The 72,089-nt window shown below is 39.9% G+C and overlaps 1 protein-coding gene across 1 annotated transcript; it reads left to right on the forward strand.

Moving 5' to 3' along the window:
- Nucleotides 1-6,914: 6,914 nt before the first annotated feature.
- On the forward strand, nt 6,915-46,591 carry LOC307096773 (DNA-directed RNA polymerases I, II, and III subunit RPABC4-like; the record flags this gene model as incomplete). Its single annotated transcript, XM_079766343.1, has 2 exons — nt 6,915-6,987; nt 46,419-46,591. 2 exons carry the CDS (start codon nt 6,915-6,917, stop codon nt 46,589-46,591), a joined length of 246 nt encoding a protein of 81 aa, XP_079622469.1.
- Between the last annotated feature and the right edge of the window lie 25,498 nt (nt 46,592-72,089).

Consider the following 72,089-nt stretch of genomic DNA (forward strand, 5'->3'; position numbering starts at 1 on the left):
CCCTTGCTACTACCATGAGCTCTCCCAGGCCAGCATGGCTTTGGTGTGGAGCCCATGCCATCTTGTAGAAGAGAGCAGAGGAGGCCAGGAGCACAGCCTTACCAATACTCAGACTGACCTCATACACCTAACCCATATCTGTGCAGAGATAACCTGTGTGGAAACCCCATCATGCCCTGGCAGTGAGCAGCGCGATTCCTGGGATCCCAGTTGTCTGCAGTGAGTGCACACCAGAGAGACCTCTTGAGCCATGCCTCCTTGCCAGCATCCAGACCCAGCATCCCAGGAGCCTGTGCTTCAGGACCTCATGCTGGGAGTGTAAGCCAGAAGTACCCCATGCCCCATCCCCATCCCTGGCCCTAGGACAGAACTGCCACCTGGCATGTGACCCAGCCCCAGGACAAGCTGCTTCCTGGCACATGATCTATCTCCAGCCACAGGTCAGAGCTGCCATCCAGCATGCAATCCATCCCTAGCCCCAGGACAGAACTGTCACGAGGCACACTCCATACCTGACCCCAGAACACAGCTGCCACTGCAACTCGGTGTGCCCAAAGGTCACAGGATGATGCAGTAAGTGTTCTTCAAGAGGGACCTAGGGTGCTATCATGCCACTGGTGCCAGGGCCACACCAGAGCCATGGGAGAAGGGGCTATAACTTAAAACACAGACAATAAAGGTGTGAAACTCAAGGAAGCCCCAGCCCCAGGCTAACAAGTCCTAGACCAATAGACCACTGGGGTCTTCAAACTCTCAGAACCTAAGCAGGGTGCCTAGGGCCAGAAATAGACAGCAAAAAGGGGGAGAAAAAGAAATAATCCCCAAAGGAAAGAAAAGAAGGAATCGCCAGAAAAGGGACTAAATGAAATGGAGGCAACCAATATGTCAGAGAAAGAATTGAAAGTAATGGTTATAAAGATGCTCAACCATCTGGATAAGAAATTCACCAACATATGCAAGAATCAGGAGGAAATTAAGGATGATATAGCTGTAATAAGAAACAGAAAGGAAGGTTTTAACAGTAGACTAGAAGAAGTGGAGGACCGAATCAGTGAGTTAGAAGACAGGGTAGAAAAACACCCTATGAACAGCAATTGGGAAAAAAGAATTAAAAAGCAGGAGGAAAGTTGAAGAGAGCTTTGGGACAGCATGACACAAAGCAATGTTTGCATAATAGGGGTGCCAGAGGATAAGAAGAGGAACAAGGATTAGAAAACTTATTTGAAGAAATGACATAAAATTTCCCTGATTTGAGGAAGAAAAGAGTCACACAAGCACAGAAAGTCCAAAACAAGATAAACACAAAAAGACCCACCAAGAAACATCATAATTACAAACATTAACGACAGAGAAAGAATCTTAAGGACTGTAAGAGAGAGAAAGTTACCTACAAGGGATCACCTATTATATTATCAAATAATTTCTCAACAGAAGGCTATCATTCAAAATTAATTTTGAAATCAGGAGCTTCACAGACAAAACAAAACAAACAAACAAAAAAATAACAGCTAAGGGAGTTTATTACCACCAAGCCAGAAATGCAAGAAATGCTAAAAAGACTGTTGTAACAAAAGAAGAAATAGAAAGGAAAGAAGGAACACAGACATAAAAAATAAAACTGGGGACAAACAAGTACCTATCAATAATAACCTCAAATGTAAGTGGATTAAATGCTGCAATCAAAAGACATAGAATGGCTGAATGGATAAAAACACATGATCCATATATATGCTGTCTACGAGAGACCCACCTCAGAACAAAGGACTCACACAGACTGAAAGTGAAGGGATGAAATAAAACTTTTCAGGCAAATGGAAATGAAAAAAAGCTGGGGTGGCAATAGTTATTTCTGACAAAATAGACCTGAAAGTGAAGGCCATAACAAGAGATAAGGAAGGATACTTCATAATACTAAAGGGATTGATACAACAAGAAGATATAACTATGGTAAACATATATGTCCCCAATATAGGAGCACCCAAATACATTAAAAAAAAATTCTGGAAGATATTAAGGGTGAGATCAACAGCAATACAATCATAGTAAGGGACTTTAATACCCCATTAACATCACTGGATAAATCTTCAAGATAAAAAGTCAGCAAAGAAATAGCAATCCTAAATGACTCACTAGATCAGATAGGGTTAACTGATCTCTTCAAAACATTTCACCCCAAAGCTACAGAATATACATTCTTCTCAAGTGCACATGGAAAAATTTCAAAGATAGACCCATGTTAGGACACGGGCAAAGTCTCTTCAAATTCAAGAAAATTTAAGTAATATCAAGTGTCTTTTCAGATCACAATGGCAAAAAATTAGAAATCAAAAACAAGAACAATTAAAAAATCAAACACTTGGAAGCTAAATAGCATGCTTTTAAACAATGATTGGGTTACCAAAGAGATCAAAGAAGAAATTTTTAAATCCTGGAAACAAAAGACAATGAAAACACAACAATCCAAAATCTATGGGACACACTGAAAGCAGTCCTGGAAGGGAAGTTCATGGCACTACAGAGCTACATCAAAAAACAAGAAAAACTTATAATAAATTATATAACCCTACAACTTAAAGAACTAGAAAGAGAGCAACAACAAAAGCCCAGAGTAAGTGGAAGGAAATAATAACAATCAGAGTGGAAATAAATGACATAGAGAAAAAAAAAAAGGGAGGGGGGTACAAAAGTCAATTAGAACCAAGAGCTGGTTCATTGAAAGGATAAACAAGATTGTTGAACTTCTAGCCAGGCTGACCAACAAGCAAAAAGAGAGGACCCATACAAACAAAATCAGAAATGAAATAACTGAAGTAACAACCAACCCGACAGAAATACAAAGGATTGTATAAAAGTACTAAGAACAACTCTATTCCAAAAAACAGGACAACCTAGAGGAAATGGACATATTTCTAGAAAAATATAACCTTCCAAAACTCAATCAGGAAAAATAAAAAAATAAGACTAGGCCAATAACTACTGAAGAAATTAAAGTACTAATAAAAAAATAAAAATTAAAAAAAAACAAAAAAACAAAAACAACTTCGAGCGAACAAAATCACTGGGCTATATGGCTTCCCAAGGGGGAGTTTTACCAAACATTCAAAGAATAAATAAAATCTACCCTCCTCAGACTATTCCAAAAAATTCAAGAGGAAAGGAGCACTTCCAAGCTCTTTCTATGAAGCCTGCATTACCCTAATGCCAAAACCAGATAAAGACACTACAAAGCAAGAGAATTACAGGTCCATATCCTTGATGAACATAGATGCTCAAATCCTCAACAAAATATTAGCAAATTGCATCCAACAATGCATTGAAAAGATCATTACAATGACCATGTGGGATTTATTCCAGGTATGCAAGGCTGGTACAATATTTGCAAATCAATAAACATGACATACCACATAAACAAGTTAAGAAACAAAAATCTCATGATCATATCAATTTTAAAAAAAAAAGCATTCAACAAAATCCAACACCTTTTTTGATAATAACTCTCTGCAATGTGGAAATAGAGGGAACATATGTCATCATAATAAAAGCCTTATATGACAAACCTATAGCCAACATCATACTCCATAGGCAAAAACTAAAACCATTTCCCCTAAGATCAGGAACAAGACAAGGATGCCCACTTTTACTACTCCTGTTTGACATAGTACTGGAAGTGCTAGCCATAGCAATCAGACAAGAAGAAGAAATAAAAGGTATCCAAATTGAAAAAGAAGAATTAAAACTTTCATTATTCACTGATGACATGATATTGTACATAGAAAACCTTAAAGACGCCATCAAAAAACTACTTGATTTAATAAGTGAGATACAAAATTAACACCCAAAGTTCTATAGCATTGTTATACACCAATAATGAACTTACAGAAAGAGAAATTTAAAAAGCAATCCCATTTACCATGGCAATAAAAAAATTAAGATGCCTAGAAATAAACTTAAATAAGGCTCTAAAAGAATTGGAAAACTACAGGATGTTGAAAAAGAGATAGAGGAAGATATAAACCAGTGGAAGAATATAGCGTGTTCATGGATTGGTAGAATCAGCATCATTAAAATGTCCATACTACCCAAAGCAATCTATAGATTCAATGTGATCCCCATTAAAATCCCAATGGTATATTTCACTGACCTAGAACAAACTCTCCAAAATTTTTTATGGAATAAGAAAAGACCCTGAATAGCTTCAGCAATCCTGAGAAAAACTAACAAAGTTGGAGGGATCACAATACCAGATATCAAGCTATATTACAAAGCCACTGTTCTCAAAACTGCCTATTATTGGCACAAGAACAGACATCTAGACCGATGGAACCAAACAGAGAACCCAGAAATTGACCCAAGCCATTATGCTTAACTAATATTTGACAAAGGAGGCAAGAGCATGCAATGGAGTCCAGAGGATCTCTTCAATAAACAATGTTGGGAAAATTGGACAGATACATGAAAAAAAAAAAAAGAAAAAAACTTGACTACCAATTTACACCATGAACAAAAATAAACTCAAAATGGATAAAAGACTTAAACATAAGATGGGAAATCATAAAAATCTTAGAAGAATCCATATGTTGCAAAATATCAGATATAGCTCAATGTAATATGTTTACCAACACATCTCCTAGGACAATGGAAGCTAAGGAGAAAATAAAAAATGGGATTACATCAAACTGAAAAGCTTCTGCACAGCAAAAGAAACCATCAACAAAATAACAAGAAAGCCCACTGCATGGGAGAACATATTTGCCAATGCGACATCTGATAAGGGTTTAATTTCCAAAATTTATAGGGAAGTCATCCAACTTAACAAAAGGAAGATAAACAATCCAATCAAAAAATGGGCAAAGGACCTATATAGACAATTCTTGGAAGTGGACATACAGAAAGTCAAGAGACATATGAAAAAGTGCTCAAAATCACTAATCAACAAAGAGATGCAAATAAAACCTACAATGAGGTGCCACCTCACACCAGTCAGCATGGCTTTCATTGCCCTAACCGGTTTGGCTCAATGGATAGAGCATTGGCCTGCAAACTCAAGGGTCCCAGGTTCAATTCCGGTCAAGGGCATGTACCTTGGTTGCGGGCACATCCCAAGTAGGGGTTGTGCAGGAGGCAGCTGATTGATGTTTCTCTCTCATTGATGTTTCTAATGCTCTATCCCTCTTCCTTCCTCTCTGTAAAAAATCAATAAAATATAACTTTTATTTAAAAAAAAAGAATGGCTGTCATCAACAAATCAATAAATGATAAGTGCTGGCAAGGATGTGGAAAAAAGGGAACCCTAGTACACTGCTTGTTTGAATGCAGACTGATGCATCCACTGTGGAAAACAGTATGGAGTTTCCTCAAAAAATTAAAAATGGAACTCCCGTTTGACCCAGTAATCCCATTTCTAGGAATATATCCCAAAAAATCAGAAACACCCATCCAAAAGAACATATGCATTCCTATGTTGATAGCAGCACAATTTGCAATAGCTAAGAATTGGAAATAGCCTAAGTGCCCATCAGCAATGAGAGGATTAAAAAGATGGGGCACATTAAAAAACTGTGGTACACAGTGGAAAAAAGAAAGAACTCTTACCATTTGCAACAGCATGGATGGACCTGGAGAGCAATATGCTAAGCAAAATAAGCCAGTCAGAGAAAGATAAATATCACATGATCTCACTTATTTGTGGAATCCACAAATAACATATGAACAACATAAACCGATGAACAAAAATAGATCCAGAGACACAGAATCATCATACAGACTGTAAAATCTCAGAGGGAAAGGAGGGTAAGTGGGCGAGGGACATGAGGGGGGCGTGGGGGATTAGAGATCAACCAAAAAGCTTGTATGACTATAAGCATAACCAATGGACAGAGACAATGGAGTGGGGTGAAGGCCGGGGCTGGTGGGCAGGGGAAGGCTGGGAAAGGACAATGAGGGAAAAGGGGACATATATAATACTTTTAACAATAAAATTTTTTTTAATAAAGAAGATATTTTCAACCTAGTCTTTTCCAAAAGTGTGAAAGTGTGTATTTACATTTATTTACTATTCAATTTACTTTCATATTACCACTTTTGATAATAGGATACTATTTGGAGGACAGTGGGAAGTTCTAAAACTGTCCTTGTGTATCCTTAAAACAAGGTCAAGGTTACAAAGATGTTTTTTTATTAATATTAAAGAGCATTTATAAAATTCTGCCACTTTCCAGATTATAATAGTGAAGCAGGAATTTTAGGGGGATATAGGCAGGTATAGGGTTACTTTAGAATTGAGGTCCATAGAAAAGTGCAAAGCTGCAGACTGGGAGGAAGTACATTTTCATAACACAAGGAAGTCAGGTGCAGTTACATTTCCATAAGACAAGAGAGACAGCAACTGGTATATTTACATAAGACAAGGGAACTGGAAGTAGCCAAGAAAGGTCTATATTTACAAAATAAAGAGAAGGAAGCCCTTCATTCAGATGGAAAAGAAGAGAGCCCAGAGGAAAGGAGGGGGGAGAACCTCACATGTCCCATGTGAGGTTCAACCTTTGAGCCCAGGAGTTACTATAGTAACCAACTCAAAGGGGAATATTGACCAATGAGAGGGGATGTCGAGGCACCAGGGTCTGCAGCCTATATAAGCCATAGGGAAAAGGAACCCAGTGGGACTCTCCCCGCTCCCTGCGTGGGAGTCCATTCTGTGGGACTCTTCCCTCTCCCCTCGTGGGAGTCTGTACTTGTTCTTTAATAAATCTCCACATTTGCTATACCACTTTCTGTGCATGGATTCATTCTTTGATTATGGCGGATGTGATTAAATTAACTTTAAGATGAAGGGGATTGTCCTGATCAGCTCAATGTAGTCATTTGAGTCCTTAAAAATTAGAGAACTTTCCTGGCTATGGTCAGGGAGATTAACTATGCTGACTTTGAAGATGGAAGAAAGGGGTCATGAATCAAGGAATGTGGGTGGTCTTGAGAAGTTGGGAAAAGGTAAGATTTCTTCCCTGGCATCTCTGGATAGTGATACGGTATTTTTGGACTGGAACACGTGGTGTTTCCCTGGACAGAATGGCTTCCCCAGGCTCTTTGTCCATCAGAGTCGAAGAATGAAACCACGGATGGAAGACAGTAGAGCAAAAGTGGAAATTTATTGAAGAAAAAGTACAGACTCCCATGTGGGGAGGGGGAAAGGGTCCCACTGAGTTCCTTTTTCAACCAGTTTATAAAGGCTGCAGTTTTTGTGCCTCGATATCTCCTCTGATTGGCCACTATTCCCCTTTGATTTGGTCTCTATAGCAACTCTTGAGCTCAAAGGTCAAACTTCACATTGGATGTGTGAAGCCCTCCTTCTTTATTTTGTAAATATAGACCTTTGACTACTCCCAGTTCACTTATCTTATGGAAATGTAACTTCTGCCTTTCCCTTGTCTAATGGAAATGTAACTTCTGCCTCCCCCAACTCCCTTGTCTTATGGAAATGTAACTTTTTGCAGCTCAATACCCTGTGCTTTTTCCATGGACCCCTTTAATCCCTGAACCTGCCTATTTCACCCCTAAAATACCTATTTCAATAGGAACAAAATCTTTCCAACACTGTGATGTTAGCCAATTGAGGACCTTATCAACTTCTAACCTAAAAAAATTAAGATAATAAATGTGAATTATTTTCAACCATGAAGTCTGAAAATTTGTTAAAGCAGCAATAGAAAACTAATGTACAATGTTATGATTTTTTGAAAAAATGACCATCTCATTTGAATGAAGAAACAACCAAAATGGTGAATTTTAATTTATTTTAATGAGAAGTGGTTTCCTTCTTTATGTTCAAGAGCACTATAGCGACTAGACTATACTGTCCTGAGAAGATGGCATTTATCTTATAGATGAAGAAATGGAAGTTCAGAGAGATTAAATACATTCATAAGATCACTCAAATGATCAGAATGTTCTTAGCACTTAAAACCCATTCTCCCTTCTAATACATTATCTCAAAGACTTTCCAACATTCCCTTGTTCACATATGCTTATGAAATACAAATAAGATTGGAAGTAGGATGATTATGCACAACTTCCTTTTGGCTGCCTGATTTCCTTTTGGCCTTTTGCAGTTAGGAAATAGGTGCATTTGTATGGTCATATTAACACAAGAAAGGAAAAGAACAATATAGTTTAATCATAATAATCTGCTAAAGTCAAAACAAAATTGTTTGGCCTCTGGGAGTTTCCGCATTTCATTAAAAACAAACAAAAAAAAACACACAACAAAACAGGAAAATTAGTGATTTGCTTTTTTAAAAAACTGCATATATCAGCCATGTTGAAAGATGATGAATATCGGTACCCTCTTCTCTTTTTCTTGTCCCTTTAATTTCTTGTTGGTGGGAAAGGTGAAATAATCAGAGGCATCAGGTGTAAGTTGCTCATTAAACTAATTAACAGTTCTTTGGGGAGCCTCTCTAGCCTCCCTCTTTTGTCCAGCTTCTGGCAGGAAATTGAGTGACCAGGTGGTATTCTGGTGTTACAGCTTTGCCAAGGGCTAGTGGAGATTGGGAAATGACTTTAATTTCTCTTTTCTAGATCCTCCACCTCTCAGCTCAGGTTTCTTCTATTTCCCTCCACTTCCCTTCAAATGGCTATATTTGATCATAGAGAATCCGGTAAAAGGCAGCATATTAATATTACATCTTGAGGTCTAAGGTTCAGATTCAGTAAGTTCTAGTGCAATCTGACTATCTTGCTTTAGTAGTAAGAAGCCTCGTTCTTTTATATTAATATATAATTGCCTTACCCAGGAGATATTTGAGGAGTTTTTAGGACCATTGCAGAGTCTGTCTTTCTTGGTCATGTTGCACACTGAATGTTATCCTTTATGGAAGTGGCTTGTATTTTGCTACAGGAAGAACACTGCAGGGCTATTTATTTCCTGTATCTACAGGGTATAAAAACAGTCCAATGAAAGGAGGAGTTGGGAGTGAGCCACTGGATGATAGGAAGTGGGAATATTTGTTTGTTTGGGCTATGTGGCAAGTTCAAAGATGAAGACTTTTGTTTTCTGAAACCAGGGTGAGCCATTCTGGTGTTATGTCAGACATCAGGGTTTCATGCAGGTTGTAAACATTTCCTGCTGGCCAAGTGTGTTTCTATAATGGGAACCCCGTAGGTTCTCTGCTACATGCTCTAAAGTTGTGCCAAGAGTTCCTGTATTCAACCGGGGAGGTTAAAAGTCAGTCTGGTTTCGCAGCTGCTTCTGGTAAGAATCAGTTTTCCAGAAGCTTTATAAATATGCATTTATACTCAGACAATCATTAATCACTGGCCATCATCTCATAGGGACATTGTGGAGTTATCTGGAATGAAATTGGAAATACCCCTCTCTGTGTGTATATGTAATGGTGATGACTAGGGTGCTCATGGACACTGACTGTAATAGGACCATTAATGCGTATAGATCATCATGGAGTTTCATATCACAATTTGTTCAGGCATATGGTAAGGTGGAAATGAACAGAAATGAAATGTTTAAACGGTGAACTTACTCTTTCTTTAAATTAGAGTAAGTTTAGAAATTGTTTATCTTCATTTTGATTAATCTTCATTTGGCACTAGTTCCCAACACTTTCATTTTCTTTCTCTCCAATCTCTCTTTTAAGTAGTTATTGATTTATAAATTAGTACTTAAATGCAAGCAAGATGGAGAGACTGATATAAAGCAATCCTGTGGTGAAAAGAAACATCACTTTGAGATGCAGGGAAAACCCCTCTAATGGATGTGTTTAATAAGTTGTGGTTTTTATACTTCAGCTCTCCTTTCATGGGGATACCCTCTATTCCCTTACAGTTTTGCTAATTGTGCCCTAACAGATAGTATGAGCTGTCTTTGATTAACCTATTTTAGAGCTTGCTCTGTGATCTAGATCACAAAGTTGACATTGAAAATTATCTTATTTTCCTTAAAAATAGCCTGGAATGGTAGAACAAATGTAAGAGATTTTACAAGCACTTGAAAGAGGAGATCCCATGAGCTTGTCTAACTACTAGTAAAGTGTGCCATGCACATCTCTTCGCAGGAGGCAGACGAGAGCTTTAAAGGAGGATATGTCCAGGCATCACAAATATTTTAGAGATATCATAACATTCTAAGGAGAGCCAAAGTTGTAACTTAAAAAAAAACAACAAAAAACATAATAGAAAGCACAACATAAATGGTGCAAATTTTTTTCCGAAAAAAGTTTATGTTTATCCAAGTGCCTTAATTTTTCTGGGAGAATGTAAATGAGAAGATATGTGTATTAGAGCCATGTTAGAGAAGTAACTCAGGTAAAGCACCTTCAATGTCCTCTTTGATACTATCCTCACCCAAAAATGAATAAGGAAAAAATTTGTAATTGTGTTCACACATATGAAGATTTTAAATTTTTAATAAGAGATAATAATTAAAAGCTTCCAACCAAATTATATTTTTCAGATTGACAGTTGTTCAGCACTCTAAAGCCCTATATATTATAGTTATTGAAAAGCATTGATGAATATAGGTCTTTGAGTCTAAATGTAAGCTTTTCTTGTTTGTAAATAGCACTCATGAAAATAATTAAGGTTTTTCTTGTATAAATATAAAGTTTATCATATGATGATATGATAGTCTATAGTCATATGCTATTGAATATGTAAAATGTGGCTAGTCTGAATTGAGATATGCTGTAAATATGAAATATACACATTTTAAAAATGTAAAAGATCTCAATAGTATTTTATATTTATTACATGTTAAAGTGATAATAATTTGGGTATATTGGGCTTAATACAAATATTAAATCTAATTTATTTCACTTTTTAATACAGATATTAAAAATTTCAAATTACAATTTAATTTAATATTACATGGGTAGTTCACATTATCTTTCTATTGAACAACACTAATCTAGAGTATACAAATACACTAATATTTGTATTTCTACAACTTCAGGCACTAGAGTAGCTTTAAAAATAAAAGAAACAAATGATATTTTAACCCTAAAGATGAATATACTTTAACTTAAATATGTAGAGAAAAAGTCAAGAGAGAAGAAATGAGGCAATAGGAATCCAAAAGATTAGAGAAATCAGGGGAAAGGGTCATGTGATAAGACATGAATGCAAAATAAATAGTGCCACAGTAAAATATGCGCAAAGCTACCATCCTCATGCTTTGTCATCTTGGTCTGCAATTCTCTTTTACTTCATTTGCAAGCAAATTCAGCAAGGCCAATGACTGCACCTCTGCTCATGAAACTTTAGGTGGAGTCACTTTGATGGAACAAATTGTTATTATTAAATATATTTCCAGCTTTTTATATATACCGAAGTGGTCATTGCCTATATTTTCATTATTCTTCTTTGTTGGCTTCTTCCATGTGCTGTGTATCAGCCAAAAAATCTAAGTATGAAACATCAAAGCAACTTGACAAATCTGCAGGCTCATATCTTATCCCAGTCTGAACCTTCACAGCTATATGGAAGAAATATAATAAAAATTGATTCTGCGTAGATACCTAAGCCCTCACCCTTCCTTACATGCTCAGGATAATAAAAAGATATATGCCATCTCAAAATAAATTTCTACAGCTCTCCTGGCCTTGGATGAGTAAAAAAATACACATAGTTTTTAGTTTTATGAATCTCTTAGCCTTCACTAGCACCAATGTCGAGGAAATTAAACAATCTTTCTTTTAATTGTACAGGAATGTCAGTCAGTGTACTAATACAACTATAACTCATTCCACTCATGCCCAATGAAATTATCTACTGTGAAGGATTAGCTGCCACATTCAATAGTAACGAAGCTCTTGTTTTCCAATAAAGAGGTTAATTGGCTTCAGAGAAAACACATGTACAGAGCACATAGGCCTAATCTTGGTTTTGAAAAGGCCCTATATGAGGGAAGTTAATGTTTCCTGTTTATTAGCTGTTTTACAACAATAATTATGCTTACATAGTTGACGCTAATGTGTCAGTATAACAGCTACTTAATGTACCCTCCACACCTGTGTGCAATTGAGTTTGTCATCATTCCACATAGTCCTCACTGCTTGCTCTTTGGATGTTATTTCCTGTCTCCAAATGGACTAAAGTGCCTAAATGGTGGAAATTCCAATGTCAAAAATTGGCTGCCTTTCCAAGACTATTTTTTTTTTTTAATTTTAAATGTAACCATATGTTCTGCAGATTTAGCTATGTGATTAAAAAATAGAATAATGAAAGTAGAGAATGTTTTCTAGGCTGAAAGAATTTTCCGGTGTCCCACGCATACCCATAGGGGAGGTGCCTCTGGAGATTTAACAGCATATAAAGCCTTATTAAATTGCTGATTCTGATTGGTAAGTCTGAGAAGCAGTCCGATGATTTTCATTTCCTACAAGCCCCCAGGGCTTGATGATCTTGGTTCATGGAGCAAAGTTTGAGAACCAAGTCATTGGGCTACTTAAGACTTCAGTCATTATGATAATTACTAACGAATATTTACTGAAATGAAGGCAAGTTATTATTTTCTGGATAGCAACTATGCTTTCTGTTTCCTGGAAAAAAACTCGTAAAGCTTGGGTACAGTGTGGCTCTGAACATGCAAATCTCCTAATAAATTTTGTGAAGGTATTTTGACTAGTAGATGACAATTTACTAAGACCTATTCTGACCATGAAGATGTTCAAAATCACACATAGTAGTGTTAAAAACAAGACAAAAGAACCCTGCCTGATGTGGCTCAGTTGGTCATCCTGTGTACCACAAGGTTGCCAGTTAGATTCCTGCAGGTCACATGCCCAGGTTGGGGCTCCTTTCTGGTTGGGGTGTATGCTGGAGGCAGCTAATTGATGTTTCTTTCTCATTGATGTTTCTCCCTCCCTCCCTCTTCCTTCCTCTCTCTCTAAAAATCAATAAAAACAAAATTTTAAAAAAGACAAAAGAACCCAAATGGAATCACTTATGCTAAGCCCCACTTTAGCAAACTGAGACAATTGCAGTTTCAGCTCTTCCAGAAATGAAATCTTAAACTAGTCAAGCAGGAATCACCTGATCAGCACTGATCAGTTAGGTCAGCTGCCATCCCTTAAAGGACAGTAAACTTTGAATAACCAACCCTCTTTTTTCACGTAGTGTAACTTCCTTTTTCTTGCTCTCTTATGACTATAACAGTCTTTAGTTCTGTACAGCTCCTCAGAACTCCTTCCTTTTTGCTAGATTGGATGCTGCCCAATTCAGATTGATTTTTGCTCAAATAAAATTAAAAGTTTTAACATGCCTCAGTTTATCTTTTAACAGTAGTATGTCTTGAAATAGAAATCTAGGGAACATGACAAGGAAATATGGCAGTGGAATTTCTAACTGGAACAATTAGGTTTACTAACCCCTTAATTTCCAATCTTTCACTTTACCTTCAATTCTCTCACCCATGGAATATTTATTCCAGTTTGCGTGGCTCACTTCATCCTGAGGGCATGCTAACTAGATTTCAGGTAGCTCTTTAAAAATGACACTATGTCATAAAGTTCATCGATGGCAAAAGCAAGGATCTGGAACAGTAGCAATCTCCAAGACTTTGAATTTCTTTAAGTAGAAGAGAGTACTCCCACTTGCTAAATATTTTTGATAGCTATAAGAAATATTAATATCAGTTTCTAAAAAAATGAGGGCCAGGATAAAGAGCTTATGTAAAAGTGGACTGAAGGACAATCACCAGGATGATTTGATTTCACTATGTAAATTTTTAGTGATAGCTCTAAACTAGCAACTTTTCAATTAAATCCAATCTGTCGTGGCGGAGAAACAGTGTGGCCAACGGGCCCTACACAGAGATTCAGCTGTGAGTAGCCAAGTTAGCACTTTTAACTGAAGACAAGCTGTATTTGTTTAAACCATTGCTTAAATAGCACTGCATATTTTTATTCCCTTGTAGGCACACAATTAAGCACTGCAAGTTTAGTATTGGAATATTCATTTTTCAGTCTTTCTCCTGTCTCTCTGTCTACCTTAATGGCAATAAAGCTGTAAGATAAAATAATCTTTTCTTTCTTCTTGCTCTCTCTACCATGTTAGGAGAAATTTTTGTCCTTGAGAATATTAAGTCCAAATCATCTCTGAGCCCAGTTCAAGGCCAGCACTTGAAGGGAACAGTTTGAAGCAGCAGGATCCTCTTAAACTATCCTACCACAAATCTATTATGATATAAAAAGACAGGAAATAATGCATCCCTCCCTATTTCAAACTCTAGTGACATGACACTATTATTGTAGAATAAAGTACCTTCTTTTCAAGGTTGTTCTTAAGAGCTGTGGAATTGTACATTTCAAGAGACTTTGCATTATTAACAAGGTTTGTATTATTAAAAAATCATAGAGGTCATAAATTAATGGCATCAATATTCCATGGAACTAGACATTTGCTTTGTTTGGTTAGAGACATTCTTATTTCTATTGATCTAAAACCAGACCCTTCTCTGGCTCTTCAACTCTCCAGCAATTTGGATTGGCTGTCATTAGTTCAGTAGTACAAGTACCAGAGCTTAGCTCTTGGGGCCTCAGTTATCTCATGTTTTTCTTCACCTCTTCTTCCTCTTCTCTGTTCTCTCACTCTCTGTCTCTCTCATTGTGACTTAATTGGGAAAAATTGACATTTTCTGCTAAGTGAGGTTACACACAAACTTAAGTCTCACTTCCTTTCAGCCCTCTCTACTCAATGTAATATGAAGAGCCTTAGGAGGGGCAGGCCTCTACATAGCAATATTTTATTGAGGGCAGCTGCCCTGAATTCCTCCAACTGTTGAATGTCCATTGATTTAATTCAGAATTGAATCAGAGGCTAACTTTTCTTCCACTGATGGATTTTCAATTTCAGGAAATTTCTTAAAAGATGTCAACAAGATTTTTTATTGTTCGTGTGTTGATTGTAGAGTGTGTATCTGTTGAACATTTAAATTTTCTTTATGAAGCTCTTTGTGCCATCAATTAGTTGTGGTCAGACAACAATTAGAATTTTTAGAGATAATATAATAACTGGCTAGCCCACGTGGATGAACATTGCTCTTTGGGACATGATGCAGCTTATAAGTTAACCTCCTGAATAATACAAAGGGAAGAAAGAGAGCTCTGTGTTGGTGATGCTGAATTTTATTAGAGAATAACTGTTCACCTCCTGAAGGCTGACGTGAGCTCCACCATAAACATGCAAAACAAGAAAACTGCATGCTTTGGGGTATACTTCCTAAAGCTCCATAAGGAAAATTTTAGAAACTAACATAACAGTGAGTGATGCTAAATGCTACTGAGGAACTTGCATTATTTTGCACAAATGAATTGACTTTGTGGCAGCATATATAAATATTTCATTTGCTAATTGTAGTTAGTTATCAGATTGCACATGAACAGACAGAATGACATATGAGAAGTTCCAAGAACACTGTGTAACAGGACATACAGCTGAAATATAGTTTTCTCATTGGCAAGCATTCAAGCTCAGCAAATGCAACTTTTTCTTTATTCTTTAATTAAGATTAAAATATTTTAAAATCAAATTGAGAACATAATTATATTGTCATTTTCAAGGATCAATGCCAAATTGGAAGTTAGAAACTAGAGCTGAAGAGCCATCAGTCTCTCTAGTTGCTTGATGTTATTTGGAATCTGTTGACAGTTTAACACCTGACTTCCCCTTAAATTAGCTACCTACTATTTCTCTTTTTCATTTTGGAGCTTAATTGACAAACTAGTTAAAAAGGGGAGAAAACAGAAAGCAAAATAATAATTTAAAAATTACAAAATCTCTGAAAATTAAACTGTCAACTCAACTGTTCATAATTTTCAAAGCAAAAATGAAAGGATTAGAAATATTTAGAATTGGAAGGGAAGGGATCATAAAAACAATTTAACATAAACCCTCTCCTAGGAGGTTTATATACAAATCTCCTGTAGATAAAGTGTCTCTACAGGATCATGAGTAGTTTGTCAGAGCTGACTAAAATTCCTGCTTCCTAATCCTCTGGTCTTTCCAGATGTTCTATCTGATCATTAAGAGACCTTATTTGTTTGCTTCTAAAATATTATTTGGTAGACAGTGTGGTTTAGTGAATCTGGGTTTTTGAATCAGTGATATTTAAGTTCAAATCCTGGTTCAGTCTCATTTTCTTCATCTAGAAACTAAGTATAATTTTTAGAAATGGTTTAAGGATTACTAATAGAGTGTGTACAGTGCCACAAACCTAAGAGGCTCAGAAAATTGTAATTAAGTCTCTTTGAATCTTTGAGGCCTGGGACACTTAATATGCACTCAATAAACAGTTGTAAGCAAATGAAGGAATAAATGAATAAATGCAGAACACATAAGAATGAATAAGTGAATAAATGATAATAGTAAGAATTGCTACTAAAAGATAAATGCAAGAAGGAACTGAGTATTTTCTTTGTATTCTTTTAATCTGTTAGAAATGCTTTTTTTTTTTTTCTCTCTCATTCATCCGGTTTGTTCTTTTGGCCTCTACAGTAGTTGAAAAATGACCCAGAGAATTGAAAATCAAAATGCACTGTATCATTCAAAAATGTATATCACCTCAGTGCAACCTAAATTAGAAAACTTAATTAAGCACCCACCTTGCACTAACCAAACTCAAGCAGCAAACCTCTCCCAGGAACCGGCTGGTTTAATTAAATTTACTAAGTAGTGGAGGGCAGTATGGCCTTGTGCCAGGATATTTTTTTTTATTTTTTAAATTAATGCATCCTCATACCATTTCAACAACCTGGTGAATCAGACTGCCTGCAAAAGTGGGGAGTCTTCAATATTAAGTTTTCTAAAGTGTCCTTAAGACCAGAGGAACAAAGAGGGCAAGAAGAGGTTGGTTGTTCCCTGCGGAAACGCTACCAGAAACACTATCCCTTGTGTTCCCAAGAGGCTGAACTTTTACTACAGGAAGGTCAGGATGAAGCAGTGGAGTGAGCATAAACAGTCTCTCTGCGAGCTCTCAGCCCATATCACTTCTTAACAAATAAAGCATGAAGAGAACCTTAGGTGAGAGTTTTTACTTTAAAACAGTCTGTTGGAAGATGGAAAATATGTTAGATGTTCTCTCTAAAACTCCTTTAGGTCTCTAGTTGTTTAAAAAGCAAAGGAATTATAGGAAGGATGAGATGCAATAGAGCAAATCTGTATGAAAATTTGTAAAGAAAATTTTTTTTAATATTAATTGTTTTTGCATTATAGAAGAAATACTTGCACATTAAAAAAATTAAGAATGAAAAAAAATTAAGAATGAGGGAACAAATATAAGGAAGGGGAATATTTCATACTCTATTGACACATCTTGGTGGGTTTCATCATCTTTTTTGAAAAAAATCAACACTTTTGAGACATAATTTATATACAATAAAATGCATCCCTTGTAAATGTACAGTTCAATTGGTTTTAATAAACATAAACACAAGAGCAACCACCACCCAGGCAATAAATGGGTTTCCCTTTTATATACTTTTATATAAATATAATAAAAAAGGACATATTTCTTTATGTATGCTTCTCTTATTCATCCTGGTTTTGATATTCATTTATGTTGTGGTATATATCAGAGATTTGTTCCTCTTTGTTTCTGAGAAGTATTCCATTATATAGATATATTACCACATTTATCTATTCCCTTCTTGATAGACTTTTGGTCTTTAGTTTCTTACAATTATGAATATAATTGTTATGAACATTCATCACAAGTCTTTTTGCAGGCATACGTTTTTATTTAAATACCTAGGAATGAAATTGCTGGGTTGTATGGTAAATGGATGTTAAACCTTAAAAATCCTGCCAAATTCTTTTTCAAAGTGATTGTAAAATTTTACTTTTCCTATAATAATGTAACAGTCTTAGTTGTCCCAAAATATTGGCAACATTTGGCATTGTGCATTATTTCAATTTTAGCAATTCTATTAGATATGTAATGGCATTTTATGGTTGTTATTTAATTTGCATCTCCTTGCTGAGTAATGATGTTGAACATATTTTCATGTGCTTATTGATCATTTATGTATGCTCTTTTATAAGTTTTTAGTTCAAATCCTTTGCCCATTTTATTTTTTTAGATATGTTTTTATTGATTTCAGGAAGGAAGGCAGAGGGAGAGAGAGATGGAAACATCAATTATGATACTTATCTATCCGCTGCCTCCAGCACACCCCCTATTAGACATCAAGCCTGAAACCATGGCATGTGCCCTGACCAGGAATGGAACTTTGACCTCTTGGTTCATGAGTCAATGTTCAATCTCTGAGCCACACTGGCCGGCCACTTCTGCCCATTTAAAAAATTGCTTCTCTTGTTTAGTTGTTGGAGTTCTTAATATATGCTCCATATAAATTGTCAGACATGTGTATTGTCAGTACTTTTTTTACAATCTGTGGCTTTGTCTTTTTATTAATGATGTATTTCAAAGACCAAAAGTTTTTAATTTTGATGAAGTCTAATTTACCTTTTTTTTTTTAAGACTCATGTTCTTTGTGTCCTAAGAAATTTTGCTTACCCAATGATATAAAGAATCTATCCTGTATTTATTCTAGAAGTCTTGGCAAAAACTCTTAGCAACACTTTATAGTATCTCTTAAAATTTAAATTATTTTTTAATTTATATTTCTGTTTTTTATAGTTTACTGTGTTCTTTTGTTTTTAATTTCCCCAATATATTTACCTTCCCACAGTGTGCCATCATTATTTTTTTTTAATCTATTGTTGAGAGTATTAAAGATATCCCCTTTTCCCCCATTGGCCCCCCTCTACCAGGTCCCATCCCACTCCAGGCCTTCACCACCCTACTGTCTGTGTACATAGGTAAGATCTTTGGTTAATCTCTTCCCTCTCCCCCCTCCCCCCTTTCCTCTGAGATTCATCAGTCTGTTCCATGCTTCCATGCCTCTGGTTCTATTTTATTCACCAGTTTATTTTCTTCATTATATTCCTTATTTATTTATTTTGATTTTTAGATCCAATTATTGATAGATATGTATTTATTGCCATTTTATTGTTCATAATTTTTATCCCTCCTCCTCCTCCTCTTCCTCCTCCTTCTCCTCTTCCTCCTCCTCCTCCTTCTTCTTCTTTTTCTGTTCTCAAATACCCTTATGGTGGTGATGAAGTCCTTTAGATTTTTCTGCTTTGTGAAGCTCTTTATCTGACCCTCAATTCTAAATGAGAGCTTTGCTGGGTAGAGTAATCTTGGTTGTAGGTCCTTACTATTCATCCCTTTAAATATTTCTTGCTACTCCCTTCTGGCCTGCAAAGTTTCTGTTGAGAAATCAGCTGACAGTCCTATAGGCACTCCCTTGTAGGTAACTAACTGCTTTTCTCTTGCTTCTTTTAAGATTCTCTCTTTGTCTTTAACTCTTGGCATTTTAATTATGATATGTCTTGGTCTAGGCCTCTTTGGGTTCCTCTTGTTTGTGACTCTCCGTGCTTCCTGATTTGTAAATCTGTTTCTTTCACCATGTAGGGGAAGTTTTCTGTCATTATTTTTTTAAATATATATTTGTTGATTTCAGAGAGGAAGGGAGAGGGAGAGAGAGATAAAAACATCAATGATAAGAGGGAATCATTGATCTGGCTACCTGCTGCATGTCCCCTACTTGGGATCAAGCCTGCAACCTGGGCATGTGTCCTTGACTGTAATCGAACCTGGGACCCTTCAGTCCACAGGCAAATGCTCTATCAACTGAGCCAAACTGGCTGAGGCTGTCATTATTTCTTCAAATAGGTTTTCAATATCTTTCTCTCTCTCTTCTTCTTCTGGCACCCCCATAATGTGAATGTTGGTACCCTTGAAATTGTCCCAGAGGCTCCTTACACTATCTTTTTTTTATTTTGGATTCTTTTTTTCTTTTTGCTCTTCTGATTGGTTATTTTTTGCTTCCTCAACTTGGTGATTTGATTCCCAGATGCCTGTACTCTACTGTTGAATCCATGTAAATTATTCTTTATTTCAGTTACTGTATGCTTAATTTCTGACTGGTCCTTTTTTATGTCTTTGACATTCTCTCTAAGATCCTTGAAGGTCTCATGAAGATCCTTGAGTAACTTTATAACCAAGGTTTTGAACTCTGTATCCAAAAGTTTGTTTTCTTCCATTCTTTCATTGGTGACATGTTTCTTTGTCTCCCCATTTTGGCTACTCCCTTTTGTTTGTTTCTATGTATTAGGTAGAGCTGCTATGTCTACTGGAACTGGTAGAGTGTCCTTGTGTGGTAGGTGTCCTGTAGGGCCCAGTGGCTCAGCCTTTCCAGTCACCTGAGCTGGGCACTCTAGGTGAACCCCTGTGTGGGCTGTGTGCACAGTCTTGTGGTAGAGCCTTGACTGCTGTTGGCATCACTGAGAGAAGTTGACCCCCAGGTCAATTAGATATGAGGGCCAGTTGTGACTACAGTGGGAGAGCTGCTATGCAGGAAATATTCCCATGGAACAAGACTTGCTTCAGTGGGGCTTTGGTGCTCATTGAGTCTGTCCCTTGAGTGTGTCACTTGTGGATATGTAAAGTTGTAATTTGGTATGGTCTGAAGTTCCCCACTGGGTACACTGGCTCTGGGGCATCAAGGAGGTGCAAAGTCAGCCACTTCCTGAGGTGACCTGGCAGGAGCTACAGAGGGATCTGCAGACAGCTGCTATTTGCTATTTGTATTGGTCTTGGAGGTGCTCCAGGTGAGGTCCAGCTATAAAGCAAGGCAGGCTGGTGCTAGTGCCATGTCTTGGGCCTTTTATTGTAGGTTTGGAGGACACTGTCACCAGTTGCAGCTTGTTTGAAAGATTTTAGCAAAGTCTGAAGCTTGAGCCAGGACAGGTCATTCATATGGAAAAGCTATTGCAAACAGCTTGGGTGGGACTGCAAATTGGATGTGGTAGGGTCTCAGGGAATCCCCAGGGCAGAGAAAACAGTGCTCCAGGCTGATGGAGAATCACATATGGCTGACAGTCAGCTCTGCAATAGGGGAGGTTCCAGCACAGGAACAATGACCCCTGTGAGCACCCCTATCTGTGAGGGAACCACCCCCAAGTTCCCGCCCCAATGTTAGACAACCCAGTTCCTCATATGTGTTTGGGTCCCCCAAAGCTTCCTGGTGCTGGGAGTCTAAGTTCATGCTCTGCCCCTTTAAATGAAACACCTGATCTCCAGCAGCCTCCTTCTTCCTCAGCCATCATCCCCACTGGTTTTTACAGCATGTACTTGTGGAGACTTCTCTTCCCAGCTCTGGAACCCTGGGCTGTGGGTCTAGTGGGGGGCTGTTCCTCACAGGCAACCTCCACAGAGATGATCTCCCACCAGATGAAAAGAAAAAAAAAGGCACATGTGTCAGACTAGCTTGTTCTGTGACTCCACCCTTCCTACCAGTCTCAGTGTGCTTGCTTCTTTAGCTCTGGTTGTAGGACTTTCATTCAGATGGTTCTGAATGATGATTGTTCTGTATCTTAGTTGTAATTTAGATGTGGTTGTGGGAGGTGGTGAGTACAGGCATTTACCTCTGTACTTTACTCTTGATTTCTTTGATTTTTGTCTTATGTAATAGTGATTTTTTTAGGCTTACAGATATTTAGAGGTTGTCTAGATATCTTTTTTATCTAGATGTCTTTGGAAAAGATGCTCCATATATGGTATCAACCATTTGAAATATTAAGACTATTTTGGCCTTCTAGTATATGATTTATCTTGGTGACTGTGATCTCAGAAGGAAGAGATTAAGAGGAACAGAATAATATCAATTTTTATTTTTACTTTTGAATATGTGTACTTTTTCAATCTGAAATATTAATTGTCAAATAACAGAGCATGAAATTAAAATTTCTCTAGGAATATACATAATAAATTTAGGAATAAGAAATTGATCTACATATAGCAAATTACATGTTAATATTTGGAGATTTATCCTAATTCCAAAAAATCAACAAAATTAACTTTGCCATGTCAAATTTCAAATTCATTTTTCTTCTCATATCTTTTATTAATAATATCACTTTCCCAGGTGGCATGGCTCAGTGGTTGAGTGTTGACCTATGAACCAGGAGGTCATGGTTTGATTCCTGGTCAGGGCACATGCCCAGGTGTGGGCTTGATCCCCAGAGGGGCATACAGGAGGAAGCCAATGAATGATTCTCTCTCATCATTGATATCTCTCTCTCTATCTATCTCTCTTTCTCTCTCTCTCTTCTCTGAAATCAATAAAAATATATTTTAGATAATAATATTACTTTACCAAGTAACCAATCCTCCATATAAGTCCTTTTTTTAAAAAAAGTGTTCCAAACATTTGGCAGATAATTTAGACATAATGTATAAGCCAAAAAGGAAGCTAATCTAACTAGAATAGTTTAGAGTTGGCCAAATATGTTAATTTCATATAATATGTACTAAAATTCTTTCCACATCAACAAAAATGTTGAGGGAAATTATCAATTATGTAAGTGAAAATTCCTATCTCTCCATAATGACCTAAAAGTAACAATAAATTGAGGTTGAGAGAACACTAGATTAGATTCCCCCAAATCCAAAAATAAAATGGGGAGACAATAGGAAATGATGAATAGTAAGTAAAAGGATACTTGTTTTTTAGTAGATTGTCATCCTCAGTGAACTCTAATGTGCTGACAAAAAAAAAAAAAGTGTTAACCAAAGTCCACAGGTGACCACCATGGGATATTGAATGAGGCAGTAGAGCTGATAAAGGAGCTTGGGTGACTTGTTGGAAGAGGACCAAGCTTGGTCTGGGTTTAGGTACCACCATACATCATTTGTTTACTCAATGAATTAATCAATTACTCTTCTTCACATTGTTGGTAGATTTTTTTCCCTTTTGAATATTCCTTTGGAGTGCTCTATTGATGCCATACAATTATATCTGTTAGGAGTTGGCAGTATTAAAAGTCTTGTATGGCAAGAGAGAAATGAGAAAAAAACTTTGCTTTACTTTTAAATGCAAATAACCTTCCTCAAACTACAGCTGGAATAGATTATTTTTTAATCTTTCTCTAAATCATAATTTATATCTTTGCCTAATTACCACCATCAATGATGTCAGGGCAGCACAAAGAAATGTTTCTGTTTCACATAGTGGAGAACATGATGCCATAATGGTGGTTTGCAACAAATTTGGGCTTCTTTACTCATAGTTTTACAAAATCCTCAGGATGGTCACAATTATGTTCAGCTGGCAAATTTGTGTTTGTTTTATCTTCTTTTCTCTCCTGATTACCTATAAATTCTAACTTCCTTTCTGTGGCCAATTGATTATTACATAAATTAATATTCTACATGGTTTTTAATGCTACTTCTTTTCCAGACACTGTTCTTTTTTAAAAAAATAAATCTGTATTGTTCAGATTATTACAGGTGTTCCTCTTTCCCCTACCCCTCCATAGCTCCCCTCCACCTGATTCCGCACCCCCCCCCAATGCCCTTACCCCCCGCCACTGTCTTCATCCATAGGTGTAAGATTTTTGTCCAATCTCTTCCTGCACCCCCTTCTCCCTGATAATTGTCCATCCCCTCCCTTTCTATGTCCCTGATTCTATTGTATTCACCAGTCCATTCTGTTCTTCAGATTTTTTATTCACTTGATTTTTAGATTCACTTATTGGTAGGTATGTATTTGATGTCTTTTTGTTGTTCATAATTTTTACCTTTACCTTTTTTTTTCTTCTTCCTCTTCTTAAAGAATACCCTTCAGCATTTCATGTAATCCTGGTTTGGTGGTGATGAACTCCTTTAGCTTTTTCTTATCTGTGAAGCTCTTCGTCTGACCTTCAATTCTGAATGATAGCTTTGCTGTGTAGAGTAATCTTGGTTGTAGGTTCTTGCTGTTCATCACTTTGAATATTTCTTGCCATTCCCCTCTGGCCTGCATAGTTTCTGTTGAGAAATCAGCTGACAGTCGCATGGGTACTCCCTTGTAGGTAACTAACTGTTTTTCTCTTGCTGCTTGTAAGATTCTCTCTTTGTCTTTTGCCCTTGGCATTTTAATTATGATGTGTCTTGGTGTGGTCCTCTTTGGATTCCTCTTGTTTGGGGTTCTGTGCACTTCCTGAACTTGTAAGTCTATTTCTTTCACCAGGTGGGGGAAGTTTTCTGACATTATTTCTTCAAATAGGTTTTCAGCGTCTTGCTCTCTCTCTTCTTCTGGCACCCGAAAAAGTCGGATGTTGGTACACTTAAAGCCATCCCAGAGGCTCCTTACGCTATCCTCACACTTTTGGATTCTTCTTTCTTTCCGCCTCTCTGGTTGGGTGTTTTTTTCTTCCTCATATTCCAGATATTTGGTTTGACTCTTTGGGTACGGTGGTCTACAGTTGAGTTTCTGTATATTCTTTATTTCAGACAGTGTATGCATAATTTCTGACTGGTCCTTTTCCATTTTTTTGGTATTCTCATTAAGGTTCTTGAAGGTCTCTTCAAGTTTCTCAGCAGTTTTTAGAAGATTCTTGAGTAACCTTATAAATGTGGTTCTGAACACTGTGTCGTCCAGTAGTTTACTTTCCTCCATCTCTCCTATTCGTGACATACTTCGGTGTTTCTGCATTTTGACTGCCTCCCTGTGTTGATGGAGTGGCTTTGTGTGGTCAGTGACCTATAGGGGCCGGTAGCTCAGCTTCCCCAATCACCCTAGGTGGTTGCTCTTGGTACACCCCTTTGTGGGCTGAGTGGAAAGTCTTGGTGTAGTTAAAAGCCTTGATTGCTGTTGGGAGGAATTGACCTCCAGGCCAATTGGCTGTGAGGACCTGCTGTGTCTATAATGGAAGCGCTGCTGCGCTAGAGACACGCTTGTGGTACAGGACTTGTTTGAGTGGAGCTTTGGTGCTCACTGAGTTCCCCTCCCGAATGTGTCACTTATGGGTGTGAGGAGTTGAAATCTGGTGTCTCATGCTGACCACTAGGTGCATTGGCTAGTTCAGCTGCTGTCTGAGGCTACCCTGCAGGAGCTACAGTGAGAACTGCCGTCCTCTCCTCCCTGCTTGGAGTTTGGAGGCCTTGGAGCTGTCTGTACCGGGTTGCAAGTTTACTAGTTTAAACTGCAATAGAGAAGGCCATTCATATGCAAAAGCCGCTGTTAGGAGCTTGGGTGTATTTGTAGATTGTGCGGGGCGGAGACTCAGGGCATCACTAGGCTAGGGCGTGGCCAACAGCAATGGCTGGCAGTGAGCTGCCTCCAACCACGTCCCCGCAACCTTGTCCCCGCAGTCTCGCGCCCCGGTGCAGCCAAGAATTCTACCTCCACGCAGCTCTGCTAGTAAGCCAGTCTCACTCTCTGACCCAATGGCAGACAGCCCAGTCTCTCCCCAGAAACTGGATTTCAGAGAGATTGGGGGCTCGTCTCTCTTCGGATTGAAGAAAGCAACGCCCGCCTCCAGCTGGGCTCCGCCGCCAGCTCGTATCGCATGCGCTCCCCTGTACCTCAGTTTTTCAGCGTTTGCGCCCTGATTGCTCCCGTCTCTTTCGGTCTAGTTTAGAGGTTCCGCTCAGCCAGCTTTCCCGTGGTTCTGGGTGATAGACGTTCTGTCTTTAGTTGTAGTTTTGGAAATTGTTGTGGGCGGCAGTAGCCCAGGTGTTTATCTATGCCGCCATCTTGGATCCTCCCCCTTCATATCCAGACACTGTTCTTTTAACCGTCTTACTGTCAGCAACCTGTAACTCAGTAAACTGAGTCTTACATACATTGCACAGTCACATAAATAGTAAAGGAAAAAATCATGTCTTTCCTTTGGACCCAGAGCTATTTGACTCCAGTCTATTAAAAACAAAATGTGACTAATTCAATCTTTCCCTCACTCATTTGTTTATTCATTCATCACATTGAATACCTGTTATATGCTTGGCATTTTCAAAATATTCAAGATATTTAAGAGCATATAAAGATGAAATAAAAAGTGGCCTTGCTCTGGCTTATGTACTCAATGGTTAGAGCACTAGGCCTGCACAACAAAGGGTCATGGGTTTGATTATCAGTCAAGGGCACAAAACTGGGTTGCAAGTTCAATTCTGGCCCCAGCCCCAGTCAGGCATGTGTGGGAAACAACCAATCAATGTGTATCTGTCATCTCTCTCCCCCACCCCCGCTCTCTCTCACACCTTTCCTCTCTCCCTTCCACTCAATCTAAAAATCAATGGAACAAATATATTGGGTAAGAATTATCACAAATAAATAAGTAGAATAAAAGAGGCCTTTTCGTCAGGGAGTTGACAATCTTTAAACAATTAAATAAAAATTTAAAAAGTTGTCAGGACAGTGTTGCTCAGTGGTTGAGCACCAACCCTTCAACCAGGAGGTCATGGTTTGATTCCCAGTCAGGGCACATGCTCAGGTTGCAGGCTTGATCCTCAGTAGGGTGCATGCAGGAGGCAGTCGATCCAAGATTCTCACTCATCATTGATGTTTCTATTTCCCTTTCCCTTGCCCTTCCTCTCTCTGAAATCAATAAAAATATATTTTAAAAAAAAGTTGGCCATTGGTATTGGAGGGATTGAAAAAATAAACTAAAGAGAGAGAAAATAAGTTGGCATTGTTCATGTGATGAAATTGCCTCCTCTTACTATTTAATATGCCTAATTAGATTTGTCCTAATATGTGTGTTTTTTTAAGTTGTTCTCTCTTTTAGTTTACCTCTGCAACTGAAAAGAGAATAGTTATTTTTAAAACTATTGAGCCATTAAATGTAATTCTGTAGATAGTATGGGAATGATTTCATGTAAATTTTATTTTATCATAGCCATTTAAGCTAATAACCAGGTTTATTGGAGAGATTCTCAGAGCCATTTCTTTAAAGAGCAAAAAGAAAGGAAAGATGGGACTTTGAATACATAGTGGTTACAGTGTTTTCCAGTCCACCAATAGAATTGCCTGGTGTTGAAGTTTACAACAAATTCCTATGTGGAAGGGTGGGATGATGCAGGATAAGAATCCAGTGAGAGGACATAGACAAACATGAGTGCAGTTTAAAAAATAGTAAGTGTCCTTTGTATAAAAGGAGGGTGTCCAAAGTCATTATATCAATAAGATTTTGAACATTCAAAATACCCTGACCTGTCAAAGTATTCCATCTGGATTTATAGTCCCAGACAAATCAAAGTTGATCAGTCTTTTTTACCTTCCAAATTACTCATCACAATGACTTGAGTTATTCATCCTAAGAACTGGTTAGACCCATTGAGGGAAGAGTGAAGGAGGAGAAAAAGAGTTTTTCTATCTATTTTGGATGCAGAGCAGAACCTCCACATCACTTTTTAAAACTTATGCTTGCTTGGTTTTTAACAGCTTGATTGAGATATAATTCACCTACCTTGCAAGTTACCTATTTCAAGTGTACAATTCACTGGCTCTTAGTATATTCAGATTTGTGCAACCATAACCACATTCAGTTTTAGAACACTCTCATCACCACAAAAGAGCAACCCTGTAACCCTTAGTTATCACTCTCTAAACCCTTAATACCCTCCAGCTCTTGGCAGTCATCAATTTACTTTCTATCTCTACAGATTTGCCTATTATGGACATCTATAATAATACAAGCATAATATGCTAATTAGACTGGACTTTTTTCCGAACGACCTTATGGACAAAGCCAGGACTGCAAGGGAAGCCCGGTTCCCAGGTGCCAGAGGGAAGCTGGTGCCAGCAGCCGGGTAAAGGAAGGCCGAATCTTGCATGAATTTCATGCATCGCCCTCTAGTTTTATATAAATGATGTCATATCTGGTCCTTTATGACTGGTTTATTTCACTTAGTATATTCTTTTATTTTGAGCTGAATTTTTTTCATTTTTAATTATATTTTTACTAGAGGCCAGGTGCATGAAATTCATGCATGGTGGTGGTGGTGGGGGGGGTCCCTCAGCCCGGCCTGCACCTTCTCCAATCTGGGACCCCTTGGGGGATGTCCAACTGCCTCTCACAATCCGGGACTGCTGGCTCCTAACCGCTCGCCTGCCTGCCTGCCTAATTGCCCCTAACTGCTCCCCTGCCAGCCTGATTGATACTTCACTGCTCCCCTGCCAGCCCAATCGCCCCCAACTGCCCTCCCCTGCAGGCCTGGTCACCCCCAACTGCCCTCCTCTGCTGGCCTGTTTGCCCCCAGATGCTCTCCCCTGCTGGCCTGATCACCCACAACTGCCCTCCCCTGCTGGCCATCTTGTGATGGCCATCTTGTGGTGGCTACCTTGTGGCAGCTATCTTGTGGCAGCCATCTTGTGATGACGTGAGGGCGGCCATCTTGTGATGGCAGTGCACGAGAGCGTGACGCCACTTAGGCTTTTATTATATAGAATTGTTGATAGTATTACAGATACCTTCCATCTCTCCTTTCCCCCTTCCTCCCAGTCCCTACCCACCCCTTACCCCCAAGTTCCTCACTACCCTATTGCCCATGTCCATGAACTATGCATATAAGTTCTTTGGTTTATCTCTTCTTATCCTCCCAAACCCACATCGAGGTACATCAGTATGTTCCATGCCTCCCTGATTTGGGTCTTATTTTGTTGGTCAATTGATTTTGTTCATTAGACCCACAAAAAAATGAGATCATGTGATATTTGTCTTTCTCAGTTTGGCTTATTTCACTTAGCATAACATTTTTCAGGTCTATCCACGCTGTCCCAAAGGGTAAGAGATCCTTCTTTTTTACAGCTGCATCATATTCCACAGTGTAAATGTCCCATAGCTTTTTTATCCACTAACCTACTGATGGGCACTTGAGCTTTTTCCAAGTCTTAGCTATTGTAAATACCACTTCTATGAACATAGGGGTGCATATATTCTTTCTGATTGTTTTTCTTGGGGGGCAGGGGGGAGTGGTTCATGATATATTCCCAGAAGTAGGATCACTGAGTCAAATGGAAGTTCCATTTTTAATTTTTTGAGTAAACTCTGTACTGTTTTCCATAGTGGCTTCACCAATCTGCATTCCCACCAGCAGTGAACTAAGGTTCCCTTTTCTGCACATCCTCCCCAGCACTTGTTTATTGAATTTTTGATGATAGCCATTCTGACAGATATGAGGTGATATCTCATTGTGGTTTTAATTTGCATTTCTCTAATGATTTAGTGACTTTGAGGATTTATTTTTCATGTATTTCTTGGCCATTTGTATGTCCTATTTGGAGAAATGTCTATTCAGGTCTTCTGTCTATTTTTTAATTGGATTGTTTGTCTTCCTTTTGTTGAGTTGTATGAGTACTGTATATATTTTTAATATGAACCCTTATCAGATGTTTTATTAGCAAATATGTTCTCCCATTCAGTGGGTTCACTTTTCAGTTTGCTGGTGTTTTATTTTGCTTTGCAGAAGCTTTTTATTTTTATGTAGTCCTATTTGTTTATTTTCTTCTTAGTTTTTTTTTTTTTTTTCCCTAGGAGATGTATCCATAAACATATTGCTACATGAGATGTTTGAGATTTTACTGCCTGTGTTCTCCTCTAAGATTTTTATGGTTTCCTGCCTTACATTTAAGTCTTTTATCCACCTTGAGTTTATTCTTGTGTATGGTGTATGTTGGTGGTCTCATTTAATCTTTTTGCATGTGTCTCTCCAGTTTTCCCAACACCATTTGTTGAAGAGATTGTCTATACTCCATTGTATGTTCTTGCCTCCTTTGTCAAATATTAATTGACCATTATGGTGTGGGTCAGTTTCTGAGGTCTCTGTTCTGATCCATTGGTATACAAGCATATGCCTGTTTTTGTGCCAGTACCAGGCTGTTTTGATTATGGTGGCTTTGTAGTATAGTTTGATATCTGGTATTGTGACCCCCACCTACTTTGTTATTCTTTCTCAAGATTGCTGCAGCTATTTAGGGTCTTTTATGGTTCCATATAAATTTTTGGAGTTTTTTTTTCTAGCTTTGTGAATTATGCCATTGGTTTTAATAGGGATTGCATTGAATCTGTAGATTTATTTGGGTAATATAGACATTTAATGATGCTAATTCTTCAAATCCATGAACATGGTAAATGTTTCCATTTGTTTCTGTCTTCCTCTGTTTCTTTTTTCAATGTCCTATAGTTTTCTAAGTACAGGTCTTTTACTTCCTTGGTTAAGTTTATACCTAGGTATTTTTGTTGTTGTTGTTTTGCAATGGTAAATGAGATTGCTTTTTTAGTTTTTCTTTCTGAGAGTTCATTATTGGTGTATAAAATTTCCATCAATTTGTGGATGTTGATTTTGTATCCTGCTACCTTGCCAAATTCATTTATTCAATCTAGTAGTTTCCTGGTGAAGTCTTTAGCCTTTTCTACGTACAATATCATGTTATCTGTGAATAATGACAGTTTTACTTCCTCCTTTTCAATTTGGATGCCTTTTATCTCTTCCTCTTGTCTGATTGCTGTAGCTAGGACTTCCAAAACTACATTGAATAAGAGTGGTGAAAGCAGACATACATGTCTTATTTCTGTTCTTAAGGAAAACAGTTTTAGTTTTTGCCCATTGAGTATGATGTTGCCTGTAGGTTTGTCATATATGGCCTTTATCATGTTGAGGTATGATCCCTCTATTCCAACTTTACTGAAAGTTTTTATGGAAAAAAAAAAAGGTGTTGGATTTTGTTGAAAGCTTTTTCTGCATCTATTGATCTGAAGATGCGGTTTTTATCTTTCAAATTGTTTATGTGATGTATCATGTTTATCGATTTGTGGATATTGTACCAGCTTTGCATCCCTGAAATAAATCCCACTTGATCATGGTGTATGATCTTTTTAATATATTGCTGGATCCAATTTGCTAAAATTTTGTTGAGGATTTTATCATCTGTGAGAATTACAGGGATATTGGCCTGTAATTCTCTTTCTTTGTAGTGTCATTATCGGTTTTTGGAATTAGGATAATGCTGGCTTTATAAAAAGAGCTTGGAAGTGCTCCTTCCTTGAATTTTTTGGAATAGTTTGAGGAGGATGGGTGTTAGTTCTTCTTTGAATGATTGGTAAAATTAACCTGTAAATCCATCTGGTCCAGGACTTTTGTTCGCTGGAAGTTTATTAATCATTGCTTCAATTTCTTCAGTTGTTATTGGCCTACTCAAGTTTTCTGATTCTTCCTGATTAAGTTTTAGAAGATTGTATGTTTCTAAGAACTTGTCCATTTCACCCAGGTTTTCCAATTTGTTGGTATAGAGTTGTTCATAGTATTTGCTTACAATCCTCTGTATTTCTGTGGTGTCCATTGTTATATCACCTCTTTCATTTCTGATTTTATTTATTTGGATCTTTTCTCTTTGGTTCTTGATGAGTGTGGTCAGAGGTTCATCAAATCTTGTTTATTCTTTCGAAGAACGAGCTTTTGGGATTGATCTTTTGTACTTTTTTTTTTTTTTTTTTTAGTCTCTGTGTCATTTATTTCCACTCTGATTTTATTATTTCTTTCCTTCTGCTTTCTCTGTTCTTTTCTTGCTGTTTTTTTATTGTTGTTTTTTGTTTGTTTGTTTAAATTTATTTAGTTGTAGGGTTAGAGAGTTTATTAGTCCTTTTTCTTGTTTCTTGAGATAGGCCTATAGTACAATGAACTTCCTTCTCAAAACTGCTTTTGTCATGTCCCATAGGTTTTGGGTTGTTGTTTGTTCATTTTTATTTGCTTCCAGGAAAATTTTAATTTCTTGCTTGATATCATTGGTAACATGATCATTGTTTAATATCATGCTATTTGGCCTCCATGTATTTGAGTGTTTTTGAGTGTTTTTATTGTAGTTGATTTCTAACTTCATGCCATTGTGATCTGAGAAGATGCTTGGTATTATGTCAATCATCTTGAATTTGTATAGACTTGTTTTGTGCTCTAACATGTGGTTTATCTTTGAGAATGTTCCATGTGCACTTGAGATGAAATGTTCTGTAAATATCTGTTAGATTCATCTGATATAGTGTGTCATTTAAGGCCTCTGTTTCATTGTTAATTTTTTTTCTGGAAGATGTATCCAGTGATGTCAGTTGGGTGTCAAATTCCCCCACTATGACTGTGTTGCTTTCGTTCTCTCCCTTAAAGTCCATCAAGCATTTTTTAATGTACTTAGGTGCACCTATATTGGGTACCTGTATGTTTACAAGGTTATATTTTTTTTATTGAATCATTCCCTTTAGTATTATGAAGTGGACTTCTTTGTCTCTTGTTTTGGCTTTTGTTCTGAAGCCTATTTTGTCTTATACTAGTATGAGTAATACTACTCCAGCTTTTTTTCCTTTTCATTTGATTGGAATGTATTTTTCCATCCCTTCACTCTCAGTCTATGTGTATCTTTTGTTTGAATATGGGTCTCTTGTAGACAGCATATATATGGGTCATGTTTGCTTACCCATTCAGTTGCCCTATGTCTTTTGACTGGAGTATTTAATCCATTTACATTTAAGGTTATTGTTGATAGGTATTTACTTAATGCCATTTTTATTTTCTTTATGTCTATGATCCTCTTTCTCTCCTTTTCTTCTTCTTAAAGCAGTCCTTTTAACATTTCTTGCATTGCTGGTTTGGTGGTAATGTACACCTTTAACCTCTTTTTTGTCTGGAAGGCTTTTTAGTTTACCTTCAGTTTTAAGTGACAGCCTCTCTGGATAAAGTCATCTTGGATTTAGGCCCTTGATTTTCATTACTTCGAGTATTTCATGTCACTCTCTTCTGGCCTGAAGTGTTTCTCTTAAGAAATTAGTTGACATTCTAATGGGAGCTCCTTTCAATGTAATTTTTTCTCTCTCTCTTGCTGACTTTAAGATTCTTTCTTTGTCTTTAACATTTGCCATTTTAATTATGATGTGTCTAGGTATGGGTCTCTTTAGGTTAATCTTGATTGGGACTCTCTGTGCCTCCTGAACTTGTACGACATTTTCCTTCACCAGATTGGGCAAGTTTTTGTCATTATTCCTTTAAATAGGTTTTCTGTTTTGCTCATCCTCTTCCCCTTCTGGTATTCCTGTAATGTGGATGTTGTTACATTTCATGTTGTCCCAGAGCTCCCTTAAGCTATCTTCCTGCTTTTTAATTCTTTTTTCTATTTGCTGCTTTAATTGGGTATTTATTTCTACCTTGTCTTCCAAATCACTGATATGGTCCTCTGCTTCATCCAATATACTTTTAACCCTTTCCCGTATGTTATTCATGTCAGATATATCATTCTTTATTTCTGTCTGGTTCTTGTTAATGGCCTCTATTTCCCTTTTCATGCTGTTGTAATTTGTACTAAGTTGCTTAAGCATATTTATAACCATTGCTTTGAACTCTATGTCTGATAGGTTGCTTGCCTCAATCTCATTTAATTCTTTCTCTGGAGATTCCTTCTTTTCTCTCATTCGGGGATTGTTTCTTTGCCTCACCATTTTAGCTGTCTTTTTGTATTTGCTTCTATGTATTAGAACCGCTATGCTTCCAAGTCTTTGTGGATGGCCTTATGTAGAAAGTATCTTGAGTGGTACACTTGTGTATTCTCTTTGTTCACCTGAGCTGTATCTTGTAGGAATGCCCCTTGTTTGGGTTCTTCTGTTGTAATTGGGACTTGATTGTTGATGTTCGATGTGTGGGAGAGTTCTCCCCTCTGACTTGCTACCAGTGAGGTTCAACCTCAATGTTGTCATGCCAGCAGTCCAGTGGTCAGGGATTCCTTAGCCCAGAGGGGTCTACCTTGAGTCTCACATCATGATTGACCCTGTTCTGAGCTACTTCTTTTTCCCATTGAGCTGGTCCCACAGGTGTCAGCTGTAGGCACCTGAGCTCCTGCTGGCTTTTGCCTCACTGAGCAGTCTGGTATGGTTCCTACAGCAGGGACCCAAACTGCTGTTTCTGATGAATTAGATCAGGCTAAGACTCAAAGCCTCCATTGAACCACCTCTGCCTGCAGATTGATTCAATTCAGTCTACTTAGTCTGTTCTTGAGATTCATCTATGTTATAGTATGCATCAGTACTTCATTTCTTTTTATTGCCATATAATATTCCATTGTATGGATATAATACATTTTATATATACATTTATCATTGATAGACATTAACATTCATGTACAAGTTTTTCTGTGATTATATATTTTCTTTTTTCTAGGATATATACACTGAGTGGCCAGATTATAATGATATCTGAACGCATAATAATCTGGCCACTCAGTGTGTGTGTGTGTGTGTGTGTGTGTGTGTGTGTGTGTGTGTGTGTATTAGAGGCCCAGTGCATGAATTCCTGCATGGGTGGGGTCCAGCCAGCCTGGCCAGGAGGAGGGGACATGGGGGGTTGGCTGGCCCGCCTGCTGGTTGAACTCCTGGTCAAGGAGACAATTTGCATATTAGCCTTTTATTGTATAGGATAAACACTGAGTGGCCAGATTATTATGCATTCAGAGATCATAAAAATCTGGCCACTCAGTGTACAGTGAAATTACTGGTTCATATCGTAATGCAAAGTTTAACCTTTTAAGGAACTGCCACAAGCCATTCTTGAGGGTTCAAATTTCTTCACATCCTCACCAATATTTATTATTATCTGTTTTTTTTTTATTATAGTCATTCTAGTGAGTGTGAAGTACTATCTCATTGTGCTTTTGATTTGCATTTACATGTTAGCTAATGATGTTGAGCATCTTTTCAGATGAATATTGAACATGTATATCATATTTGAAAAATATCTATCCATATCCTTTGCTCATTTTTTAATTGGATTATTTGAAAGCCCTTATGTTTTTTTAGTCCCTTGTTGCTTCAGAGCCCAGGCTACCCAACTTTCAGGCTCTGGAATGATTATTCAAACAACATCTTCCTTTGTCTTGAAATAGATTTGCTGATATAATTTTAAGGGAAAGACATTTTTATCAATCTTATTAACACTCCTATATGTATGATTGATGGTATTTTGGTACATCCAAATAAGTATTGATAAGTATGTTTTCTTTTTTTCTAAATGAATTTTTAATTGTGCAGTGCAGAGTCCTTTCCTTGCCGAGTATCACCCTCACTATCTCAACCCTAGTATTTTGTACTTTGTCTTTGTATAGCTTCTGCTTGAAATGTTCTCCTCCCAGTGATATTCATATGGCTACCTCCTTTTTTTTTTTTGTTTAGCTTTATATCAAATGTCACCTCTCAGAGGAATCTTAGCTGACCACTCCTTCAAAATTTGACTCTCAACTACCTCTCCTATCATTCTCTATAATATAACCAAGATATAACATTACCATTACATTTTCTCTATAGTGTTTATCATTATCTCTAAGTATGTATTTATTTGTTTATTCCTTTATAGTCTCATTTTTCATAAGAATATGACATGAAAACTAAACTCTCTTCTCTCTTGTTAAGCTTTCTATCTTCAGAACCTAGGACCTTGTCCTGAGCTAAGATGTTTTCAATGAATTGTTAAATTAAACAAAGGCTCATTTGAAACCCAGAAATATTCATGTCAAACCCTGATTATGAAAGTGAGTTAATGGAATATGAAAAAGTTTAGTCCTAAAATCAGAAAAAAAAAGAATGAATGCAATTAGAAATACTATTATGTGTCAGGCATTTAGAAAAGTGCTCTATATGCATTATCTCAAAGTGTCTTTTTAATTACATTTTGGGGAAATTAATATGAAATGCAGAATAGAGTTAACAGTTTAAGGTCTATTTTCTATATTCTGACACCGTCTATGGAAAAGAGATGACTAATCTAGGTTTTAGAGCATGTGCTTTTGAGTCTTAGTTCCATTATTAACAAGCTGTATGAATTTAACAGATATTTAACTTCTCCTTAACTCAATTTATACATCTGTCAAATGGGAATAATGCTGTTCTCTACCTGTTTTACATGGTTGTTTTAATAATAAAATAAGAGACTTGAAAATATAAGTTGATATACAACTGTAGGGTATCATAGTGACTACTATTGTATATATTCATCTATTTAAAGAATCATGCAAACTTTCTTACCTATCTAAATTTCCTTGCATTTTACTCTTTGTTTTCTAAGATGTCTGTTATTTATTCCCTTGAATTTTTTTGTGGATTTCTCTTATCATATCCCCCCCACAAGAAACCTCAGTGTAGCCGAAACCGGTTTGGCTCAGTGGATAGAGCATCGGCCTGTGGACTGAGGGGTCCCAGGTTCGATTCCGGTCAAGGGCATGTACCTTGGTTGCTGGCACATCCCCAGTAGGGGGTGTGCAAGAGGCAGCTGATCGATGCTTCTCTCTCATCGATGTTTCTAACTCTCTATCCCTCTTCCTTCCTCTCTGTAAAAAATCAATAAAATATATATTTTTAAAAAAATAAAGAAACCTCAGTGTAAGATGTCCATGATTAATCAAGCACAATGGTGGAACAGAGTATTTAGGGATGAAGAGCCCTTTCATTTTAATAACCTGACCTTAATTTACAAACAAAAAGCAATGCATTTTAAGTAGAGGGTTGACTTAGCGACATTTCTGCTTTCAAATTTTAAATCTCCTTCAATTATATATGCATTAGTATAAAAGATGTCAATTACACTCTCTTGGTTGGAAACATTCTCCCAGTTAATTTACTGTCAAAGTTTGGTCTCCTGAATAAAGACTTTTGTAACTTTAAAATCTAGAGCAGATTGCTCTTTGTATTTTTCCAAAAGATCTCTTTTACTCAGTTTAAACTTTTTTGCTGATTGAGCAGCTTTCACCTAGCAAATCATCATCTGCCTCTGAGGGAAAATTTTCTGTTTGCTCACTGCTTCACAGCAATGCCCCTAGCCCCTCTCTGACTTGTGTCCCTTGCAGAACATTGATCACGGTTGGGAGAATCTATAGTGGAATAATCCAAGGACTATGGTGTGCCGAGGCCTGCCATGCATGTAGAAGTCATTGTACTAGTAAATGGTTAAGCTGCCTTTTACATTGAGGAGGAATTAGGTTGAGGAAAAAATGGAGGCAGAAAGCATGCATCATTTTTTAGATTTGGTCTTTTTAAAACTGGTTTTGTGTCCGTTGAAGATGACAGAGTGGAAAGGGCTGATCTAGAAAGAACTGTTATTTCTGTAATTAAAAAGAAGCAGAATCAAAACAGAACTATTGTTCAAGCTGGGTTTGCATTACAGCACATGTTTAATTATCAGCCTTTCCTTTATTAACCCTATTCCTCAAAATGTCTTCTTCGAAAAAAAGAAAGAAAAAAATGTCTTCTTCCCTTTACAACTACAGAAAAATAAAACATGAGGATTATTTTTCTTTGTGCTTAGTAGATGGCATTATCTAACTCTGTGGGTCAACGTGACCTTAACTTTCATCTCATTATATATCTACAACAGTGTCTTATCAGTACTTCCTACTCTTTGGTATTTGTATAATGTTTAAAGAATTAATGTGAATCAGTGGAACTTAGCTCTTAATAGCAAAAAATCAAATTATGAATTCTTAGTGTGGACGAAAGGGGCCACATGCTAACTTGACAAACTCAGGGAAGGCCTGCATAGCAGTCTTACAAACTCAGAGTAAAGTAACCACAAAGGATGGTCTGAAATTAAACTTTAACTAAAAGCAGTTATGGTGGGTAGTTACATCCTAGGTTGGTATCTTCATTGACAAGGTTAACCTTTACCTTAACAGCCTATCTGTCTTTTTGCATCTATAATAACACTAGTGACCCAATGCACGAAATTTGTGCACAGGGGGAGGAGGGTGACCCTCAGCCATGCCTGCACCCTCTCCAATCTGGGACCCCTCAAAGGATTCCTACTGCCGGTTTACAGGGATTGGGTCTAAACCGGCAGTTGGACATCCCTCTCGCAATCTGGGACTGCTGGTTCCTAACTGATCACCTGCCTGCCTGCCTGATTGCCCCTAACCACTATGCATGCCGGCCTGCTCACCCCCAATTGCCCCCCGCCGCCAGCCTGCTCACCCCCAAATGCCCCCCCGCGCCAGTCTGATCACCTCCAACTGACTCCCATGCCAGTGTGCTCACCCCCAACTGCCCTACCTGCTGGGCTGCTCACCCCCAACTGCCCCCCCACTGGCCTGATCACCCACAACTGCCCTCCCATGTTGGCCTCTAACTGCCTCTATCTTGGCCCCGCCACCAAGGCTTTGTCCAGAAGAACATCTGCAAGGTCTCCTGGAAGGGGTCCCAGTCTAATTAGCATATTACCCTTTTATTAGTACAGAGGCCTGGTGCATGGGTGGGGGTGGCTGGTTTGCCCTGAAGGGTGTCCCAGATCAGGATGGGGGTTCCCTTGGGGCATGGGGAGGCCTAGCGAGGGGCCTGTGGTGGTTTGCAGGCTGGCCACGCCCCCATGGGGTGAGGGTCCCCGCTGGGGGAGGCATGGCCAACCTGGGTGAGGGGCTGAGGGCTGTTTTCAGGCTGGCCATGCCCCCTGGCAACCCAGGCTCCAAGCCTCTCCTTTTTTTTTTTTTTTTCCCAGCCACTCCTTGAGTGGAGGCCAGGGTGGGCTAGAAGCCTGGGTCCTCCCTGGTGCCCCAGACCCTCAGCCACTCCTTCAGTGGCGGCCAGGGCGGGCGGGAAGCTTGGCTTCCTCTGTCGCCGGGGACAACCCAAGCCTCCTGCTCGCTCCAGCTCCATGGCCGCCTCCATCTTTGTTGGGTTAATTTTCATACTCACTCCTGATTGGCTGGTGGGCGTAGCGGAGGGACAGTCAATTTGCATGTTTCTCTTTTATTAGTGTAGATACCCTTTGAAATGTCCAGGTAACTTGTAACTTCCCTTTTTCTGGACCCCTTGGGGCACAACCTAATGTGCTGGGTGCCAGGACAGATACCACAAATTTCTTCATTTTTATCATGTTAATTGTTCCTGCACCCACCTAAGTACGTGTCTATCATTTTACTTTTTATCCAATCCCAGGGGTTTCCCTGATTTGCTTTCTCCCGCCTCTCTAGTTTATCACCAATGGATTTCATGTAACCCAACTATATCCCTTTCCTTTGATTGCAATGTATAAATACGCTTGTAACAATGTATAAATACAATCTCCGGAGCATTATCTCAATTTATTGAGGTTCTGCTTCCCAGCATATGTCGACAGTTTGGCTCACATAAACTCACAAAAATTCTTTACAGGCTTCAATGTTTTTTTTTTACATTAACATTAATAATTGTTAGGTTCTAAAGGCTTAGATTCTTCTGAACTAAAATTACAAAATTAACTGCTCTTGTGCAGAAAAGGTAGAAAGTGAAGGAATTAATTGGTACTAGTAGGGTTACTATCGGGTGGGGAAATTGTTTTATACTTGTTCAGATGGAAAATAATAGATAATCTTATCTAATAAAGAGGGAATATGCTAATTGACCCTCACACCTTCGAAAAGATGGCAGCGCCCACAGCCATTAACCTTTTGCACTCGGATGTCGAGATTAAAATTACTCTTTGAATGTATCAATAATTTGAAATATAAAAAAATCCAAATAAATAAGTTTGTATGAAAAGAAACTCCAGTTTTTTATTCTACTGCCACACTTTGTAAAATCTGGGGTATTTAAAAAATTAAATCCCGAGTAGAATAAAGGAATCGAGAAAAAAGCAAGCGAATGCAAAGGGTTAAAGAGGGAATATGTTAATTGACTTTCCCGCCCTGAAAGATGGCGGCACCCACAGCCACAAGATGGTGGTGCCCAGTCCTCTCAGCCCCACCAGGGTGGCAGGCATACAGCAAGGCCAGGCCCGCCCCCAGGTGGGCCTGGCAGCTTCATGCACCTGCTTCCGGAGTCCCCCAGTCCCTTCAGCCTCCCAGCCGCCCAGGGCCAGCCTGAGGCACAGGCAAGCCTCGGATGGCGGCTGCCCAGCTGTCCAGGGTCGCCCAAGGCTCAGGTAACCAGGGCCGGCCGAGGCTTGCGCTGTTGGCAGTGGCAGCAGCAGAGGTATGATGGGGCGTCACCTTCCCCTGATCGCCTGGTTGCCTCCCGCCCCCGGCCTGTGAGAGGGGGCAGTCTGGGCTGAGGGACCCACCCTCCAGTGCATGAATTTTCATGCACCGGGCCTCTAGTTAGTTAATAATAATACAAGAATAAACTGTTTTGCATACTCATAACTGTAAACCTACTTTTGCACCACTCTGTATGTCTTCACTGGTCATCTCAACTTCAGATACTAAGCCTCTCAACTGCAAAAACTAAGATCTGAATGTATCACAACATTGCTAAGAAAACCAGTTACGTCACATTAAGGTGAGACTGAAGTACTGGAACATATTTACAAAAAGACTGTGTGCTCATTGGCTTGAAGATATTTTTAATAAGAATGATTTTTACTTCAGTGTTTCTCAAAGTGTAGTCCATCGACCAGCAGCAGCACCTAACCTAGAAACTTAGACTGGCAAATTTTCTGGCCCCATCCACACCTACTGAATCAGTCTCTGGGGATGGGATCTAGCAATCTCTGCATTAACAAGATTTCCTTATGATACTGATCCTGAGGGTCATTGATCAGCTCATTGGTTCTCAAACTGGCTTTACATAAGAATCACCTGTGGAGCTCTTAAACATACAAAGGCCTGGGTTCCAAACAAAAAACACTTAAATAAGAATGTTTTGGTATTGGACCCAAGCATTGATCTTTTTGTAAGCTCCTCAGATGGCCCCAATGAGCAGCCAGGCTAGGGTTCAGAATAGTATTTTTCAAACCTGGCTGCTTCAACAAGATCTCACTTAAATGATTGGTAAAATAACAGATTAATTGATTACTAGATGTATCAATATTTTTATTCATTTCAGAGAAGAAAGGAAAGGGAGAGAGAAATAGAAACATCAATGATGAGAAAGAATAATTGATTAGCTGCTTTTGGAATGCCCCCTCCTGGGTATCAAGCCTGAAACCTGGGCATGTGCCCTGACAGGGAATCGAACCATGACCTCCTGGTTCATAGGTTGATGCTCAACCACTGAGCAATACTGGCTGGGCTAAACCAATAGATCATTATTATACAATGCAATGTTGACTCATTGGTAGTCTGAATCAATTATTTCAAGTGTATCTTATTAATAAGAATATCAGTGGATTCAGCATGAAATTTTCTAGGGCTAAATGTTTTGCCTAACTGAATTTTGTCTGTATCTTCAAGAAAATTTATAATGATGTTCTCATGCCCTATCAACAAAACATATGTACTTTTGTGAACTGTGAATTTTCTAATTAAATTTTACATGTGGCAACATGATTTTTTACATGGATAATACTTTGTTTAACCCTTTGAACTCGCTTGCTTTTTTCTCGATTCCTGCTACCGATGCTAACCGTGTCAAGTCACACTCGACATCCAAGTGCAAAAGGTTAAATTACCAAATGTCAGTATTTCACTACAATCCTATCTAATAAAAGAGTAATATGCAAATTAACCATCACTCCACTACACCCACAAGCCACGCTCACCAGCCAATCAGGAGCGAGTATGCAAATTGACCCAACCAAGATGGCTGCAGCCACAGAGCAAGCAGGAGGCTTGGGTTTCCCCGGCAATGGAGGAAGCCAAGCTTTCCACATACCCTGGCAGGCTCAGGCCTCCACTCAATGCTACAAAGTTTCAATTATAGAAGATAAATAAATCCCAACAAAAATGGCTGTGGCCACGGAGCAAGCAGGAGGCTTGGCTCCACTCAAGGCTACAAAGTTTCAATTATAGAAGATAAATAAATCCCAGATACCAGAGCCTCCGCTTGGGTCACCAGGGGGTGTGGCTGGCCTGCAAACCACCACAGGCCCCTCGCCCAGGCCACCCCACACCCCAAGGGAACCCCCACCCTGATCTGGGACACCCTTCAGGGCAAACCAGCCCACCCCCACCTGTGCACCAGGCCTCTATCCTATCTAATAAAAGAGTAATGTACAAATCGACCGTCACTCCAACACACAAGATGGCTGCCCCATGTGGTCAAAGATGGCTGCCCCCATGTGGACACAAGACGGCCACCACAAGATGGCCAGCAGGGGAGGGCAGTTGGGTGGGACCAGGCCTGTAAGGGAGGGCAGTTGTGGGCAATCAGGCCTGCAGGGGAGGGCAGTTGGGGGCGATCATGCCTGCAGGGAAGGGCAGTTAGGGGTGACCAGGCTAGCAGAGGAGGGAAGTTAGGGGTGACTGGGCCTGCAGGGAAGGGCAGTTGGGGGGGACCCAGGCCTGCCAGCGAGAGCAGCTGGGGAGGACCAGGCCTGCAGGGGAGGGCAGTTAGTGGTGACCAGGCCTGCAGAGGAGGGCAGTTAGGGGTGACCAGGCTGGCAGGGGAGCAGTTAGGCATCAATCAGGCTGGCAGGGGAGTGGTTAGGGAGTGATCAGGCTGGCAGGCAGAAGTGGTTAGGGCAATCAGGAAGGCAGGCAGGTGAGCAGTTGGGAACCAGCAGTCCTGGATTGTGAGAGGGATGTCTGACTGCCCATTTAGGCCTGATCCTACCAGGGATCGGGCCTAAACGGGTAGTTGGACATCCCTCGAGGGGTCCCAGATTGGAGAGGCTGCAGGCTGGGCTGAAGGACACACACCCCTGTGCACGAATTTCGTGCACTGGGCCTCTAGTTTTATTATAAAATGCACATTATCATTAACTGAACTTTGAGTTTTAAAAAAGGCTAAGAAAATTCAAATAGGCTTAACATTTAGCACTAAAAAATTTCATGCTGAATCTAATTTGATTTTAAAAATCAAATTAGTATAAGTTGCATACTATGTTTTACAAATAAAGATAGACTTTTATAAAGAAAAGGGAAAACAAAAACAAACAAACAAAATGCCCTAAGCCCTGGCCAGGTAGCTCAGTTGGTTTGAATGTTGTCCCAATATGCTAAGCTTGCCAGTTCAATCCCTGGTCAGGGCGTCAGGGTACATACAAGAATCAATCAGTGAAAGCATAAATAAGTGGAGCAACAAATCTCTCTCTCTCTCTTTCTCTCTCTCTTTCTCTCAATAAAAGCAACAACAATAATACCTGGCTTCACTTTATAAATCACCTGGTGAAACTTCAGAACATATTGATATCTGGGGCCCACTATGTACCACTGAATCAGATACAAACTTCCAATTATAACATAAATTAAGTTCTGGGATGTCATGTACAGCATGGTGTCTATAGTTAATAATGCTGTTTGTATTTTTAAAAGTTACCAAGATAATAGCTCTTAAAACTTCTCATAACAGCAATTCATTACTTTTGGAAGCTCACTATATAACTTCCTTATGCAGTCATGGTTATGCAATCAGGGTTTTGAACCATTGCTCTAGTTGAAAACATTTGGATAGATTAAATGATATCTCTAGGTCTGTTCTTTTGATGCAATTTATTATTTAAAGATTGTGCTAACGATAAAATTTTATGTGCAAACTTTCTCACTTACCATATTTTTAATTTAGTTCAACTCTTTTGACCCTGTGCATTTTTAGTTTCCCACTGGGGTGGATCACCTGATGTAAGCCTATTTTTAATGAATGAGTTGATGCTTTAACCAAAATAGGTGAAGGGAAAGAGTAGGGTCTGATGTGCACTAGGGGTGAAAGCCCAGAAGGAACTTTCAGGTCACAGATAATTGCTGCCGAAGTCATGTCCACATTTAGAAAAGAGCAAGAATTCCTCTAGGATCTCTTCTGAGTCTCTGACTTCATGATGCAAAAGAGGAAAAGGTGCAAATAAAATGCAAGGGACACATATCTTCCCATTTTTGAATCCATATGTCTGTTAGGTGCCAGGCAAAGCAAACTGGCATTGATATTTACTTTGTCTCCTCTGATAATACAGTCAACACAAAGGCACCTTAAATTTTTGTCCTGTCTCATTTGTCATTCAGATTTAAATGATTGCTTTCATAAAGAAGTTTGTAAAGATATATTTAGCAAGCAGTGTGAATCTTCTGAGTTTGATACAAAAATGCTCATTAGGTCATCCTTGATGGCTACCTTTTGTCAATTTCTTGTTTGGAATCTTCTACCATACCTTTAACAGCTTTCTTGAGAATGGCTCTAGGGATCACCATTTCTCCGCTACTCACATTTGCCACAACTCCAGGTCTCTATCCTACTCACTGTTATTACTCTCACCATCTTTTAATATGCTGCTTTGCCCCAATGTTATCCTACATCTGATTTCAACTATAGAAAATTAAACTGTCCCACTATGTTACTACCCTGTGAAGTCTCCAAATCTCCTTCAGGATAAAGTAGAAGTACTTTTGCATATTTCAGATTTTCCCTAAATGAATGCAACCTCTCTATCCAATCTCTTTCATGGTCTGCAAGGCAAACTCTTAGCTCCGGTCAGCTGGTCTTCTCATTTTTTCCATACATAAAAACATTATTCCAATTGCCATAACATAGCAGCTTATGTTGGCCCTTCCACAATACACCTCATATCTCCATCTACCCAAGTTGTGTCCATACTTCAGAGTTTAACTGAAATCCAAATTCCACATTGCAGTGTTCATTCCTGTTTAGGGTTTTCTGAGTGCTGGCATTCTGTGGCCTCCTGGTATAACTAAAGTCCTTATCTCAGAGATCAGCTCTTATTTATTCCTTCTGTGAATAAAGGTGCTCACTCAAACTGAGTTCTGCATAGCTCTTTCTTCAATTTTAAATTTTTCCATTTATCTCCTAAGTAAATAGTAATTTCCAGGTTGGAGCAGATGGATGAGTGGGAGGTGATCAACCAAAGAATTGGTATACATATATGCATAACCCATGGACACAGACAATACAGTGATGGTGAAGGCCTTAGGGGGGGAGGGTGACAATGGGCTGAAAGGGGTCAATGAGAGAAAAAAGGAGATATATGTAATACTGCCAAAACCGGTTTGGCTCAGTGGATAGAGCGTCAGCCTTCGGACTCAAGGGTCCCAGGTTCGATTCCGGTCAAGGGCATGTACCTTGGTTGCAGGCACATCCCCAGTAGGGGGTATGCAAGAGGCAGCTGATTGATGTTTCTCTCTCTCATCGATGTTTCTAACTCTCTATCCCTCTCTCTTCCCCTCTGTAAAAAATCAATAAATAATATATATTAAAAAAAAGAAAGAAAAAGAAAAGGAGATATATGTAATACTTTCAACAATAAATATTTTTTAAAGGAATAGTAATTTTTATGATGGCAGGACCCATCTAGCACTAACTTTATGGTAGGCATTTTGCTATGTGTTTTACATGGGTTATATAGATTATTTTACTTAATCAAGCAATTCTAGGATATGAATATTATTACTATCTCACATTAACAGATAAGAAGAGTGAGACACAGAGGTTTAAAAAAAAAACACCACAACAACAAAGATTTTCCCCAAAGTAAATAGTTATTAAGTGGAGAAGCTGGAAATCCAAAGCCCAAGATATTTTTCTGACATCATCAAAAGTTTCCCAAACCATTTTTAAAATCCTTATGACTGAGTTAAAATTATCTGGACTTTTAAAACAAACTATTACTGAGGGAAGGCAGGGGGGTGGGGGATGGGTGGTGAGAGATCAACCAAAGTGATACATGATTTTTGGACTGGAACACGTGGTGTTCCCCTGGGCAGGATAGTTCCCTGGATTCTTTGTCCGCGGAGTCGAAGAATGAATCCATGGACTGAAGATGGTATAGCAAAGGTGGAGATTTATTGAAAACATGTATAGACTCCCACGTGGGGAGGGGGAAAGAGTTCCACTGATTTCCTGTTTCCACGGTTTATAAAGGCTGCAGTTCCTGTGTCCTGATATCCCCTCTGATTGTTCAATATTCCCTTTTGAATTGGTTACTATTGAGCTCAAAGGTCAAATATCATATGGGACATGTGATACCCACCTCCCTTATTGTTCTCCTATTTCTTTTGGGCTTTCTTCCTCCTTTATTTTGTAAATATAGACCTTTTGGCTACTCCCGGTTCCCTTGTCTTATGCAAATGTAACTACACCCGTCTTCCTTGTGTTATGGAAATGTACCTTCTCCCAGTCTGTAGCCCTGTGTTTTTTCATGGACCCCCAATTCTAAAAATTCCCTAAACCTGCCTATATTCCCCTAAAATTCCTATTTCAAAAGGACTTGTATGCATGCATATAAGCATAGCCCATGGACACAAACAGTAGGGGGGTGAGAGCATGTGCTGGGGGTGGGGGGGAAGACCAGGGAGAGGTCAATGGGGGGAAAAGGAGACATATGTAATACTTTAAACAATAAAGATTTTAAAAATATATTAAATAAAATATTTTATTTAGTAATAAAAATAAAACAAACTATCATTCTTTGAGGAGTGGTATTTTGGTTTTTGAATCTTAAGTCTTTCTTAGGCAAGCAGACACACAGAAGTAAAGAAAACCCATACATTTTATTAAGTAGAATAATTAATTTTCTATTCAATAAAAATGACTATTGTTGATGGTTCATGGCATATTGCCAGCATGTAATGAATCTGAGAAATCAAAATCTTAGACACTGAATCAAGCCAAGACCCTGAACTGGCTAAATGATATATTAGAAAGACTATAAGAAGATTAAAGATGAATTGTGTGAGTGAGAAGAGTGTATCAGTTTTATGGACTAACAGTGGACACCCAGAAGGACGTTCAACCCCCAAAGCAGCAGCCAATGGTATATATCTGTGGAGATTGTCACACAGAAAATGAATTAAAATCCAGGGATCAAATCAGATGCAGAGAATGTGAATACAGAATAATGTACAAGAAAAGGACTAATAGGTTGGTGGTTTTTGATGCTTAATGAAACAGAATTCAGAAGAATATCTTTATTTGCATTTGGATTTGCTGATAATGTTGTATAGTTTTTGATGAGTATAGTTATCTTTATGAATTCAACTCTATAAACTTGATTTCATTTTTAAAACCATATTGTATTTAGGTATCTATTAGCAGTTTATAGAAATAATTTTTTGTTCAATTAAAAAAAGATGAATTGTGTGACTTTTACAAGGTTAATTACAGAACAAACCTCTATGTACAAGGTGGTCTAGTATGAGAACAAGGAGCTCTAATATGTCACATATGTTAAAGAACTAGGACTAATTCATTAGAGATAATGGACAAGTACAGTTTATTATTTAAGAACACATTACCCTCTGAATTCTCTAAAGATCAGGGTCAACTTTGTATTCAGACTTTATTTTTATTATTTGTTAATTTAGAAATAGTCTCTTGAGTACCCCTCTAAACCTCTCATTGTATAGCCTATAGGCACTCTATTGAAAATATTCAGATTAATCATTCAACTTTATTCAGGCCCTGGTATTTTCTTGGCACTGTGCCAAGTGATATAAAAAGTACATAAACATAAGATATGTGGAGATAGAGATAGATATATAGATATACAGGGTGGAGCAAAAGTAGGCTTATAGTTGTTCATATGGCAAATAGCACAATAAATAATAATACAAGAATAAACTCTCTGCTTTGCATACTCACAACTGTAAACCTACTTTTGCCCCATCCTGTATATATGTCTCTCTCTATCCATATCTTAATCTCAAAAAGATATACAAGCTGTTTAGGAAATGACAAATACTATTTATTAAACATCTGTGATAAATATATGATAAATAGTTATTATATACTAGAGGCCTGGTGCACAAAATTTGTGCATGGGGGGTGTGTGTCCCTCAGCCCAGCCTGCACCCTCTCCAATCTGGGACCCCTCGAGGGATGTCCAACTGCCCATTTAGGCCCGATCCCGGTAGGATCAGGCCTAAACGGGCAGTCGGACATCCCTCTCACAATCCAGGACTGCTGGCTCCCAACTGCTCACCTGCCTGCCTTCCTGATTGCCCCTAACCGCTTCTGCCTGCCAGCCTGATCACCCCCTAACCATTCCCCTGCCAGCCTGATTGATGCCTAACTGCTCCCCTGCTAGCCTGTTTGTCCCTAACTGCCCTCCCCTTCAGGCCTGGTCACCCCTAACTGCCCTCCCCTGCAGGCCTGGTCCCTCCCAACTCCCCTCCCCTGCTGGCCATCTTGTGGTGGCCATCTTGTGTCCACATGGGGGCAGCCATCTTTGACCACATGGGGGCAGCCATCTTGTGTGTTGGAGTGATGGTGAATTTGCATATTACTCTTTTATTAGATAGGATAGAGGCCTGGTGCACAGGTGGGGGCCAGCTGGTTTGCCCTGAAGGGTGTCCCAGATCAGAGTGGGGGTTCCCTTGGGGCGTGGGGCTGCCTGGGTGAGGGGCCTGTGGTGGTTTGCAGGCTGGCCATGCCCCCCAGGGACCCAAGCAGATGCCCCCCAGGGACCCAAGCAGAGGCCCTGGTATCTGGGATCTATTTATCTTCTATAATTGAAACTTTGTAGCCTTGAGTGGAGGCCTAGGCCAGCCAGGGTGTGTGGAAAGCTTGACTTCCTCCATCGCCGGGGGCAACTCAAGCTTCCGACTCTCTCCAGCTCCGTGGCTGCCGCCATTTTTGTTGGGATTTATTTATCTCCTATGATTGAAACTTAGTAGCCTTGAGTGGAGGCCAGCCAAGGTGTGGGGAAAGCTTGGCTTCCTCCATTATCAGGGAAACCCAAGCCTCCTGCTCACTCTGTGGCTGCATCCATCTTGGTTGGATTAATTTGCATACTCACTCCTGATTGGCTGGTGGGTGTGGCTTGTGGGTGTAGCAGAGGTATGGTCAATTTGCATATTACTCTTTTATTAGATAGGATTTTTTATAACCTTATAATAAATCTGCAAGGTTGGAAATAGTAACTTTCATTTTATAGATGAGGAAACCGAGGTGTAAGATCTTTCTTAATCTCAAGTCACATTGCTATTAAGTGGAAAAATCTAGGATTTGGATTTAGAGACACACACACTGTCTCTCTTTATTGATGGATTTTCTTATGTGCCTTGGAATAAATTAGGTCATGCTATGGTAATAAACACTCCCCAAATCTAAGTAACCTAGTTCAAGTTAATTTCTTGTTCACACAAAATGCTCTTTGGGTTTTGGCGACTTTCCAGGTAACTGTCCTCAGTGTGGAGACTCAGCATTGCAGGAGGCTTTGCTCTTGGAGCACTGCCATATCTACATGGACTTTCACAGCAAGTGAAAAGGAAACATGAAAAAGTGCACATCAGCTCTTAAATGCTTCAGGTGAGAAGTGATGCACTTAATTAGTGCTCACATTTGTTGTACAAAGTCACATGACCACACCTAACTTCTGAAAGAAGAGAACTACACATCTTTGTAAGAATTAGTAATTTCTACTACAACAGTAAATATTAAATTTCAACCCAGTAAATTTCTACTAATTCTTTACTTAGAACAAAACATTTTGCAAAGAACAAAGATAAGAGGATTTGGTTCCTGATATGAAGCAACTGATATTATTGATGCAAGAATGTCTAAACCTGTAGAAAATTTTTATGAATTTACCAAACTGACAACGTGCTGAGAAGAAGGATCTCAACTGCTTCGGAGAATTAAAGCTTGCAGTGTCTGTTTTTGTTTTTGTTTTACATAGTTGAGATTTAGGGAACATAAAAAGATTACAAGAAATTGGGAGAAAGCAAGGGTGAAATTGGATTACAGAATAGTTAAGATTATGTGCTCTTTCAAGGATGGTTATGCTTCTGAAAAAGGTTACTCAGTTATTTCAAAGATGTGTTAACCTAGATGCACAGGAACAGTGGGTAGGGCATGCTAATAACAAAGATAAACCATGTACTAAAGAAGTTATATATGTCTGAGGCATGATTACCCACCATGACCTACTGTTGTAGTAAAATATAGAAATTTTAAAAAATGCTTAAAGAATGTGAGAAAAGTTAAAAATGTTTGAGTTAACTTCCCTTAAAACTTAAAATCTGATATTACAGATACATCCACCACTGTCCTGAGGAGTGTGTACCCCAGAGATAAGGATTTGAACTGACGAAGAGTGACTTGTGTCAAGATAAACACTTGCCTGAGTGACGTACTCACCTTAGCTCCCTCACCATGTTTAAGATTAACATATGTGCATTGAGGTAAATCATTGATAGCCACCTGAGCTGTTACAGGTACAAACAAGCTTTAAATATGGACCCCTGCCAGCCAACGATGCTCGTCTTGTGGAGACATTATAAAGGCCTGTCCCTTTGTCGGTCTGACAAGCGATGCCGCTCCACGCTCCTTTTTCTGCCAGATGACAGAAGAAAAGCCAGTAATCCCCAATTGAGATATGACCGAGCTCTTGGGAGAAGAACGCCGGCCCCCTGCACCCGGACCAGACCAGCCCAGCTGCTTGACCACAGAGGACAACACCACGGGGATCCCTAACTAAGCTAGTACCTGCAGCCGCTCAGGAATTTGTGTGAGTAATCAAGAGCTCTGTGATTTGCAACTGCATATATTTCATGTGGTGTAATTCCTCTGGCAGTTAATTGAATTAATTTTCATACACTTAAACTTAAAATTAAAGCCTGTGGTCTTTGTTGGTCCTAAGCCTGCCACTCTGGTCCTGCTTGCTAAGAGCAGTCTCTTCGCTAGCAACTACTTGAATGTCCCACACCTGCACCGTTAAAGTTTATCTCAAGGGACGCCTTAGATAAACACCCCAGATCCTTTCCTGGGATCTATTTGGGACACCTACACAGTTAAGAATTTATGGTCAGGCCCTAGCTGGTTTGGCTCAGCGGATAGAGCCTTGGCCTTCGAACTGAAAGGTTCAATTCCGGTCAAGGGCACATGCCCGGGTTGTGGGCTCGATCCCCAGTGGGGGACTTGCAGGAGGGAGCCAATCCTTGATTCTCTCTCATCATGGATGTTTCTCTCTCTCTCTCCCTCTTCCTTCCTCTCTGAAATCAATAAAAATATATTTTAAAAAAAGAATTTATGGTCAGACCACCCTGTGAGGTTACTTTCAGTTACTGGACTTGTCATATTTATTATAAAGCCATTTTTTTCATCTATAACAGTTATAAAGAAAGAAAATCCTATAAAAAGAGACTAGCATATTAATACAGAAGGGCAAAGAATATTTGAACTCAGAGAAGAAAAAGGCAACTTGGATCTGGAAGACTATGGGAGATTTAAGGCAATTATATCGGTCTGTGGAGGATAGAAACAATTTAATTTGGAAATACAAGAAAGAAAGTTCTGCTTGAAGAAAGAAAATGTGTGAAGGTATAATAAGACATTTTACTCATGGCACTTACTACTGGCAGGTAAGTTAAGACATCTCCACTCTCAAGAGCCAAATCAAGCTTCCCAGTGGTGATGGGAGGGACAGCCCTTCTGGTGGCAGACAAACAGCAAGACTGTAAGAAGTTCCTGCCTTTTGACTATATACTTTGCATGGTTTTTGCTTTCACACCGCTTCCATATTTTTATCACAGTCACCACAAAATGCATTTCAATTGTTTAAATTGTTATTTAAAAGGTGCCACTTTTGGAAACTTTTCATGTCAGAGGACTCTCCAGGCTCCATGTTGGTAGATACATGCCTGCTCACCCTCCAACATACTCATTTGCTTTTGGGCTTCGGTGCTGCCAAGGTGGAGTTAAACTGACCCCTTATTAACTAACCCAGGAAGCTAAGGAGTCACATATAGTTAAAACAATTGGCCATATAACCAACATTGAGATTCAGGCTCACAAATCAAGTCAATGGGATAGAATAGCTTTTGTCCCAAGCCAGAAAAGTCAATGAAGACTCTAGTAGGAAATTTACTCTAAGGGAATAGAAATTTTAAACCATAAGTCTAGACTCATCGCCAAGACACTTGTGAAGTACTTTCCAGGTAAATGCATAACTGCTACCAATTTCTACCAGCTCTGGCCTAGAGCTTGGGAGGAATGGCCAATTGTGGGCTTTGAAAGTGCAGAGGCCAGAACTTATCAGCAACACTGATAAATGTCCCATGAAATTTGTGAAACCATTTGAGGGAGGAGACCTTCAAGAAAAGGCCTATGAGCCCTGCCGGCTTGGCTCAGTGGTTGAGCATCAAACTATGAACCAGGAGGTCACAGTTTGCTTCCCAGTCAGGGCACATGCCCAGGTTTGGGCCTGATCCCTAGTAGGGGGCATGCAGGAGGCAGCCAATTAATGATTCTCTCTCATCATTGATCTTTCAATCTCTCACTCCCTCTCTTTTCCTCTATGAAATCAATATATTTATATATATTTTTTAAAAAAGTCCTGTGTGTCTGCCACAACCCCCACCCATCCAGCTTAAGTGGCCTGTAACTCTTTTGTCATAGGCTTGCATAACTTTGGAACCACAAGTCTCTCCTTAACCATTGACCCCCATGTCTCCTTCAGTTGAGATTGCTCAGGCCCTCACTACAGACATCCTCTTAAAAATGTCTTCTGAATGAACTGAGTCCCTATATATTAGTATTTGTCCAGAAACTCAGATCCCCCTCTTTCTTATTATAGGTAACAATTCAAGCTCATTATTCCTATGGATGTTTTTATACTATTACTGCTTAATGCATTTATAGCTAAACAATATATAGCATCATTACATTTTATAAAACATGGGACATTATAAAGAATTTGAATTTTACTCTGGAAAGATTGGAATATTTTCAAACATTTTGAACCAAGGTGTAATATGAAATGACTGGTACATTTCAAAGGCTCCCTTGAGTTGCCATATTAAAATGCAACAATAGGAGGACTAAGGAATTGCAATAATCCAGGTGGGATATAATAGCATCTTGAGTTAGGGTATTAAGTATAGATATAAAGAGCTGGTCATATTTTGGATATATTTTGAAAGTTGAGCTATTAGAATTTGCTAGTAGATTATATGTGGGGGGGAAAGAAAGAGCCAAGGATGAGAGCAAAGTTTTCAGTCGCAGAGATGAAAAGGATAAAGTTGCAACTGAGATGGGGAAGACTATGAGAGGAGCAAGGTTTGGAGGTGAAATGAGGAGTTCTTTATTGAAACATCCCAGTGGAAATATCAAGTTGACAACTAGATGTGTGAATCTGAAGTTCAAGGAGGAGGTTCAAATTGGAAATGTAAATTTAGGAGTCATCAGAATATTTCTGGTATTTAAAAACACAAGCATGGACTTTGTCACCAAATAGTTCATATAGCTGGATCAGAAGACTGGGCCCTGGGGCACTCCAGTGTTTGGAAGTCCACTCAGCTCCTAAAAGTCATCCCAGAACTAGGCTTTACAATGGTAGATTGTTTTTTTTGCCACATAGTAAAATGTTTAATCTTAGTCACACAACTATGTTTGTGTCCTTATACAACTCTAGATTAAATGCTTGATATAAGTCATATTCCCATACAAGGAGAGTAGGTAATATTTTCAGCTCTACATGAATTAAATGAGCCTGAATAGTCTTCTAAAACCTCAGACCATTTCATGTAAGCACTCAGACTTCCAGCCCGCTTGCCTATTCATGATGTTAGACCCACTCAGCATTTTGCACTGTTCTTCCATTTAATTTCTTGAAAAATAAATAGTTTATTTGCGGGCCTGGCTATGTAACTATTTTTTAACTATATTTTATCTATGTGTGTGCTTGAATCAGAAGAGGTATGTCATAGAGTGAGCTTACTCTTCACCTTGACCTCTCGGCATTTGCCGTATGCTTTCATGAGCATTCACTACAGTTGGCTTTTCCTTTCTTGAATACGTCTCTGACATTGGCTTTTATTGCACTCACTATCCTAATATTCTACTGCCTCTATGGCTATTTCTTTGATCCTTTGCAAATTCATCTTCCCCTCATAAAACTCTAAATGTGGGAATTTCTTGGGTCTCAGTCCCAAGCCTTCATCTTTATCATGCATACTCTCTCCCTAGTCAATCGCATCTGTATTTCCAGTTTAAAATACCATTTACTACTGTATGCTAATGAATTTCATATCTTTATCTTTCTGCCAAACCTCTCTTCTAAATTTAGACATATATTTAACTGTATATACACTTAGTTCTTAGAAGCATCCCAAACTTAAATGGTTCAAAATAATATTTTTGGTCTTTTCCTCTAATACGTTTCCAATTTCAACATTCATCCAGTGGTTTATCCAGGAACAGGCATTGTGTCTTTGACATATCCTTCTCCTTCATTCCTACAGTCAGACCACTGCCAAATCTTGTCAATGAAACCTCCAAAATATATGTCAAACCCACCCTTTTGTCAAATAATTAGATAAGGCAAAGAAGCCTAAAGTTCTGAGAAACAACATGAAGCTGATGGAACTCCATTGACATTGCACAGTAAGAGAGTATCATCTGATCTTGGATGGAACACAATAGAGATATTATACTTCAATCTTATTTGGGGGATTAGAACTATAAACATTTAAGGTTAAAATGGATTTTAGTGATATCTTGCCCTATTTACTGTCTTTTTAATAAAAAAAAAACTAAAACCCAGAAGGTAAATGTATTATTCGAGTTCCTACAATTAGTAGTGGAAGATTTAGGACTAGTACCTACAAGTCCTAATTCAGTATAGTGCTATTTCACAGAGCCATGTTGGCAGGAAGTCATATCTGGGTTTTGATAAGTATGAGTCTAGTGCAATACAAACATTTTTCATTATCCTTTATTTTCGAAAAAGTAAAACAAAACTGGTTTTGTAGAAATTTTCAGCTCTGTAGTAGTAGTGTGAATTAAGTTTTGTCCTAGCATCAACATGATTTGACTTAGAACAAACAAGCAAATTAACAAATACCCTGGCTTGAAAAGAGCTCAGAGCTTAGGCTGCAAATCACGCAATTACTTGTGGTTAATGGTATTTGGGTATTTGTGCAAGGTCTAAGATTTTGGAAAACTTCTGGGAAAGCAATGGCCTTCTGCCATCTCCACCTCAGCCTTCCCTGGACTCTGCTACTGCTTTCAGGATGATTCTGCTATAAGCTTCAAACACTTGAGACTATTGTCCTTTTTTTATGAGAAAGATAATCCTGTTAATGTTCCTACAACTAAGTTGTCTACAAACATGATCCACTAACAATTAAAGAGGGGTGGGGATAGACTGGATGGGTCAATGGGGGGAAAATGGGGACATATGTAATACTTTCAACAATAAAGATTTAAAATTAAATAATAAAACAAACAACAAAAAACAATTAAATATGATAACAAAATTGTGCCTTTCTGTCTCTGAAGAACCTGATAATAGAATGAACAAAATGCAATTGAATTAATTCGAGAAAAGATTAAGGCAGTTGATGACAAAATTTCTTTTCTTACAGAAGAGAGTTGTATTTGTGAGTGAGAGCTCAAATTCTCTCCTTACCTGAAGTAAACCCTATTATTACCTTAGTACCCTTGCAATTAAATTGCCATTGATAGGTAGCTACTGGAGTGAGATCTTTTATTATTTTTAAATACTAAGCATGAAATCATTGAAATGGGTATTAAAATTATTTTGTTACAAAAACACCAAAATCAAGTCTATTTCTTTCATTCAAGATAAAATTATTTGAGCATATCTGCTTAATTAACACCTAACTTCTGTAGTTTGGCAAAAGGAAAATCACTGAGACAAATACTGCTTATATTGCCAAATATGTGATTTTGGCAACATGTTTTTCAATCATATGGTGTGTATAGTTTGGGTCAAGCACATAGATTTTAGGTTCATGAAGAACTGTTTTAAATCTTGCCTCAGTCACTTCCTCACAACACTGAGCAAATTACTTAAAATATAGATGCAAATGCCCAGTGTCCCTACCATGCTAAACTATTTAGCATTACCTAAGGTCCTTACCACATTTCAACATCATTGTACCTGATGCCTCCTTTCTTACTCTCATAAAGGCCTTCATCTCCTCTACCCCTTCATTGTCCAGTTAACTACTCACATGCTAAGATTCAGTTTCGTGTTACCTCTTTTCAGGAGTTGCCTCTGACCCATTAGAATTTAGGTTTGTACTCAGCATACCTGCCTTGAGTGTTAAACTCTCTTTCAATTCTGTTTTATTGTCTTGTCTGCCAATTCCTTCAAAGCAGGAATCTTGACATTTATTTTTGCATTTTTACCACTTAGCATGAAGCTGGGCCCATAGTAGGTCTGCAATGTATTTTGGTAAATTGAAAAAAAGGAAAATTGGAAATGCAGAGGAGCTAAAGAAGTTAATGAAAACTAAAGTTACAAAGCTCTTGATCTCTAATTAGTGTGATAAAAAGCCTATGTGTCCAGAATCACCTACACTCAGCAAGTATTAGAAAAATAAGGCAAAGACTAAATGATAGCTGCAGGCTGCTCTTTGCTGTTCGAAGTCCAGTTCCTTGGCTGGCAAAGCCTGCAGTAGCTATTCAACCCCTCCTTTGGAATCAACTTCCAGGCCCAGCTTCTGGCCAGCTTCTTTGCTTTTTCCAGCTATGTCTTGAAGTGGCAAGAAAAAAGTAACAGGTTGCCAAAAATCAGACACTTCAAGTCTATTCTTTCTGTTAACGTAAGAAAACATTCAAACCTATAAAGAATTTTTGTGAGTTTATTTGAGCCAAAATGTAGACAATTACCGGGAAACAGAATTTCAATGTATTGGGATAATGCTTCAGGGAATGGCACTTTTTCATCTTGTTTTATACATTACAATCAAAGGAGGAGATGTAAGTGGGTTACATGAAATCCACTGGTGATAGATTAGGGAGGTGGGAGAAAGAAAAGTGGGAAAACTTCTGGGAATGGATAAAAATTAAAATGATTTCTTTTACATAGTTGGGTACAGTATAGTTAACAGTCAGCAATTAACAAAAGAACAATTAACAATGAGGGAATTTTAGGTCTCTGCCTTGGTGCCCTGGCACATTGGTTGTGCCCTGAGGGGTCCTGAAAAAGGGAAGTTACAAGTTACCCTGACATTCCATGGATATGTTATCTTAGAGGCAAAAAGACAATAGGCTCAGTAAAGATTGAAGTTGATCTTTGTCAGGGAAGATACTGGCCTAGGACATGACTATAAACTGGTTTTTAATTAAAAGGTTTAAATTTCAGACCATCCTTTGTGGTTACTTTAGGTCTCTTGAGTTTGCAAAGCCACCACTCAGGCCTTCCCTGAGTTAGGTTAACATTTGGCCTCTTTTTCATTCACATTTTCTTCTCTTTTTCATCATAAGCCACTGGAAAATGTCTTCTCTGTATGGGTAGAAGAACTGAATAGTCAAGTATCTGACTCCAACAGCAGATCTAATCCTAGAGCCTAATCCTAATATATAAAAACCCTGGGTCATAAGACCAGTAACAACCAACCGGAAGTCAGTCCTTCCACTGCAGGCGCAGTGTCCCAGCACTGACTGCTGAGGGGGCTGCAAATCAGGGCGGCTGCAAATCAGGGCCAGAGAGAGGCCTGAAGAAAGAAGCAGGGACTGATCTGTTGCCTCTGTGTCAGATTTTGATCAGCACTTGCTTCTCTCTTTTTCTCCCAGTCTGGCCAGCAGCCATGCCTCCATTTCTCTCCAAGCCTCCACCAGGGTGGCTGATCAGCCCCGCCTTTCTGATCAGGCCCTGTTATTAAGCCCAGAGATGCTGACTGGCATAGGAACTGACCAATCAGAACCAAATGTGGGTGCTGTGAAGAACTAATGGTTGCCTAGGAGGTGGAGCTTCTGACGCTGACAGGCATAGAAACCAACCAATCAGAACCAAATCTGGGTGTTGTGGGGAGCCAATGGCTGCCTAGGAGGTGGAGCTTTTGATGCTGACTGTCATAGAAACCGACCAATCAGAACCTAATTGGCCAGCAGAGGAGGACATTTGGGGGAGAGATCAGACCTGCTGGGGAGGGCAGTTGGGGCGATCAGGCAGGCAGGCAGGTGAGGAGTTAGGAGCCAGTGGTCCCAGATTGTGAGAGGGATGTTCGACGGCCGGTTTAGGCCCGATCCCTCTGTGAGATCGGGCCTAAACCGGCTGTCGGACATCCCCCAAGGGGTCCCCAATTGGAGAGGGTACAGGATGGGCTGAGGGAACTCCCCTCTGTGCACAAATTTTATGCACCGAGCCTCTAGTCTATTTCTATTATAATAAAAGTGTAATATGCTAATTAGACTGGCCGCCCTTCCAGACATCTTTCTGGACAAAGCCAGGGCTGCAGGGGAAGTCCGGGTCTCAGGTGCCAGAGGAAAGCTGGTGCCAGCAGCCAGGGGAAGGAAGGCCTACTCTTGCACGATTTTCATGCATCGGGCCTCTAGTCCTATCTAATAAAAGAGTAATATGCAAATTGACCATCACATCAAGACACAAGATGGCCAACACCATGTGGTCAAAGATAGCTGCCCCCATGTGGATACAAGATGGCCACCACAAGATGACCACCACAAGATGGCCTGCAGGGAGGGCAGTTGTGGGAAGTTAGGGGTGACCAGGCCAGCAGAGGAGGGCAATTGGGGGTAACCAGGCTGGCAGAGGAGGGCAGTTGGGGGAGACCAGGACTGCAGGGAGGTCAGTTGGGGGGGACCAGGCTTGCAAGGGAGGGCAGTTGTGGGTGATCAGGCAAACAGGGAGGGCAGTTAGGGTTGACCGGGCCAGTAGAGGAGGGCAGTTGGAGGAGACCAGGACTGCAGGGGAGGGCAGATGGGGGGGACCTAGGCCTGCAGGGGAGGGCAGATGGGGGGGGATGAGGCCTGCAGGGGAGGGCAGATGGGGGGATGAGGCCTGCAGGGGAGGGCAGATGGGGGGGGACCAGGTCAGCAGGGGAGGGCAGTTGGGGGGGGACCAGGCCTGCAGTGGAGGACAGTTGGGAGGGACCAGGCCTGCAGGAGAGGGCAGTTGTGGGGAGACCAGGCCTGCAGTGGAGGGCAGTTGGGGGACACCAGGCCTGGAGTGGAGGACATTTGGGGGGACCTAGGCCTGCAGGGGAGGGCAGATGGGGGGGATGAGGCCTGCAGGGGAGGGCAGTTGGGGGACACCAGGCCTGCAGTGGAGGACATTTGGGGGGACCTAGGCCTGCAGTGGAGGGCAGATGGGGGGGATGAGGCCTGCAGGGGAGGGCAGTTGTGGGCAATCATGCCAGCAGGGAGGGCAGTTTGGGGGGACCAGGCCTGTAGGGGAGGGCAATTGTGGGTGATCAGGCCAGCAGGGAGGGCAGTTAGGGATGACTGGGCCAGCAGAGGAGGGCAGTTGGGGGGAACCAGGCCTGCAGGGGAGAACAGTTGGGAGGGACCAGGCCTACAGGGAAGGGCATTTGGAGGGGGCAAGGCCTGCAGGGCAGGACAGTTGGGGGGGACCCAGGCCAGCAGGGGAAGGAAGTTGGGGGGGACCAGGCTAGCAGGAGAAGTCAGTTGGGGGGAACCAGGCCAGCAGAGGAGGGCAGTTGGGGGGACCAGGCCTGTAGGGGAGAGCAGTTGGGGGTGGGGGCAGGCCTGCAGGGGAGAACAGTTGGGAGGGACCAGGCCTGCAGGAAAGGCAGTTGAAGCAGGACAAGGCCTGCAGGGAAGGCCAGTTTGGGGGGACCCAGGCCTGCAGGGGAGGGCAGTTTGGAGGGACCAGGCCAGCAGGGGAGGGCAGTTGTGGGGGGACAAGACCTGCAGGGGAGGACAGTTGGGAGGACCCAGGCCTGCAGGGGAGGGAAGTTTGAGGGGACCAGGCCTACAGGGGAGGGCAGTTGGGAGCCAGCAATCCTGGATTGTGAGAGGGATGTCCAACCACCCGTGTAGGCCTGATCCCAGGATTGGGTCTACACAGGTGGTCAGACATCCCTCAAGGGGTCCCAGATTGGAGAGAGTGCAGGCTGGGCTGAGGGATACCCCCCCCCCCCCCCCGCCATGCACAAATTTCATACATCGGGCCTCTAGTCATTATATAAAGAAACGAGTTTATTAGACAAGTTTAATTTGGCAAATAGAGAGTCTTTGAAGAGAAAGCAAGTATTAGCCACCAAATTCTGTCTATTCTTAGACAATGAAAAATGTTTATAGCTACTCCTCAGCTGCTGAATCCATTATAGACATTGAAACAGTATATGCTAATAAGGAGACACTTCCCTGAAACTGCTATATTTATGTGATTTTTTAAAATGTCTGAGGTAGTTACCAGTTTTTCTACACTTGAGCCCTTGAGAAATCATTTTTTTTTAAGTTAAATAAGATATGGGGCCTTGGCCTGGTAATTCAGTTGGTTAGAGCATTGTCCTGATACACCAAGGTTGCAGGTTCGATCCCCTGTCAGGACACATACAAGAAACAACCAATGAATGCATAAATAAGTGGAACAACAAATCATTCAATGTTTCTCTCTCTCTCCCTTCCTCTCTCTCTCTTTAAAATCATTTTTTAAAGTTAAGTAAGATAAAGTAGGTTGAAGAAAATGACTGTTTCAAAATATAAATGCATGACATTTAGCATCTGCATTTTTTTAATGAATGAGAATTATGCTTCACAATGTTCTGTTCATGCTGCTGTGCAGATTAGTATAGACCTGGGACCTGAGAGAAATAAGGCAGAACCTAAAGAAATGAAACAGAACCAATGAAAATGTTATGATACAAATGGGCTGGCAGGAGGCAACAAACCAAAAGCACTTGGAGGTTCAGAAAAGGACTGTTTATTTGCACCGGTGCTGGCTCAGTGGAGTCATCTCTCAAGGCTGAGCCCCAAACGCAGTGGGGCTTTGCCTTATATACATACACATTTATGTATGTACTAGAGAACTGGTGCGTGAAAATTCATGCACTGGAGGGGGGGGGGTCCCTCAGCCCAGCCTGCCCCCTCTCACAGTCCAGGACCCCCAGGGGCGGGAGGCAACCCGGCGATCAGGGGAAGGCAATGCCCCATCACACCTCTTTCTGCTGCCACTGCTGGCAGTGCAAGCCTCAGCTGGCCCTGGTTACCTGAGCCTCGGGCAGCCCTGGGCAGCTGGGCAGATGCCATCCAAGGCTTGCCTGCACCTCGGGCATTGGCTGGGCAGCTGCCATCTGAGGCTTGCCTGCGCCTCAGGCCATCCCTGGATGGCTGGGGAGCTGAGGGGACTGGGGGATTCCGGAGGCTGGCACATGGGGGCGGGCCTGACCTTCTTGCATACCTGCTGCCCTGTGCCGACCCTCTGGGGCCCTGGCCTCCAGAGCCACCACTGCTGCCTGGCCCCCAAAAGACATGACTTCCAAGCCATATTCAGACTGGAGTCCCTACAGTGTTTTAGATGAGGAGGGCTACAACCTGAGACAGCAGAAGCTTGAGCAGCAGTGGACCCTGCTGGAGCAGAAGCGGAAGAAGCAAGCGAGATTACAGAAGCTGAGGCATGCTTATGGTGGTGCAAGGAGGAAGGGGGCTTGCCATCTCAAAAGCAAACTGTCAGGTTTTGGCTATGAAGCCCACTGCTCCCAGACTTGTCCTTATTAGAAATAAGGAGGTTCAGGTAAATATTTTTTTGCAACACAATGTGTTTTGTAAACTTGACTATAAGACATTTATTAACATTAATTCTAATTTTAGAATAAAATCAAAGTCCTAAAATCTCAATATTAGGATAAACTAAAGTCAAACAACACATGATATCAGAAGCATAAAGTACCCCTAACCTTCAGATTTGTGAGCTGACTTTTAGAAGTATGAAGCTTTATGTTTTATTTTATTCTTAAAGTTACCAATTAGGAAATGGAATCATATATTTTGATAGATTATACTTCCCTCCCTCTCTAGTTCCCATTTCCTAATTAATAAAGCCATTATATTCTTGTCCTATGGTTTATTTGAAAGTGTGATGAGGAGAGGTTTTGTGGTAGGCAGTTACACAGACATGAGCAGAGCAAGGACAATGGGTCAGGTACAAAAGGTCGTCAAGGTGGAAAACCCCAGGTGCCTAGCAATGGACAATCAATTGTAGGGTGGGACCTCACCCCCAAGGTGACTTTTCCTCCCCTAGCATATAGCTGATCCTGAGGTTTGGGCTCCCTGTCCTTTCCTCCCTAGAGGTAATATCTAGGCCTGAAGTTGCATTTCAGCTCCAGGCCCAGATAAGCACAAAACCAGACAAGCTGACCTTAGGACCAGCTTCATTGAATAATGACCCCCATCTCGGTGCCTACCAATCAATCAGTGGAGAACGAGACCCCGAATGGAAACATCTGGAAAGCTACTGAATATTCTATTGAGATCTCCCCTGGGACCTCCCCTAAAATCTTCACCCTTAAAACCCTTAGGACTGCCCTAACCGGTTTGGCTCAGTGGATAGAGAGTCAGCCTATGGACTAAAGGGTCCCAGGTTTTATTCCAGTCAAGGGCATGTACCTTGGTTGCGGGTACATACCCAGTAGGGAGTGTGCAGGAGGCAGCTGATTGATGTGTCTCTCTCATCGATGTTTTTAACTCTATCCCTCTCCCTCCCTCTCTGTAAAAAATCAATAAAATATATTTAAAAAAAACACCAAAAAAACCTTAAGACAGAGGACCCAGTGTACTCTCCCTCCCTGGAGCACACTGGTGCCTTTCCCTTTCCCCTCCCCCCTTCCCCTCCCTGCCCCAGGCATGTTACCATCAGCTTCCTCACTCCCAAGCTCCAAAGGCCCTTCCTTTACCTCTATAACTAGTTCCTAAGCCCACTTCTTCTAAGAATTACTTTTTCTACCTCTGATTTTATAAATAGAGGCCCGGTGCACGAATTCATGCACAGGTGGGGTCCCTCGGGGTGGCCTACGGAGTTTGGGCCCCAGCTCATGCCCCCAGCCTTGTAGTCCTGCAGCCCCGCCTGGCACCCCGCCTTGGCCTGGCGCTGCCCCCTCACTTACTCCACCATCCTGCCTGCGGGGTGATTGGTCGGGGCCAGGCCCCCCACCCGGCTCCCTTAGCACCTGGGAGCCAGGTGTCGGCCCTGGTCCCCGCCACTGCCGCTGGTGGCCATCTGCAGGGCGATTGGTGGGGAGACTGGGCCCCTGCTTGCACCCACCTTGGCCTGGCACTGCCAACTCACCTGCCTATTGGGGCTGGCAAAGCCTCCACTGCCACCCACTGCCAGCACCACGTCACTGGAGCCCATCATGTTCCATGCCACCCCCTGGTGGTCAGCGCACATCATAGTGACCAGTCGAAGTCCAGGTCTCCCTGTTGAACTCCCAGTCAAACGACTGCCTGAGGGGACAATTTGCATATTAGGCTTTTATTATATCGGATGTTCTCTTATAGTATGGGTCTTGACTCTGAATTCCATCCTAGCCACAACTCAAGTACCGAAATTGCTGAACCCAGGTTTTGTCTGACCCCATCCATCAGACACCTGTTGCCATCCCTGCAGCCTAAAACAGTTTATCTGGGTCACACATCCAGAAAAAGTCAACTTTTACCTTAATTGAGCCTGTCGATTGTCTTTTTGCATCTACAGTAACATACTTTGGGAATGTCAGGGTAACTTCCATTTTCCCAGACTTCTCAGGGCACAACCAATGCACCAGGGTGGAGACCACAAATCCTCATTGTTATTCTTAAGTTAATTGTTGACTATTAACTATCCTGTACCCACCTATGTAAAAGAAGCATGTGTCCATAATTTTACTTTTCATCCTATGGTAGAGGTTTCCCAGCTTTGCTTTTTCCTACCTCCCTAATCTATCACCAATGGTTTTCATGAAACCCACTTATAAAATAAGAGCAAAACTTTCATTCTCTGGAGCATTTTCTCAATCAGATTTTGCTTCCCTACAGTTGTCATGAGTTTGGCTCAAATAAACTCACAAAAAATTATTTACAGGTTTGAATGTTTCTAATGGTGACATAATATAATCTGATCATAAACTCCAAACTTGGCAGGTTATGCTGGATAGTCATGCCCCAGGTGTATAAGTTTTTAGTAAAAGGTTTATTTATTTTATTTTTAAAAAGTATTTATTATTGAGAGTATTACAGATGTCCCTCTTTCCCCCACCCATTGCCCCCTCTACCCAGTTCCTTCCCTTCCCCAAGCCTTCATCACACCATTGTCTGTGTCCATAGGTAGTGCATATATGCATATAAGATCTTTGTTTAATCTCTTCCCACCACCCCACCCCTTTTCCCTCTGAGAATCATCAGTATGTTCAATTTCCATGCCTCTGATTCTATTTTATTCACCAGTTTATTCTATTCATTAGATTTCTTATTTGTTAATTTTGATATTTAGATTCAATTGTTGATAGTTATGTATTTATTGCCATTTTATTGTTCATATTTCCTCCTCCTCTCCTTCTCCTTCTCCTTCTCCTTCTCCTCCTTCTCCTTCTCCTTCTCCTTCTCCTTCTCCTTCTCCTTCTCCTTCTCCTTCTCCTTCTCCTTCTCCTCTTCCTCCTCCTCCTCCTCCTCCTCCTCCTCCTCCTCCTCCTCCTCCTCCTCCTCCTCCTCCTCCTCCTTCTTCTTCTTCTTCTTCTTCTTCTTCTTCTTCTTCTTCTTCTTCTTCTTCTTCTTCTTCTTCTTCTTCTTCCTAAAGAATACCCTTCAACATCTCATGTAATAATAGTTTGGTGGTGATGAACTCCTTTAGTTTTTGCTTGTTTGTGAAGCTCTTTATCTGAACTCAAGTCTAAATGATAGCTTTGAGTAATTTTGGTTGTAGGTCTCTGTTATTCATCACTTTGAATATCTCTTGCCACTCCCTTCTGGCCTGCATAGTTTCTGTTGAGCAATGAGATGACAGATATATGGGCACTCCCTTGTAGGTAACTAACTGCTTTTCTCTTGCTGCTTTTAAGATTCTTTCTTTGTCTTTAGCCCTTGGAATTTTAATTATGATGTGTCTTGATATGGTCCTCTTTGGGCTCCTCTTGTTTGTGACTCTCTGTGCTTCCTGGACTTGTAAATCTATTTCCTTCACCAGGTAGGGAAGTTTCTGTACATTCTTACTTTGACATCTTTTTTTCAAATTTAATTTAATTTTTAAATCTTTATTGTTAAAAGTATTAATATGTCCCCTTTTTATCCCTATTGACCCCACCCCCATCCCTCATCCCCAACCTTCACCACACTATTGTCCATGGGTTATGCATATTACTTTTTTACATATTTTTACAGAACCTTCCTTCACTTCTTTATGTTCTTAGTCCATTTGAATAGTTATAACAAAATATCACAGACTGGGCAGCTTATAAAGAACAGAAGTTTATTTTTGGCAGTCCCAGAGGCTGAGAAGTCCAAGATTAAGGTGCTAACATAGTCATATTCTAGTGAGTATAGAGTGCTGGCAAAATTGGTATTCTTACAGAGAAAAAACCAAACATTAAAGATTATGTCTATTTCACACTATGCAAAAATATCAATTCAGATGTACCAAAAATTAAAAGCAAAAAGAAGCACTATAAAATCTCATAAGAAAATATTGAAGATTATGTTTAAGAATCTCAGGGAAGGATTTTTTTTTTTTCAAAGAACTAATCTTAACCCAGAATTTCCATATTTCTATTTTCTTTTTTTTTTAAATATATATTTTATTGATTTTTTACAGAGAGGAAGAGAGAGGGATAGAGAGTTAGAAACATCGATGAGAGAGAAACATCGATCAGCTGCCTCTTGCACACCCCCTACTGGGGATGTGCCCGTAACCAAGGTACATGCCCTTGACCGGAATCGAACCTGGGACCCTTGAGTCCGCAGGCCGACGCTCTATCCACTGAGCCAAACAAGTCAGGGCAAATGACAATCCTTTTAAAACACCTGTGCTAGACAAAATACTGATACCCCCCTACTCCACCACCACTAAACAAGGTCCATATCCTGATCCCCAGAACCTGTGAATGTCATTTTACATGGCAAAAGGGACTTTGCAGGTATGATTAAATTAAAGTTATTGAGGGAGATAATCCTGGATTATTTAGGTGGGCTCAAGATTATCTTAAGAGGAGAAGAAGAAGAAGACAAAGAAGAAATAGAAGAAGAAGAAGGAGAAGAAGAAGAAGGAGGAGGAGAAGAAGAAGGAGGAGTAGTAGGAAGAGGAGGAGGAGGAGTAGGAGGAGGAGGAGAGGGAGCAGGAGAAGAAAAGATAAAACATATGAATACTAAAATGTAAATGAATACATATCTATCAACAATTGAATCTAAAAATCAAAATAAACCAACAAGGAATCTAATGAGCAAAATAAACTGATGAATAAAATAGAATCAGAGGCATGGAAACATGGAAAAGACAGACAAATCTCAGAGGGAAGGAGGTGGGGGGAGTGTGAAGAGATTAACCAAAGATCTTATATGTATAGTAGAAGCCCGATGCATGAAATTCATGCAAGGGGCTCGGCCCTCGCAGCCGCTGAGGCTTGCCTTGGCCCTCGCAGCCCTGGCTTCATCCAGAATGATGTCCAGTCTAATTAGCATATTACACTTTTATTATTATAGATATGCATTACCCACGGACACAGACAATAAGAAGGCCTGGGACAGGGTGGGAACCAGGTGGAGGGCACAATAGGGGGGAAAAAGGGGAAATCTGTAATACTCTCAGCAATAAAGGTGTGTTTTTTTCTTTATTGATAAAGGTATTACATATGTGTCCTTATCACCTCATTTCCCCTCCAACCCCCACTCATGTCCTCACACCCCTGGTGTCTGTGTCCATTGGTTGGGCTTATATGCATGCATACAAGTCCTTTGGTTGATCTCTCCCCCTTACCCCCACCCTCCCCTACCTTCCCTCTGAGGTTTGATGGTGTGAAAGATGCTTCTCTGTCTCTGGATCTGTTTTTGTTCATCAGTTTATGTTGTGCATTACATTCCACAAATGAGTGAGATCATGTGATATTTAACTTTCTCTGACTGGCTTATTTTGCTTAGCATAATGCTCTCCAGTTCCATCCATGCTGCTGCAAATGGTAAGAATTCCTTCTTTTTTATCGCAGTGTAGTATTCCATTGTGTAGATGTACCACAGTTTTTTAATCCACTCATCTGCTGATAGACACTTAGGCTGTTTCCAAATCTTAGCTATTGTAAAATTTGCTGCTATAAACATAGGGTTGCATATATCCTTTCTGATTGGTGTTTCTAGATTCCTGGGATATATTCCTAGAAGTGGGATCATTGTGTCAAATGGGATTACCATTTTTAGTTTTTTTGAGGAAACTTCATACTATTCTTTACAGTTGCTGCACCAGTCTGCATTCCCACCAGCAGTGCACGAAGGTTCCTTTTTCTCCTCATCCTCACCAGCACTTGTCGTTTGTTGATTTGTTGATAATAGCCATTCTGACAGGTTTGAGATGGTACTACATTGTCGTTTGGATTGCATCTCTTCGATGTTTAGTGACTTTCAGCATGTTTTCATATGTCCGTTGGCCTTCCTTATGTCTTCTTTCAAAAAGATTCTATTTAGGTCCATTTCCCATTTATTGATTTGGTTGTTTATCTTCTGTTTGTTAAGTTGTATGAGATCCTTGTAAATGTTGGAGATTAAACCCTTATTGGTGATAAAATTGGCAAGCATTTTCTCCCATGCAGTGGGCTTTCTTGTTGTTTTGTTGATGGTTTATTTTGTTGTGCAAAAGCTTTTTATTTTGATGTAGTGCCATTTGTTTATTTTCTCTTTAGTTTCCATTGCCCTAGGAGCAGTATTGGTGAAAAAATTGCTTCGGCATATGTCTGAGATTTTGCTGCCTGTGGATTCCTCTAGTATTTTTATGTTTTCCTGTCTTATGTTTAAGTCCTTTATCCATTTTGAGTTGATTTTTGTGTATGGTTGAGTTGGTGGTCTAGTTTCATCTTTTTGCATGTATCTGATCAATTTTCCCAACACCATTTATTAAAAAGACTGTCTTGACTCTATTGTATGTTCTTGCCTCCTTTGTCAAATACTAATTGAGCATAGTGGTTTGGGTCGATTTCTGGGTTCTTTATTCTATTCAATTGGTCTATATGTCTATTCTTGTGCCAGTATCAGGCAGTTTTCAGAACAGTGGCTTTGTAATACAGCTTTATATCTGGTATTGAGATCCCACCTACTTTGTTCTTTCTCAGGATTATTGCAGCTAATCGGAGTCTTTTCTTAATACAGATAAATTTTTGGAGAGTTTCTTCTAGGTTTGTGAAATATGCTGTTGGTATTCTAATGGGGAGTGCATTGAATCTATAGATTTCTTTGGGTAATATGGACATTTTAATGATGTTGATTCTACCAATCCATGAACACAGTATGTTTTTCTATCTGTTTATGTCTTCCTCGATCTCTTTTTTCAGTGTCCTGTAGTTTTCCAAGTACAGGTCTTTTACCTCAGTTAAGTTTATTCCTAGGTATCTTATTTTTTTGTGTGCGATGGCAAATGGGATTGTGTTTTTAGTCTCTCTTTCTGTAAGTTCACTATTGGTTTATAGAAATGCCATAGATTTCTTGGCGTTAATTTTGTATCCTGCTACATTGCCAAATTTATTTATTAAGTCTAATAATTTTTGATGGAATCTTTAGGGTTTTCTATGTACAGTATCATGTCATCTGAGAATAAGGACAATTTTACTTCTTCTTTTCCAATTTGGGTGCCTTTTATTTCTTCTTCTTGTCTGATCTCAATGGCTAGTACTTACAGTACTATGTTGAACAGGAGCGGTGAAAGTGGGAATCCCTGTCTTGTTCCTGTTCTTAAGGGAAATAGTTTTAGTTTTTGCCCATTGAGTATGATGTTGACTGTGGGTTTGTCATATATGGCTTTTATTATGTTGAAATATGATCCTTCTATTCCCATCTTGATGAGAGTTTTTATCAAGAAAGGGTATTAGATTTTATCAAATGTTTTTTCTGCATCAGTTGATATGGCTATTTTTTTTATCTCTCAATTTGTTTATGTGATGTATCACATTTATTGATTTGCAGATATTGTACCATCCTGGCATCCCCGGGATAAATCTGACTTGGTCATGGTGTATGATCTTTCTGATGTACTGCTGGATCCTATTTGCTAGAATTTTGTTGAGGATTTTGGCATCTATATTCATGAGAGATATTGGCCTATAGTTCTCTTTCATTGTGTTGTCTTTATCTGGTTTTGGTATTGGGGTGATGCTGGCTTCACAGAATGAGCTTGGAGCATGCTTTCCTCTTGAATTTTTTGGAATAGTCTAAGGAGGATAGGTTTTAGTTCTTCCTTGGATGTTTGGTAAAACTCCCCTGTGTAGCCATCTGTCCCCAGGCTTTTGTTTCCTGGAAGCTTTTTGATGACTGTTTCAATTTCTTCCATAGTTATTGGCCTATTGAGATGTTTAGATTCTTCCTGATTGAGTTTTGGAAGTTTGTAGGAATATGTCCATTTACTCCAGGTTGTCTAGTTTGTTGAAATAGAGTTGTTCAGAGTATTTTTTAACAATCCTTTGTATTTCTCTGGGGTCTGTTGTTATTTCACCTTTTTCATTTCTGATTTTGTTTATTTGGTCCTCTTTCTTTGCTTCTTGGTAAGCCTGGCTAGAGGTTCATAAATCTTGTTTATCCTTTCAAAGAAACAGCTCTTGGTTTCACTGATCTTTTGCATTGTTTTTTTGGTCTCTGTGTCATTTATTTCTGCTCTGATCTTTATTACCTACTTCCTTCTGCTCACTGTGGGCTTTTCTTGTTGCTCTCTTTCTAATTCTTTAAGTTGTAGAGTTAGATTACTTACTACCACTTTTTCTTTTTTTTTTCTTTTTTTTTATGTAGGCCTATAGAGCTATAAACTTCCCTCTTAGGACTGCTTTCATTGTGTCCCATCGATCTTGGATTGTTGTGTTTTCATTTTCATTCATTTCCAGGATGTTTTTAATTTCTTCTTCGATCTCTTTTGTAACCCATTCATTGTTTAATAGCATGCTATTCAGCTTTCAATTGTTTGAACTTTTTTGATTGTTTTTATTGTAGTTTATTTCTAATATTATTACATTGTCGTCTGAGAAGATGCTTGATAGGATATCAATCTTCTTGAATTTGGATAAACTTTGCTTGTGACCCAATATGTGGTCTATCTTTGAAAATGTCCCATGTGCACTTGAGAAGAATGTATATTCTGTGGCTTTGGGGTGAAATATTCTAAAGATGTCAATTAAGTTCATCTGATCTAGTGAGTCATTTAGGATTACTGTTTCTTTGCTGATTTTTTGTCTAGAGTATATATCCAGTGATGTCAGTGGGGTATTAAAGTCCCCTACTATGATTGTATTGTTGTCGATCACTCCCTTGATATCTTCCAGGATTTTTTTTTAATGTATTTAGGTACTTCTGCATTGGGTTCATATGTGTTTATCAGGGTTATATCCTCTTGTTGTATCGATCCCTTTAGTATCATGAAATGGCCTTCCTTATCTCTTGTTATGGCCTTCACTTTGAGGTCTATTTTGTCAGATATATGTATTGCTACCCCAGCTTTTTTTCATTTCCATTTGCCTGAAAGATTCTTTTCCATCCCTTCACTTTCAGCCTGGGTGAGTCTCTTGTTCTGAGTTGGGTCTCTTGTAGACAGCATATATAATGGGTCATTTTTTTTATCCATTCAGCCACTCGATGTCTTTTGATCAGAGCATTTAGTCTGTTTATGTTTAAAGTTATTATTTAGAGGTATTTGTTTGTAGCCATTTTTATTTTTTGTGCCTGTGTTCCTTCTTCCCTTTTTATTTCTTCTTACACCAGTCTCTTTAGCATTTCTTGCATTGCTGGCTGGTAGTGATAAACTCCCTTAGCCTTTTTCTGTCTGTGAAGCTTCTTATTTCCCCTTTTATTTTGAATGATAGCCTTGCTGGATAGAGTATTCTTGGATTAAGTCCCTTGCTTTGCATGATTTTGTAAGTTTCCCTTCCATTCTTTTCTGGTCTGATTTGTTTCTGTTGAGAAATAATTTGATAATTAATGGGAGATCTTTTGTACATAAATGTCTGTCTCCTTTGGAGCCCTTAAGATTTTCTCTTGATCATGAAAATTTGCCATCATAATTATGATGTGTTTTGGTGTGCGTCTTCTTGGGTTCATCTTGTGTGGGACTCTTTGTGCTTGTGTGACTTTTTTCTTCCCCACATCTGGGAAGTTTTCTGATACTATTTCTTCAAATAGGATTTCTAACCCTTGTTCCTTTTCCTGTTATCTGGCACCCTTTTTTTCATATGTTGCTTCTTTTCATGTTGTTCCAAATCTCCCTTAGGCTCTCCTCCTGTCTTTTAATTTTTTCTCAAATTGTAGTTTAGTTTGGGTATATTTTGCTACCCTGTCTTCTAATTTGCTAATTCAGTATTCCGCTTCTCCTGGTCCACTGTTGAAACATTCCATGGTGTTTTTTATTTCAGCTATATCACTCTTTATTTCTTTTTGATTCTCACATAAGTTGTTGATTTTTTTCCTCCACCTGGTTTATGAACTGTATGACCCTTATTCTGAATTCTTTTTCTGACGTATTGCATGACTCCATTTCACTTAGCTGCTTTTCTGGTGATTCCCCCTTTTCTTTCCTTTGGGGGTTTCTTTGTGTACCCATTTTTGTTCTCACCGAAGGATCTAGGTGTCGAGTTGTTCAGAGGCTGCTCCTTGGGTGGCAGTTGGTCCTTGGGTGGCAGCTATTCCTCGGGCGGTTCATGACAGCAACTTCTCCTCATTTGGCAGCAGCTCATCTGGTGAGCACTATTCACAGTATTGGTGGCTCCTCTGGCTAGTGGGGGGAGGATGCTTGTGCAGCTTCTGCTCCTCAGGTGGGGTTGGGGTGCTCACAAGGCTGCTGCTCCTCAGACTGGGTAGGGCTTCTCACGGGGACTGCCAGTCCTCAGATGAGGGAGAGCTGCTCATGTGGCTGCTGCTCCTCAGACCGGGGCAGGCTGCTCAGGCAGCTGCTGCTCCTCAAATGGGGGTGGGCTGCTCGTGGATCTCTTGCTCCTCAGATGGGAGCAGGCTGCTTGCACGGCTGCTGCTCCTCAGATGGGTGTGGGCTTCTCATGCAGCTGCTGCTCCTCGGATGGGTACAGGTTGTGTGTGGCTACTGCTCCTCAAACAGGAGTGGCCTGCTTGTGCAGCTGATGCTCCTTGTGCAGGGGCAGGCTGCTCCTTGGACCAGGGTGGGCTGCTCTTGCAGCTGCTGCTTCTCAGACAGGGGTGGGCTGCACGCACGGCTGCTGTTCCTTGGACGGGGGCATGCCATTCACACAGCTGATGCTCCTTGGATGTGGGCAGGCCAAGTGAGGCTGCAGGTCCTCGGCCTGGGGTGGGCTGCTTGTGGGGCTGCTGCTCCTCGGATGGGAGCTAGCTGCTCACATGTCTGGTCTCAGTGTCCTGGGCTAAAGCATTGGTCCCATTAGAGGGGAGTGTGCTTCAGAACTCACAGGAGCTTGCGCCCAGGGTGGTTGGAGTTTTGGTGACTGTGGGACCACAACTGAGGTAGCAGGTCCCGCAGGGGTGGCTGTAGAGTCCTGAGTGTTATCTTAGGGCACCCTGGGTGGAGGTGAGACTGGGCT

This window comes from Cnephaeus nilssonii, assembly GCF_951640355.1.
Source record: "Cnephaeus nilssonii genome assembly, chromosome: 3".
Lineage (NCBI taxonomy): Eukaryota > Metazoa > Chordata > Mammalia > Chiroptera > Vespertilionidae > Cnephaeus > Cnephaeus nilssonii.